At 41.4% G+C, this 72,089-nt stretch overlaps 6 protein-coding genes across 6 annotated transcripts; all 6 read left to right on the forward strand.

Annotated features, from left to right (window-relative positions):
- The first annotated feature begins 10,283 nt into the window (after window positions 1-10,283).
- On the forward strand, window positions 10,284-19,197 carry LOC135671157 (uncharacterized). Its single transcript, XM_065179109.1, has 6 exons — window positions 10,284-11,653; window positions 12,020-12,076; window positions 15,644-16,265; window positions 17,153-17,655; window positions 18,790-18,925; window positions 19,014-19,197. The coding sequence occupies exons 1-6, from the start codon at window positions 10,303-10,305 to the stop codon at window positions 19,039-19,041; spliced, it is 2,697 nt and encodes an 898-aa protein (XP_065035181.1). The 5' UTR covers window positions 10,284-10,302; the 3' UTR covers window positions 19,042-19,197.
- Window positions 19,198-19,722: 525 nt separating this feature from the next.
- On the forward strand, window positions 19,723-22,637 carry LOC103973041 (probable LRR receptor-like serine/threonine-protein kinase At4g29180). Its single transcript, XM_065179110.1, has 6 exons — window positions 19,723-19,832; window positions 19,919-20,097; window positions 21,149-21,411; window positions 21,511-21,637; window positions 22,127-22,196; window positions 22,276-22,637. The coding sequence occupies exons 1-5, from the start codon at window positions 19,723-19,725 to the stop codon at window positions 22,156-22,158; spliced, it is 711 nt and encodes a 236-aa protein (XP_065035182.1). The 3' UTR covers window positions 22,159-22,196; window positions 22,276-22,637.
- An 8,518-nt stretch (window positions 22,638-31,155) lies between these two features.
- LOC135671158 (receptor-like protein EIX2) lies at window positions 31,156-32,488 on the forward strand. The gene is made up of 2 exons (XM_065179111.1): window positions 31,156-31,763; window positions 31,900-32,488. The coding sequence occupies exons 1-2, from the start codon at window positions 31,156-31,158 to the stop codon at window positions 32,486-32,488; spliced, it is 1,197 nt and encodes a 398-aa protein (XP_065035183.1).
- A 16,286-nt stretch (window positions 32,489-48,774) lies between these two features.
- Window positions 48,775-49,836, forward strand: LOC135671159 (receptor-like protein EIX2). Its single transcript, XM_065179112.1, has one exon. The coding sequence runs from the start codon at window positions 48,775-48,777 to the stop codon at window positions 49,834-49,836; it is 1,062 nt and encodes a 353-aa protein (XP_065035184.1).
- A 14,558-nt stretch (window positions 49,837-64,394) lies between these two features.
- Window positions 64,395-68,823, forward strand: LOC103974915 (receptor-like protein EIX2). The gene is made up of 2 exons (XM_065179114.1): window positions 64,395-66,509; window positions 68,815-68,823. Exons 1-2 carry the CDS (start codon window positions 65,298-65,300, stop codon window positions 68,821-68,823), a joined length of 1,221 nt encoding a protein of 406 aa, XP_065035186.1. The 5' UTR covers window positions 64,395-65,297.
- On the forward strand, window positions 64,435-65,225 carry LOC135671160 (receptor-like protein EIX2). The gene is made up of 2 exons (XM_065179113.1): window positions 64,435-65,145; window positions 65,208-65,225. The coding sequence occupies exons 1-2, from the start codon at window positions 64,435-64,437 to the stop codon at window positions 65,223-65,225; spliced, it is 729 nt and encodes a 242-aa protein (XP_065035185.1).
- Window positions 68,824-72,089: the final 3,266 nt, after the last annotated feature.

Genomic DNA, 72,089 nt, shown 5'->3' on the forward strand with positions numbered 1-72,089 from the left:
CGTAGGGCCGGCGGCCTCAACGATGCGGCACCTAGGTCCCCTCCCCCGGGCCTGAACTCCTCTCGGACCGAAATATTTCTCCACATTAAGGAGAAAGGCCTTCTCAAAGACCCCTACCCGATGAGGAGCCCGCGCGAACTCGCGGACCGCTCTAAATACTGCCGTTTCCACCGACAGCCCGGTCACGACACCGAGGAGTGTCGAGAATTAAAAAGGCAAATTGAGGAGCTCATCCGCCGAGGGCACCTCGGCTCATACCTCCGACCAGACAAGGAGCCCTCGCCACGCCCGGAAGGCCCCATCGAGCGGCACATAGATGTCATAACCGGCGGACCAGCGTCCGGAGGGAGTTCCATGGCGGGCGGAAGGGCATACGCCAGGGCCTCCCGGGCTGAAGCCACCAAACAGGAAAAAGGCCCCGAAGTCACCTTCCCGACCGGGGGACCTGAACCAGCCGAACATGATGACGCGTTGGTAATATCAGCCAGAATCGCCAACGCGCAAGTGAGAAGGATCATGGTCGACACTGGAAGCTCGGCCGACATACTTTACTGGGACGCCTTCCAAAAGCTCGGTCTGGTAAAGGAGAACATGAAGCCGGTATACTCAACACTCACGGGGTTCACCGGCGCCTCAATCTCGTCACTAGGGGTCATCACCCTGCCCCTAACTCTGGGAGTCTTCCCGAAGGCAAAAACAGTAATGACCTCCTTTCTGGTGGTCGACCTCCTCACGGCATACAACGCCATCCTCGGACGGCCAACCCTCAACAAGACCCGAGCCGTCATCTCAACTTACTACCAAACCATCAAGTTCCCGACCCACGATGGGGTCGGGGAAGTGGCGGGGAACTCCTGGGAGTCCAGGCGCTGCTACTTGACCGCTGTGTCACTAAACAAGAGAGCGAGGATCCAATCCCCGCTGGAAGACCCCCGGGAGGGAAAAAAACCGACCCCCCGCCCCGAGCCGAAGGAATCCACCATTGACTTGCCACTGATCGAAGGAAGGCCCGACCAAACAGTCAAAGTCGGGTCGGGACTGCCCGAACAAGAGCAACAGCAGCTCGTCGGCCTTCTGCGAGCCAACGCCGACATCTTCGCTTGGACGCCGACTGACCTAGTCGGAGTCCACCCAGAAGTCGCGCTGCACCACTTGAACATCTCGTCCGACGCCCGCCCGGTAAAACAGAGACCCAGGCGGCAGGCCCCGGATCGGCAACTGGCCATCCGAGAAGAGGTAAACCGACTTCTGGCGGCCGGTTTCATAGAAGAGGCAAGGTACCCACAGTGGCTCTCCAATGTAGTCCTTGTCAAAAAGCCTAATGGAAGCTGGCGGATGTGCGTTGACTACACCAGTCTCAATAATGCTTGCCCAAAAGATTGCTACCCCCTACCGAAGATCGACCAGCTAGTTGACGCCACGGCCGACCACGCCCGTCTTTCGTTTATGGACGCATTCTCCGGGTACAACCAGGTCAGGATGGCACCCGAAGACCAAGAACACACAGCCTTCCTCACCGAGCAAGGGGTATATTTTTACAAAGTCATGCCGTTCGGGTTGAAAAATGCCGGGGCGACCTACCAGAGGACGGTGAACAGGATATTCGCCCACCAGATTGGACGAAACATGGAGATATATGTCGACGACATGATCGTAAAGAGCCGAACGGCGGAGGCCCATCCTTCCGACCTAGCTGAAACATTCGACACCCTGCGAAAGTTCGGCCTGCGCCTCAACCCCGCCAAGTGCGCCTTCGGCGTGACCTCGGGAAAATTCCTCGGATTCATCATACATGAGAGAGGGATTGACGCCAACCCGGAAAAGATACAGGCCATCGTTGACATGCAGCCTCCTCGGACGATCAGAGACCTGCAGCGCCTTAACGGGAGGCTAGTCGCGTTATCACGTTTTCTTTCCCGATCGGGAGATCGCTGCCTCCCCTTCTTCCAGGCCCTGAAGGATCCGAAGAACTTCCGATGGACGACGGAATGCGAGAGGGCCTTCGAGCGGATGAAGCAACACCTGGCCAACCTCCCCCGACTCGCTTCAGTCTCCCCTGGGGAGAAATTGAGTCTCTACCTCGCCGCCTCCCAGCACGCGGTCAGTTCGGTTCTGGTCAAAGAAAACTCCGGCGACCAACTGCCGGTCTACTATGTCAGCCACATGCTGAGCGGGCCAGAAGAACGCTACCCGCCAATCGAAAAGCTGGCGCTGGCGCTCGTTCTGTCGGCGCGAAAGCTCCGCCCTTATTTCCAGGCCCACCCGATGGAGGTAATAACTGACCAGCCGCTCCGGCTTGTCCTGTCTAAGTTCGACGTTGCAGGGCGTCTCCTCAAATGGGCAGTAGAGCTCGGCGAGCACGACATACAGTATATACCACGGACCGCCATCAAAGCCCAGGCCGTGGCAGACTTCATTGCAGAGCTGACCCCGAGCACAGGCGAGGAACTCGAGCCACCGCGTGAGACGTGGACCCTCCACGTAGACGGGTCGGCCAACACAAAAGGCGCCGGTGCAGGGCTGGTGCTGGTGACGCCTGACGGCCGCTCGATCGAGCGCTCCTTCCGCTTCGGGTTCAGGGCCACCAACAACGAGGCAGAATACGAGGCTCTCCTAGCGGGGCTCCAGTTGGCACTGGAAATGCGGGTGACCGACATACGCGTCATCACCGACTCACAGCTGGTGGCTAGGCAGCTCGACGGCGGATACGAAGCCCGGGACCCGACTATGGCGAAATATCTAGCACAGGTAAAAAACCTTGCCACCAAGTTTGCCCATTTTGAATTGTCAAATGTTCCCAGGAGCGAGAACCAGCGAGCCGACACCCTGGCAAAATGGGCGTCCGGCTCGGCCCCCTGGGCTCTACCCGAGACCGAAGTGCTCCCCCACCGAGCCATAGAGGTCGTCGCGACGGTCACGGGCGGCGCGCCGGCCACTTGGGTACAAGAGATGCTACGCTTCAAGCGGGATGGGGCCCTACCCGACAATGAAACCACGGCTCGACGCTTGCGTCGGACGCAGGCATGGTACATCGAAGAGGAAGGACGGCTGTACAAGCGGTCCTTCTCGTGCCCCTTGTTACGCTGCCTAGAGCCGAACGAAGCTCGGACCGTTCTGTCCGACATGCATGAAGGGGCCTGCGGGGAACACATAGGCGAACGAGCCCTGGCGCACAAGATACTCCGACAGGGGTACTACTGGCCGACCATGCGCCAGGACGCGAAAGCTTTCGTGCGGCGGTGCAGCTCGTGCCAGGAGCACGCCCGCACCGCCCGACGGCCGGCGGTCCTGTTCACCCCTGTCGACTGTGCCTGGCCATTCGCGCAATGGGGACTGGACATACTAGGGCCTCTCCCACCCGCCTCCGGCCAGCGGAAGTACATCATCGTGGGAGTGGACTACTTTACCAGGTGGGTCGAAGCCGAGCCTCTAGCGACCATTACGGAGTCACAAGTGGAAAGGTTCGTGTGGAGAAACCTCATAACTCGGTTCGGCCTGCCCCAGTCCATCGTCACCGACAATGGACCTCAATTCGCCGACAGGAGATTCCAAGAGTTTTGCGCCAAGCACAAAATACAGCTGAGGTTCAGCTCGGTGGCTTACCCCCAGGCGAATGGGCTAGCTGAGGTAACCAACCGGTCCATCGTCGACGGCCTCAAGAGAAGGGTATCCGCTGCCCGATCGGCTTGGATCGACGAGCTCCCGAGCGTCCTATGGGCGATGCGCACTACCCCCAAGACCCCGACCGGGGAGTCTCCCTACAGCCTCACGTTCGGGACCGAGGCCGTATTGCCATCCGAAGTAGCCATCCCGACTCCGCGGACGGCAGACTACAGCGAAGAGGCCTCGGGAGAAGGGCTCCGATCCAACCTGGACCTACTCGAGGAAAGACGGGCTAACGCACACCAGAAAGCTCTTTCTTACAAAAGAGCCGTAGCGAGGGTCTACAACCGGAGAGTACGACCCCGATCAATAAAATTAGAGGACCTAGTCCTGCGCAAAGTCGAGGTCAGCCGCCCAACCCAAGCAAGGGGGAAGCTGACCCCAAAGTGGGAAGGACCCTATCGGGTCATCGGAGTATCCCGACCGGGGACGTTCCGACTCGCGACAATGGATGGCGACCCCGTGCCCCGGACTTGGAACATACAAAACCTTAGGAAATACTTCGTTTGAAGGTGCAGGCACTACGCAAACACAGAAAACAAAAAAAATCATTTTATTAAGAAGGAGGGGATACAGAAGCCAAAACCCATACAGAAAACCCCTCGCACCCTCGACCCCGACATACAAAAACGACCCTCACTACTCTTCTGGAGTCTTCGGGCGATCGTCGAATGGCACGTCCTCCGGCATGTCCACCTCCAGGTCCACGGGGCAGGAGGCGAACGGGTCCTTTTCCACCTCGCAACCAGGAGGACATGAGCGGAAGCGACCCAGGGCGATTTTGTATCCATACTCGTAGGATACTCGTCCCATGCGGGTCAGCCCGAGTTCGAAGTTCTCGGACCTCTTGTAGGCTTCAATCGCCTCCTTGTCCTTCGACGGACGGAGGCGAACCTCCTCGGCCAGCGCATCGGAGGCAGCGCGGGCTTCAGCCTCGGCCTTCCCCGCCCTCTTGGTAAGACCAAGCGCCTCCGACTTCAACAGGCGGAGCTCGGCCCGATCCAAACGGAGGAACTCCTGGAGCTCCTTGACTGAATCGCCCGACTGCTCGAGCTCTGCTCTTAGGCGCGCCACCTCTTCCTCGGAATCGGTCGCACGTTTTTCTGCGGCCGCTACCGCCTCAGGGCCCGACCCGGCCCGAACCTCCTCTAGCTGGCGGCACAACTCGGAGTTACGCTCGCTGAGGTCCCAGATTGCCTGGCCAGCGTCGTGCACTCAGTCCATTAGCGCCGTCGAATAGTGGAGGCCCTGCCACAGGAAAATAAGAGTCAGCACGCAGTCGCGGGGATGCCCGGAGTTAGCAAAACGCTTACCAGTGTTAGAAACCTCCCCGCCTTGTTAAGCATGGTCTCCGAAGGCAGGGTGTATAGGTCCCGAGCCAGGTCGGGGTGGAGCACGCCTCGAAGAAAGGTAGCAGAAGGATCTCCCCCGGCCCATACCTTGTCCCCTCGGGACAGCCCCTTCCATCGGGCAACCAGCGGGTCGGAAGCCTCCCCCGGCGGAAGCTCGCCCATCACCGCTGACCATAGGGGCTCGTCGACCCCCGTGCGTAGCCCGCACAGATCATCCACCGTGGGCAGGCTCGACCTCTTCCCGGCCGTCCCCTGGCTAGGCCCTTCAACTCGGGAAGGCCCCTCGTCCCGAGTGGTCCGCTTGGCGCCCACGATTGTTGAAGGAGTGGTCCCCGCCTTGGCTTTCCCGGGACCCGTCGTCTTTGCCTTCTTTGACGGACGTCCCTCTGGGATCTCTAATGGGGCACCCGCCGAACCGGGCAACGGGTCGGCTGGGGAACGCGGAGAGGAAGCAGCGGACTGGCGCGGAGAAGAAGCCGACGAGGAGCGACCACCACGAAGGGACAGGAGCTTCATTCCTACAAAGGAGACAAGCAAACCATCACAAACTGTGGAAACAAACAAGGCATAGAGAACACCATCTACAAACATACCCCCGAAAGCCGGGCTAAGACCCGCCTCGGCTAGCCACTCCTCGGTCATAGCTCGAATGGCTTGAGAACCGGGAAGGATTGCCCGAAGCCTCTTCAAGTCCCGACGCTCCTCGTCGTTCAAGTCCGGGACTGTGTTATCTATCACCCTCACCGCCCACCGAACTCCGAAGCCCCAGTCCCTCGGCCAGCTAACGTAAAAAAACCGCCCTTTCCACCCTTTGTTATTCGAAGGGGCTCCCCCGACGCGAAAGCCAGTCCGGGCTGACACAAAATAGCCCTCCGGCCCCTTGAGAAGGCGAAAGCAAGAGAGAAAGAGGTTTCGGGTAGGGGTGATGTTAGCATAGTAACATTCCCCCAAGAACGCTACCAGGTACCGCCATGAGTTAGGCGCCACCTGGGAAGGCGAAATCCGCCATAGAGATAGGCAGGAGACGATGATGGGGTGAAGGGGAAGGCGCAACCCAGCCTCTAGGGCGTCTTGGGTCAGCGCGAAACCTCGAGGCACCGGGTCGTACGACCGCTGCCCCGGGTCAGGTGCGACCAGAACAAACTCCTCCGGGATGTGATAACGCCCCCGGAGCTTCTCCAGCAACGACCCGCTCACCGCCGAGTCGAGGTCGTGCGGCCACATTAGAGCCTCAAGGGCTCGCGCCGCCTCCTCGTCCGGGGAGGGCGGAGGCGTGCGCTCCCGCACTCTATCAGGGGACGGAGATGAAGAGACAGGTGAGGAGGGCATCCTTACCGGCTTTGGAACGAACAAGAGCAACTGGGGAGTGACGGCGTAGGAAAGGAGAGGATGTGATGACAGAAAGGGCGACGAGGTCCAAGACTCAGCGACCAGAATCGTGAAACGGGCCGAGTGCACCGTTTATATAGGAAAAGCCCCGCCAGGAGAGACGTCCCTTCGTCTCCCCATAGCGGCCAACAGCTCATCCGCACACTCGCTCGTCGCACCAGGGAAGGCCAACGAACACCCCATCATAAATGCGGACCCAAGGTCGCTGCGGGGAACAACACGGAGAACGGCCACTGCGACCCCTCCGACGTCTGATAAGAACGACGATCTTCCCGCGTGTCCCCGAGACCACATCCTCGGCGCGGCCGGCCCGCCCGAGACGTGCTACTCGGCCACATGTCCCCGAGACCACCTCCTCGGCACGGCCGGCCCGCCCGAGACGTGCTCCTCGGCCACATGTCCCCGAGACCACCTCCTCGGCACGGCCGGCCCGCCCGAGACGTGCTCCTCGGCCACATGTCCCCGAGACCACATACTCGGCGCGGCCAGCCCGCCCGAGACGTGCTCCTCGGCCACATGTCCCCGAGACCACCTACTCGGCGCGGCCAGCCCGCCCGAGACGTGCTCCTCGCCCGCATGTCCCCGAGACCACCCCCTCGGCACGGCCAGCCCGCCCGAGACGTGCTCCTCGGCCGCATGTCCCCGAGACCACCTCCTCGGCACGGCCGGCCCGCCCGAGACGTGCTCCTCGGCCACATGTCCCCGAGACCACATACTCGGCACGGCCAGCCCGCCCGAGACGTGCTCCTCGGCCGCATGTCCCCGAGACCACCTCCTCGGCACGGCCAACCCGCCCGAGACGTGCTCCTCGGCCGCATGTCCCCGAGACCACCTCCTCGGCACGGCCGGCCCGCCCGAGACGTGCTCCTCGGCCACATGTCCCCGAGACCACCCCCTCGGCACGGCCAGCCCGCCCGAGACGTGCTCCTCGGCCGCATGTCCCCGAGACCACCTCCTCGGCACGGCCGGCCCGCCCGAGACGTGCTCCTCGGCCACATGTCCCCGAGACCACATACTCGGCACGGCCAGCCCGCCCGAGACGTGCTCCTCGGCCGCATGTCCCCGAGACCACCTCCTCGGCACGGCCAGCCCGCCCGAGACGTGCTCCTCGGCCGCATGTCCCCGAGACCACCTCCTCGGCACGGCCGGCCCGCCCGAGACGTGCTCCTCGCCCGCATGTCCCCGAGACCACCCCCTCGGCACGGCCAGCCCGCCCGAGACGTGCTCCTCGGCCGCATGTCCCCGAGACCACCTCCTCGGCACGGCCGGCCCGCCCGAGACGTGCTCCTCGGCCACATGTCCCCGAGACCACCTACTCGGCGCGGCCAGCCCGCCCGAGACGTGCTCCTCGGCCGCATGTCCCCGAGACCACCTCCTCGGCACGGCCGGCCCGCCCGAGACGTGCTCCTCGGCCACATGTCCCCGAGACCACCTACTCGGCGCGGCCAGCCCGCCCGAGACGTGCTCCTCGCCCGCATGCTCCCGAGACCACATCCTCGGTGCAGCCAGCCCGCCCGAGACGTGCTCCTCGCCCGCATGCTCCCGAGACCACATCCTCGGTGCAGCCAGCCCGCCCGAGACGTGCCCCTCGGCCGCATGTTCCCGAGACCTCCTCGACGCGGCCAGCCCGCCCGAGACGTGCTCCTCGACCGCATGCTCCCGAGACCACATCCTCGGCGCGGCCAGCACGCCCGAGACACATTCCCCGACCTCATGCCGCACTAAGCACCTACGCAGCGCAGCCTACTTGCCCCGGACCTGTGCCTCAATCGTGAACCGCGAAGAACACCGCCGCTTACCGATCAAAGCCACGCCTCGAATCCCCACCGTCCGGTGCCGAGCCATGGCTTCCTTTGGGGGGGGGATATGATATGGCAAAAAATGGTAAACCCCACTCCCGGCAACGCCCCCCGCACGTGGACATGCGCGGCGCCCCAGGGAGAGCAACGAGGGCAACGGTCTGTGTCCGGACGTCAGCCTCACTGAGCCCACAGCCCCTCAGTCAACCCAGCACAGTAGGACGAGACAGAAGTAGGTAGCGGTTGAAGCTCGCCCATGCCCTGCGATTCCCCGATCCCATACGCAACATCCTCGGCGATGTCGGACGCCATCAGAGATACGGCCCCGACCGACGGGATGGCGCGCCCGATAATGCCGAGTTCCCCTATAAACGTCCTTGAGCCAGAGGGAAGAGAGCAGACTGGACGCCCAGAACAACCGCCACTTCATCTCTCTAACTTGATCGTCGGAGGGGTCGGGTCAAACCGACCCGACCTTTGTGCAGGTATCAAGCCGAGGTCTCCCGTTCGGGACACGCAGGCAAGGAGTCCCCACCCGGAGGAAGTCGCTGCATCGCCCCGAGTCCGAGGCCGCACCCGACCACCCCGGTGGAGACGAGCATCGCCCCAGGGAGATCCCCGTCATTCGGACCCCCAAACGAGCCGAGACGACCTCCCGGGTCACGGCTAAGAAAAAAAGGTGTTTACACCAACACTGGCTGCGCACGAGGCCGAGTGGCCGAGGCAGCGTGCTGGCTGCGCATGAGGCCGAGTGGCCGAGGCAGCGAGGCAGCGTGTTTGTTGCGCATGAGGCCGAGTGGCCGAGGCTGCGAGACTGCTCGCTGGCTGCGAACGAGGCCGAGGGGCCGAGGCAGCGAGGCGGCGAGGCTACGTGCTGGCTGCGTACGGGGCCGAGTGGCCGAGGCAGCGAGGCAGCGTGTTGGCTGCACATGAGGCCGAGTGGCCGAGGCAGCGAGGCTGCGTGCTGGCTGCGCACGAGGCCGAGTGGCCGAGGCAGCGAGGCAGCGTGTTGGCTGCGCATGAGGCCGAGTGGCCGAGGCAGCGAGGCTGCGTGCTAGCCGCGCACGAGGCCGAGTGGCCGAGGCAGCGAGGCTGCTTGCTGGCTGCGAACGAGGCCGAGGGGCCGAGGCAGCGAGGCAGCGTGTTGGCTGCGCATGAGGCCGAGTGGCCGAGGCTGCGAGGCAGCGTGTTGGCTGCACATGAGGCTGAGTGGCCGAGGCAGCGAGGCTGCGTGCTGGCTGCGCACGAGGCCGAGTGGCCGAGGCAGCAAGGCAGCGTGTTGGCTGCGCATGAGGCCGAGTGGCCGAGGCAGCGTGCTGGCTGCGCATGAGCCAAGTCTCTCAGGCGACGCCATATCTCTCCTTATGCATGCTGTGGCCGAGGAGCTACTTGTGCATGCATAGAGGAAGTCTCGGGCAAGCCGTGGCCGAGGAGCTACTTAGGCCGCGTAGAGGAAGTCTCGGGCAAGCCGTGACCGAGGGGGTCTCGGGTAGGCTGTGGCCGAGGAGCTCTCGGGCATGCCATGGCCGAGGAGGTCTCGGGTAGGCTGTGGCCGAGGTGTTCGGCGCGGGCAGGCTGGTCGCGCGCGTGGGACCGAGGGGTCGAGGCGCTTGTGGCCGAGGCAGCGAGACAGCAAGGCAGCGTGTTTGCCGCGCATGAGGCCGAGTGGCCAAGCCAGCGAGGCTGCGTGTTGGCTGCGCATGAGGCCGCGTGGCCGAGGCAGCGAGGCAGCAAGGCAGCGTGTTTGCATGAGGCCGAGTGGCCGAGGCAGCGAGGCTGCGTGCTGGCTGCGCATGGGCCAAGTCTCTCAAGCGACGCCATATCTCTCCTTATGCATGCTGTGGCCGAGGAGCTACTTGTGCATGCATAGAGGAAGTCTCGGGCAAGCCGTGGCCGAGGAGCTACTTAGGCCGCGTAGAGGAAGTCTCGGGCAAGCCGTGGCCGAGGGGGTCTCGGGTAGGCTGTGGCCGAGGAGCTCTCGGGCATGCCATGGCCGAGGAGGTCTCGGGTAGGCTGTGGCCGAGGTGTTCGGCGCGGTCAGGCTGGTCGCGCGCGTGGGACCGAGGGAGCGAGGCAGCAAGGCAGCGTGTTTGCCGCGCATGAGGCCGAGTGGCCGAGCCAGCGAGGCTGCGTGTTGGCTGCGCATGAGGCCGCGTGGCCGAGGCAGCGAGGCAGCAAGGCAGCGTGTTTGCATGAGGCCGAGTGGCCGAGGCAGCGAGGCTGCGTGCTGGCTGCGCATGGGCCAAGTCTCTCAAGCGACGCCATATCTCTCCTTATGCATGCTGTGGCCGAGGAGCTACTTGTGCATGCATAGAGGAAGTCTCGGGCAAGCCGTGGCCGAGGAGGTCTCGGGTAGGCTGTGGCCGAGGTGTTCGGCGCGGGCAGGCTGGTCGCGCGCATGGGACCGAGGAGCCGAGGCGCGCGGGATGGCCGCGCGCGTGGGGCCGAGTGGCCGAGACGCTCGGCGCGGTCGGGCTGGCCGCGCGCATGAGACGCGGGCGGTTTGGCCGCGCGCGTGGGACGCGGGCGGTTTGGCCGCGCGTGAGGCGCGCGTGGGACCGAGGGGCCGAGGCGCGCGGGCTGGCCAGAGTTGGATCCCCCCTTTCCAACTCAGATTAGTAGGTTTAACCAATTGTCAGTTGGGACCTCAATTTCCAGATTGGTTGCAGTTCCAAACACAGATCGAAGAATTATATTTGGCAGACTGTAAACTTGCAGGGACAATGCCCGCTTGGTTTGGGAATATTTCATCTTCTACCATCACAGATTTAGACCTTTCCAACAACCAAATAGGAGGCAAGCTGCCATCTTCTTTGAACTTCACCAAGTTGGAAATATTATATTTGGACTCCAACAGATTTGAAGGTCCATTGCCAACGATGCTACCATCTACACTTGATACTCTATTCCTCTCCAATAATTCCTTTACGGGGCAATTGCCGATATGGCCTGATGTTCAATCAGTGGCACTCTCAGATAACATGCTTGATGGTGGTTTATCTTCATCAATCTGCCCATGGACATTTCTCAAATACCTTGACCTTTCGAGCAACAAATTACTTGGTGAGATCCCTTATTGTATGGGAAAATCATTACAAAATCTTTATATCTTGAATTTGGGCAACAATCACTTCTCGGGTGAAATTCCACACACGATCGGATTTTTAAGTGGGCTTTGGCATTTGCAACTAAAAAATAATAGTTTTTCAGGTGAGCTTCCTTTGTCATTGAAAAATTGTATAGGGTTACGGTTTCTTGATTTGGCTCAAAACAATTTTGTCGGAAGTATAACGCCATGGATAGGAGATAATCTACAACAACTGGTAGTGCTTCGTCTTCGTTCAAATATGTTTTCAGGAGTTGTTCCTTGGCAACTTGCTCGATTTGAAAAGCTTCAAATATTGGATCTTGCGAATAACAACTTCTCTGGTTCAATACCTCAAAACATTGGTAATTTAAGTACCATGAGATCGACATTACAATATTATGAATTATGTGATTATGAATTAGATGTCATTACAAAGGGACAAGACTTTTATTATTTACAATGCAGCATAAGTCTTATGAAAAGTTTGGATCTTTCAAACAATCGACTAACCGGAGAGATACCAAAAGGAATCGGAGACCTCGCAGGACTCAAGAACTTAAATTTGTCAAGAAATCATTTACAAAGTAAAATCCCTCGAGAGATAGGAGGAATGAAATCATTAGAATCCCTTGATCTATCGATAAATGATCTTTCTGGTAGCATTCCTGAGAGCTTATCGACTTTATATTCTTTGAGCTATTTGAATTTGTCATATAATAATCTTTCAGGAATGATACCATCTGGTAATCAACTCCAAACTTTTATTGATCCATCCATCTATATGGGTAATGCTGACTTATGTGGACAACCAATTTCCAAAAGTTGTTTCAATAATAAAACAACTCAAAATATTATACAAGAGTATAAGAAAGAGATTCCCGAGTGGTTATGGTTCTATATCAGCATGGTACTACGATATGTGATGGGATTTTGGATCTTTTGTGGTATTCTTTTCCTCAAAGACACATGGAGGCATGTTTATTTCCATATGATTGATGATATGTATGATCGGTTCTGGGTCCAATGACATTTAATCTTTTGACGATTACTTAGACTTTAATCCCAAAAATTTGAGTGTGGATAATCCGAGATTTTACCGTAGATGGGGAGAAGGTATGTCATCACTCTACTTTTTATTTATATGGTATTTTAGATTTGTAGATGCTGGCTGTGATTAATGAAAAAAGAATTTGTGTAGTTGATATAAGAAAAGATGAGTTGCTTTATTTATGGTGTTTGAAGACAAGTATTAATCAATTTGTACGTAATGTGGTTGTTTACCATCTTCTTCTATTTGATGTTTGCATAATTATAACATCATGCAAGAGTTGGCTCGTAGTTTTAAAGCAGAGAAATATTAGAAAAAGAAGAGAAGTACAACCTAAGTCTTCCGTGAAGATATAGTTTAAAAATATGCTATATTGATTTTAAAGGAGCAAACACATTACTTTCGAAATGATAGAATAGAGGAAGAAAGGGGTGGCTTTGGCAGGGGAAGAAAAGAGGAGAAAAAAATAAAATAGGTGTGAGATTTAATAAGGATGTTGTTTTTATATCAAGAGAGTAAGTTTTAAATTTGAAAGAGTATATATATATATATATATATATATATATATATATATATATATATATATATATATATATATATATATATGTATGATTTTGAATTTCTATTCATTCCCTACCAATCAGAGAGTAAATAAGACTATAGATTAATTATTCTAAAATCATTGAGTATGTTGTGATTTAAAAAAAAAATAGTCATTCTCATATAAGAAAGAAAATATTATGATTGTTTATTGGATTGGTTTATATTATTCGAATGATTTAGGAAAATAAGGAGAGTGTTGATCACTATATCAGTTATAATAATCTATGATTAACGTAAGTATCGAATGATTATGTATAACTTGTTTTCTAATTTAATAATATATTTGTTAATAATGAAGTTATGTGATTTGCAAATGTTAAATTGGCTTTTGAAAATAGGCTTTTCGATATTGTATTTGTTTAAAATAATTAAAATATTTAATTGTTATATTTTTCAATGATATATTGTTGAACATATTTCAAATAAGGTTTCAATATGTTACTTTAGATGATGGTTAATTGTTCTCAATTAGTTGGTTTTGATTTAGACTTTATCAATTGTTGTCGTACATTGGTCATAAGTTCATAAACTAGTTTTTTCTAGGTCTAACATAGAGATAAATGTATTACCTATACCATGGAGATTAAATATGATTTTGATCCTTGTCACAAGGATATAATATGGTCATAGCCATTAGCACTTCGACTTTTATTTTAATATATGCCCTTTGTTATAGTCATGACTATTGATGAATTTACATATGAAGACTTAGTTATACTTATACTGATTCATGATTGATTATTAATAATCTTGGCATTAAAATGAAATCTATCCACTTATGTTTTGTTATGCAAATGTATTCAAAAATTATATTATCTTATGTGCTTATTAAGCTAAAAAGTTATGATTTGAAAAGCATGTAAAGTTATGTTTGCCCTTTATATAAGTGTATAATTTTTTAAAATGTATTTATGATAAGTTTTACTAGTATATGAGTTTTGGTGTTTACTAAGTTGTGGTTGCTCATATCCTTGTTGTTAAAATTTTCAGATGCCTATGAATAGATTGAATTTGGTTATGCATCAAGACAATAAATTAAATCGTTTATGGTTCATACTCTTTAGACTTGGGATGTAATAATCTATTGGTGGGATGTCTTTGGTGAACTTATTTGTATTTGAGGGTTCAATATGTCACTACTGTTATATGTGGGCATTATTGATGTATCTATTTTATATTGCATAAAGTGCATATATTTGGATTTAATAGGTCTATGTAATTGGAGGTGATGGAACTCAAAAAAGGAGTCTCTGTAATATTTGAGGTAGTTATAAAATAGAAGTTCTTTAACAGTATTTTTGTTGGTATCTATTCACTTTTTGAGTTCATTGTTAGTTTCTCCTCCTTGAATTACTTGATGTGATTTCGATTTTGAGCTAAAATTTTCTATTATTGGGATTTGAAATACTATAGATAATGACACAGCGGTACTTATCTTTCTTAATCGTTTTAGAATTATTACATGGTAGTTCAGATTTTTTTCTAATAAACCTATTATCATCATTTTTTCTATTTAAAATGATTTGACAACATTTGTCTATCTCTATAGACAAAATTAATTTTTTCATTATATAAGATCAATTAAAGACTTGGGTCATCTCTATTCAAGCACAACTCTCCTTATATATCTTTTCCTATAAACATCAAATAATTTATATCTCTCAGAGGAATTAAAATCCTAGAGATACATAGAATATATATGGCTCTTAAGATGATGATATTCTAACCTCTTTAATACTACTCCAATTTAAGAGTCAGATTGACTCAAGTCATCAATCCACTTTATATCATGTCCTTCTAGTCAAAATAAATATTAAGATATACTTTAAGTCATCTCTATATTATGTCATGAATTGAACATCCAACTAACAACAATCCTCTTTTTTTTCCTTTTTCTCTCTCTCTCTCTCTCTCTCTCTCTCTCTCTCTCTATATATATATATATATATATATATATATATATATATATATATATATATATATATATATATATATATATATATATATGTTTCAGGGGTTGAGTTGCAGGGGGACGATGAGAAACTTCATGGTCGGAGTCTGCTTAGGTTTCTTGGCAGCAGCGATTCTTGTTCTCAAGCAGCACCCATTGCAAGAGCATGCTTGTCACCATGGATCTCTCTCTCTCCGGTGGTTGCGTTCTCACGGTGACTCCATTTGAATTGCATCAATTGATGATGACCACAGATTTCCAAATATATTTGATTATCTTAGTCTGTATTTCTTCTCTTTTCTTCCATTCTTTCTATCTTCTTGTACTCAGTCTCCTAGCTTGATAGAGACAGTATTGACGATGTGCTTGATAAAATCTTCTAATTCTTAAATTAGTTTAGGAGATGGAGGATTCGACTAAATTCGAAGTCTATTAGAGAACTAATGATCTAAGAGAATTTAGATCTCAAAAAATATACTTGAGGAATCTTTATATAGTGAGATCTAAGATTATTATAATCGATAAAAAATAATAATAAATTTTCCTACTGAATTGATCATCACATGATGATACTGCATGTGTATATAATTATCTTATATATATATATATATAATTATCTTTTTTAGTTCTTCATAAAATTTTTATTCTGAAAAACAATTAAAAGTATATTTATTTATTTCATGACATTCATATTGGACTTATATAATTAATTAGTCGACAGATGGAGAGTTCCCATCTTCTTCTTGTCAGTTAACCTAACAAATGTCATACGAACGGATCGCCCAACCCAAATCATCTGTGCAGGATTCGTGAGCATCGACTGTGGCGCCACTCGTGGCAATACCGACTCCGAAACTGGAATACTGTACCGAGTCGATGAAGGATACATCGACACGGGTAGAAACGTCAGAATCGCTGAAAGGTACATCGAGGATCCTACAAAGCTGCAGACGTGGTTCACCGTTCGAAGCTTTCCCGAGGGAACTCGCAACTGCTACACCCTTCCCGGGTTGAAGGAAGGGGACAGGTATCTCGTAAGGGCCTCCTTCGTTCACGGCAACTACGACGGCCACGCCTCTGGGGACTCCGTCGCCCCACCGCTGCTATTCGATCTCTATGTCGGTGTCAACCTCTGGCAAACCATCAACATCACCGAGGTGTACACACTTTACGGGGCCGAGATTATTACTGCCGCCCCGTCCGACTCCCTGTCGATATGCCTGGCCAACATTGGTTTGGGAGCGCCGTTCATATCTTCGCTGGAGTTGAGGCATATCGACAACCACCTGGCGTACCAGGACGCGAATCAATCCGCTGCACTAGTGTTCCACAGTCGCTACAACTTGGGATCCCTCACCAACGACACCGTCAGGTAAACGCAGACCTTCCATTCGATGCTTGCTGAAATTTCTTCTCCCATACGGATCGTCCAGTGTTCATGCCTCGCATGGAGAAAGGGGATTTCTTGAACCCGACGGTTTTCTCCTAGCTTTCCTTTATTGATTGGTTATGGTAGTTCTTTTGAGGCCGAATCACTACGGAAAATTTGGAAAGGGATGGAGCCTTGATCTTCTATAAAGGGAACAAAGTGTTATAATCTGTTTGTGGTTATCTCAAAAAATTGTAACAAACATAAAGACTCATTTGCCCTGTAGAAGTAATTGACTCTGTATACTCTTCGATTACAATTTTGATTAAACTGACTCTCAATTTTAACCACAGATGTCCAGTAAAAGTGTTCATCGCTAGAAAATACTATTAGACTAAATCAAACCCAATTAAGATCCAAGTTTAATTATCTGTAGAAGTGAAATTACAATGAACAATACCGTAATTATGGTTCTATAATTACACAAGTTAGACACGAAGCACAAGCTAAATGAACTTAGCATAATGTCATAAGTGAGCAGAAATATATCTGACACAAATAAGTGAGCAGAAATATATCTGACACAAATAATCACATATATCTGACACAAATAAGTGAGCAGAAATATATCTGACACAAATAATCACATATATCTGACACAAATAAGTGAGCAGAAATAGGGGATCACAGGAGATAATTACCACAATTTGGGAGAGGATAGCAAACTCGATGAGGACAATGATTTACATTGTTGTGTGTGGCGAAGGAGGAGTCTTAAGGAACACGACTAGCATAATCTCTCTTTATTATGCCTTTGAAAAGTGGTTGAGTCTATCAAATCATATCTGTATTAATAATACAGATTGGTTAACAAATTTCATGTTGTACAGGTATCCAGAAGATAAATATGATAGGACATGGGATCCTTGCAACAGTTATATTATTGGTTGTAAAACATGGAATTTTATGAGCAGTACTTTGGGAATCAAGACCACTCGTGGTGATGCTTATGAGGTCCCAGGCAAGGTCATGGGGACTGCAACTGTTGCTGCAGATAATTTTACATTGCAATATTTCTTGCACTATGGCCTCAATTCGAGTGTTCAAACAACATTCTATATCTATTTGCACTTTGCTGATTTCGACTATTTAAGTGGGAATGGAAGTAGAATTTTTCAGGTGAGAGCAGACGGGGAACCCGATACTGATAACATCAGTCCTGCATATCTACTGGCAACTCATGTCCATTTCGTCCATCGGCTGGCATACCCAGGCTTAAATGGTTATTTTAATCTGACAAGGGTGGCCGGTTCCACCCTTCCCCCCATCCTCAATGCTGCTGAGGTTTACATTCCTATTAATCTTTCAGTTTTGGCAACAGATGCAGCCGATGGTATGCTATCCCACCACTACTTTGGACATCCATTGCTCTAGTCCGGTCAATAACTTGTATCATCTGCTTGTTCTTTTTTTTTCCCTCCTCAAGATGAACTGTGTTTTTCTTATTAATTACCTGCACACTTTTGGAGGCCTAACATGCAATGTGGCCATTCATGCTTTCCCCCCCTTTTATCTGTTTTCTGAAGGAAAAAAGTGTAGTATGTTATTGGCATAAAACCGTGCATTATCCATCTCACTGGTGTCTTACCTGAACATATACAATAAGTTGTTTGCTTATTTAGCCGATTGCTGATTTGAAGTTTACATATTAAGTCGAAGATGAATACATTGTTTCTTTCCTTTATTTTGTTTTAGCATTGGTAAAATGAAGCACATTTTCTGCTATCTTTGTTAAAATAATCAGTCTACCGGAATGAACTTAGGGATCCATTTGGTCAACTTGGAGTGTAATCCCAAAGACTTGATTGTTGCAATGAAATGTTTGAAATATTATGCATAACTATCAATCCTATGTTCAGAGGATATGCATACTTTTCAGGAAAAAATGTTAATTATTCTTTTTGAGTCCAAGAACTTGAACCATGCATTATTAGAAATCATAATTTATATTCTTCTGCGCTTTTACTTCTCGTGGTGATTTGGCATGTCTGAAATGATAAACAAAAGTTAGATTGACAACAATATATATGACTGAGATTGACAATATATAAAATGACTGGATTACCGAACAACAAGTGATGTATCTAATGGTTCTATTGTGCCTGTAAATATCATTTCAAGATAGTTATTCATAAGCTAGGTCAAATACAATTTGGATATTAATATCAATGGTAAGATCATACAACATCAGGATTTTCAGTGATCAAAATTCTATCGTTTAAACCAAATCATATAAGGTGTGGCTGTAGGTGTGCTCATGCATGTGAAACATTTTTCCGGGCAGAGTTGTGTCAAAATGCTTCATGGTGCCCATTTACTATTTTGAAATGAATATTAAAATTTGTTTCGAGGGGGCTACAATAATCATCTATATGGCATGCATCCGATTACATGCCAACCTTGGATTTTTTTCACAATAGTTTGAATTCAGTATGGTGGACATTGGCTTAACCTGTAAAATTAACAGCTGATGCTATGATGGGGATAAAGAAATTATATCAGATGAAGATATGGCAGGGTGATCCTTGTGCTCCGCAGCAATTCATTTGGAGTGGAGTAAATTGCACCTACTCAAGCTCTGGTACCCCAAGAGTCACCTCATTGTAAGCTCCAAGATTTGGTTGTTTTAAAAGACATCAATAAAAAGCACTGATTCTGATGTAATGATTTCTACTTTATTTTCTTTTACAGAAACCTCTCTTATCATGGGATGGGTTGAATGGTGCTATACCAAATACTTTTGCTAATCTGAAGGCCCTTAACTATTTGTAAGTTTCTAAATTTATCGTCGGAGGCTGCTGGCTAGCAACATCATGCAGAGAACTTGAGAACAATTTGTAGATGTTGCATGAAATTGACTTGTTACCCTTTTACATGTGTATTTTATTCACTTCTAATCTCCTTTTTCTAACTCCATAAACAAAAGGCTTTTGTTTTTTCATGTTAGTTGCCAAAATCAGGAATGCAGATGGACCAGTTTACAAACCAAAGCATTAGCTTGGGGTTTTCTTTAACCACATCCTATATCATCCAAACTGAACTAAAACCAAAACACTATTGTTGTGTTTTGCTTCTAATATGGCTTTACTCATGAAATCTGGTTTCAAAGGACCAAAGTTATAGAGATCAACATGTAGCTACTTTTTTTTTTAATGAAATTTCTTATGAAAACATATCAATAACTAATGTAATCCATGTATTTTGTCTCAGGGACTTGTCAAACAATGATTTAACAGGCCCAATACCGCCCTCTTTAGAAGAATTGACATCACTCACTGTGCTGTAAGAACAGATTTTTCTCTCTTACACAATTCACCTGGTGCATGCGTTTTCAATATTGAAAACTTCAATTTTGTCGTGCGCATGCTTCAGGACTTCTCTCTCCACATATTATATGCTAATGGTTGAGCAATATCAAACTTTTTGCAGAATTTTGTCAAATAACCGACTCAATGGGCCTATTCCAGCTTCTTTGTGTGATGGACAATCAAAAGGATTGCTTGAGTTGAGGTTTGTGCTGTAATCTAACATCCCAAATCTTCCAACAATTCCTTCTACCTAATACTAATATCTTATGAACTTTATGTTCTGCAAAGAGTGGACAACAATCCGGATATATGTCTCTGTCATAGTACATGTCAAATTGGCAGCAAAGGAAGGAAGCTTGCTACATTCACCATTGTGCTGATCACTGTCATCCTGGCGCTGATTATACTGCTGCTCCTATCACTGCTTTTATTCTTCTCGAGGAGAAAAAAATCTAAGACAAAATTATGTAAGTGGTTTAAAGCAAGTAATAGCTTATAAACATACAATTATGTTGTATAATGTCCTTTTCTTCTTCAACGAAAGGCAATGTTAGAAGTGAGATAGAACTCTTACCTGTATAATATCAGGACATGTCTTCTCTGATAGCATAGAGAAAAATAACTTCTTTTATTGCTGAAAAAAAAAATTCTCTTTTATCTAGGGTAACAAAAGTGAGACTCGTAAAGCAAAGATTTCTAGCTTGGTTACTGTATCTGCCGTAGTTGTTAGCATCCAAACAACATCTTTATCTAAATATTTTTATGATTTAGTTGGAGCGAACAGCTAAAACATATGTAAGCTTATGATTGATACCACACACTACTTCAAGGGAAGTTTCTATTCCATAAGACCATTCATTATGATGAACCTTCCCAACTCTGATTTGGGGTGTAATTATGCTGATCTTTTTCAATTCTAGTCTTGTCTAAATTCTGCCTGAGATTAAAATTTTGATAAAGCTAAGTTCTTTATCAAATAGATCAAGATTAAATGAGTCAATTTTTAGGCCATGTGTAATACAAACTTATAAACAACTAGTGGTTTGATAAATAATAATTTATTATCTACCATTCTACCAAAGCTTGACAAACCTTGTATATAAGTGTGATTGCCTAAAATTAAGTCAGTTATTATTATAGAGTCAGTTATTATATAAGTGTGATTGCCTAAAACTAAGTCAGTTAATTTTTAGCTAACTTTTTCACCTTTATATTTGTAAAGTATGTTTTAGGCTCATCAATGTTCTTTACGCTCATTATTATAGAGTCTGTTTTAGAATTATCTACACAACTTTCCTAAATTACATGATCCAGGACATATTTAACATACAGACAATGGAAAGTGATCATTGGTAGGTATATGAGTTATTATGAATCATATCTCATGAAATTTCTCTCTGGAGTTTACAAGTGACTTGCGGATGCATGTTTTGGAATTCTGTACTAGAAACTTCACCTTCATTACAATGAGAAGCATTGTTAACAGCACTCTTTTTGTTTCTTTTAATGAAATAATAGCACCGCCAATTCAAGACTCGCTTGCTATACCCGAAACCCATAGATTTACATATGATGAATTGAAGGCCATCACCAACAATTTTGATCTTGTACTTGGAAAGGGGGGGTTTGGGAATGTTTACCATGGTCGATTGCATGACGGCACTGAAGCTGCAGTAAAACTTTTGCACTCACATCGGATGGTCAATGGGACATCATCTGAGGAGTCCATGTCTGCAAATTCTGGCTCCAGATCACATGGGCTGAAAGAGTTTCAAGCCGAGGTATGCAATCTATATGAATGCATTTTGGTGGACTACCATTTTAATGAACAAATAGGTTATGGATGAAATTAAGTATATATCTTCCTCTTTGGGTTGCAGGCTCTTCTCTTATCGAGGGTCCATCACAGGAACTTAGTGTCTTTGATCGGGTACTGTAGAGACAGCAATCAACTTGGACTTGTTTATGAATATGCTGCTCGTGGAAGTCTTAGAGATCATCTTTCAGGTAAAAAAGATGTTGAATATTATTCTATGATCTGAGCTACTGTATGCTTGGAGAAGATTGAATCCAGTTTAAGTTGCTTTACCTGAAAATTTTATATCTTTCGACAGTATATTTCTCTTTCTATACCTAGAATTTCTTGCTCTTGATTTGTCATACATTATCATACGATTGAATTAATGCAATTGATAAGATATTATCATGTTATTTTTTTTTTTTACTTCTAGCAAAAACAGTACCCTGATCATTATTTGTCAAGATTCTGGAGCTTAGTGTAACTGACTTATCCAATACGATTTTTTATTTTTTATAAAAATTTTAGATTCTTAATTGCACCTTTTTTTCTATAGATAAAATGTTCTTGACCGTATCTGAGACATATTCAGAATATTTAGTGCCTTGTCAGCTTCATCTAGTCCTCACAGAACTATGCAACATAATATTCTTGAGTTAATTTTATATTATGCTGAACTTATGGAGTTAATTTTACAGATAAAACTGGAAATAGTCAAACATTGAGTTAGGAGAGAAAGAATTCGGATAGCAGTGGAAACCGCACAAGGTGATCTTACAATTGGTATTGCTTTTTATATATCTTTTCAAATTTTCACTTTCTGTTCCACTGAACAATATCTGAACAGGTCTGGAGTATCTACACAAGGGATGTGTGCCACCTATGATCCATAGAGATGTGAAGACTAACAATATCCTCTTAACACATGACTTTGAGGCAAAGGTAGCAGATTTTGAGCTGTCAAAGCCTTTCCTGACCGATGCCCAGACTCACGTATCTACTGATGTTGTGGCTGGCACTCCAGGATACATAGATCTCGAGCATGTTTTCTACTTCACAGAAGTTTGCCAGATAATAATAATATTTGCAGTGTGAATTGCTCAGGATTTCCTTGATTGCCCCTCTACTGACAAGTCGGTTTAATTTGTTTTATAGAGAACTTAAGAACTACTTTGGCAACTAAATAATATTTGCAGTGTGAATTGCTCAGGATTTCCAAATGTGATGCAGATTTCTTTCTTAGCTAACTTGCCAAGAGTAGAATCACGAACAATTGTTGCACCTTTCTGGGATGGTTATTTTTGCCCCTTTTACATCTACAAAATAGGAATAATGTTAAATTAATGTATGAGTGAAGTCAAATCAATATTCAATCTTCTTAGTTTTCTTCTCCAAAAGTATCATAGTAGTAACCAAGTACTACATTGATACATTTCTTTTTTCAAGTACTTCGCTTCCTTCCAGCTGACTGAAAAAAGTGATGTATATTAGTTGTTCTGGAACTGGTTACAGGCCTATCAGCTGTGTTGGAGCAACCAAAAAGGTGTCACTTAGTCGAATGGATACGATCTATTAGGATCGAATCGATACTAAGTGGGGCTGAATTACGTCGATTCGAAAAAAAAAAAAATTTGTTTCAATGAAATTGTATCAGAAATGATATCGAAAGTGTATTTGACTTTGAGCAAATGTTGACTTTGAGCAAATGTGATAAGCAATTAAAACATAAAACAATAGTAACGAAGAGCAGAAAGAGTACACATCAATTTTATAGTAGTTTGGTCATTGTGATTTATGTCTACTTTTGATTCCTCCTCCGTGGCCATTGGCTTCCACTATTTATCTTCTTTCAACGGATGAAGACCAACTATCCTCTTACAACTCTTTTCTCATTTTTATAGGTTTACGAGATAATCTTTATAATTCTCTTACCCTTCTCTCAAATTGAATTTAAAACATAAAGCTAGAGAAAGGGAACTCTTAAGGGATTATATCAGCATTTTTACACAATTTTGTTCTCAGTTTTTGTATTAATTGAGTAGGGATGAACGAGATATTTATAGGCTCCAAATAGATTCAAATTTGAAGTAAAAAATAGTCTCATCCCAAGTCTTCAGGGTACTGGCAGTACAACCGCCAATACTATCTGACACTAGGTGGTACCACCGTCCAGTTTAGCGATACCACCACCTAACATCCTGAGAGATTGGATCTTGGAGACTGAGCCTCTGGTGGTTCCACTGCCTAGTCTAGCAATATCATTGCCTGACCCAACTTTTGGGTCATTGAATGAGCCCAACTTAGTCCTAGATCAGGTTCAATGGGCCCTTAATTAAGTTGGTATAGTTTCACTACAAACCAATTTAATTATACCATAAACTACTTCAATCAAGATATAATTAATTACAAAGCATGAATCTGGCATGTCGTTGGTTTATCTAGCGTTTCGTTTGACCGTTCGCCGCATCGTCCTCTCGTTCAACGTATTACCCAATTAACATATTGACCTCCACAACAGATATTGATTTCTATAAGCTTCATACTTCTTCTAGTGTAATATTACTAATTCACCTTATCGAAAACCTGTTAAGCAAATAAATTGCACAAGCAATAGCATCTCCCCAAAATTCTTTAGGAATTCTTCTTTTCTTCAATATGCATCGGACTATATTTTGTATAGCCTTATTTTTTCTTTCTAAGATACCATTTTGTTGAAGCATGCATGATATGGTGAATTGATGTAAAATTCTATTATTTCTATAAAAACTTTTAAATTTCTTTAATATTCGTCATCCTTATTTATTTTTAAACATTTAATGTTACAACCACTTTGACTTTCAACCAAATTCTTAAATTCTTTGAATTTGCTTAAATTTTTTTTTTCCACATGTAAACCTTAGTTTTGCCACTATTATCATTAGTAAAAGTAAAAAAAATACATATTTCCTATGAGTGATACTAGATTAATAGAGCCACAAAGTGCACTAGATCAAATCGATGTCATGCTCTTTTTATTATTCTTAATTTGAAAGTATTTCTTTCTTGCTTGTCGATGACATATACTTCACATAACTTTGATGGGCTATCAATTTCATGGTATTATTGTCACCGTATTGTACTTGAAGTTTCAAAGTCTCAAATTTAAGTAAGTATATCTAAGATACCATAATGTACAAATGATTTCAATATCAGTTTTAAAATCATTTGACCAATCAAATATGCATAAATGTAAAGGAAACATTTTGTTCTTCACCATTTTCACATGTGAGTAGTTGCCCAAAGCTCATAATATTATTTTTTTCTATTAGGAACATAATAAACATTTGAAACATGTATTTTTTTATCATTATTAAATCTAAGAAAAATTTTACCTTTGTCTGTTACTGATCTTTGAGATAGATCACCAAATGTAATGTTCTTGGAATTACTTGTATCCATTTCTGAAAATAGTCCTTTGATATCACACAAGTGATTTGAAGCTCCTGTATCTAGATACTAGGTAACCTAAACTGATCTTCCTTCAAATTATTACAAGTTATTAACAAAACTTGATTTTGGTTCTTTTTTTTCTCAACAAAACTTGATACTATGTCATAGATTAATCTTTCTTCAAATTATTATTATAAGTCATTAGGAGTATGTCCATACCTTTTGTAAACATAGTATTGAATTTCTGACCTTTTAGAATTTTTACTACGTCCACGGCCTCGGCCACATCCTCAACCATAACCGTAGCCTTTATTGCTAAAATTTTTTCTATCACCTTCATTGTTTTGAGATTTTTAATTGGTCTGATTTCTGTAACTTTTTCCTCTTTATCCTCAACCATAACCTTTTTCTCTTTGAGATTTTAATTTACATTTATTTTCGAGAGTAAACGTTTATAGTGTTTACTATATATATTTTTCTTCTCCTCTTTTCGTAAGTCTTTGTTTATAAACTTGAAGAAAACCTATTAGTTATTCTAAATCTTTAAACTCTTTAATCACTATAAAAATAAAATCAAACTTTGGATATAGAGATTTTAGTACTTTATTTCTATTACTCTTTCATCACGTATATGTTCACCATTTTATCTCATTTAATAAACAATAGAAATGACTTTTGAGAAGTAATTATAAATAGATTCAAAAATATCTTATTGTAATTTTATAAAATCAACTAGTAAAACTTATAGACGAAGCTATTTTACTTGATCCACACCACCAAATACTTTTGAAGCATTTACTAGAGTGATGACTTCAAACATTATATCATCAAGCCCTTAGAAGATTGTGAACAAAGTCATTTTCTCTTTTCTTCTATCTTTTAAGTTATTTTCTTATTTCTATATTGATTGCTCATTCTATTGAACTTGATTCAACAAATTCATATTCTACAAACTATCGTAAGCTTAGAAGAACATTTATTTAGATTTACCATATTGATAAAACGAAGAGTGAAATGATAGAAACAAGAAAAACACATCTCAATTAGTATTATATGGTGTCTATTTATATATGATGAATGAGAGGATTTCCTCAACGGAGCAGCGAGATTTCCTCGTGTAGTTGAGAAAATCTCATATGCTATGCAATTGAGAAAATATCTTTGTTATCACATATGTCATAATTTTCTTTTGTTAATCAAAAGATTTAGAGATGCTCGAAGGAGAGGTCATAACTTAACTTAAGCTCTAATATCAAATGTTGAACTTGATAGTAAAAAGAGATATGAATATCACACAATGGAAGAGTAAGATAATGGCTATCACACAATCGAAAAGTAGGACAAGGCAAAATACTCTATCTTTCACTCAAAACTCTTTACAATTTTAAAACTTTATGTTTGATGACCCAAGGTTTATATAGTCCCATAAATACATTATATTAATTATATTTAAAATAAATCATTCTTTTATAAAAACCTCTAACCAATAGTTTTTGGTTTGTTCTTAGATATTTAATTTATTTTTTCTCTTGATACAAATTGAATTTCTTTATGATAAGTTAATAAGTTTAATTCCAAAACCTCCCTCTCCATGTTAAAAACCCCCACTTGCAATCAGAAGAACAGGAAGAAGGTGGAGGTGTATGGCCGGTCAAATCACAAAGCCAACATTCACGGTTTATAAAGCAACTGATGAGGAAAGGGATGTACGCAAAATTCTCCCATTCCATGGACTACTTTCGATCTCCACTTCTGCACGAAGAAGACTTGACCTGTCAGCCCAATCGACAACGGAATCAACTCCAATAAATGCCAACTTCTTCCACACAGCATGCAAGTCATCTTCTTCATTTCACCAGTAGACATGGAAGACTTGTAAAGTTCTCGAGTCCTGCCCACTCACCTAAGTGGATGGTTACCCGATCGAGTTGAGTAGCTATCCCAATTAACTTTCTTTGGTATATCTTTCCTTATGAAGCACGCTCGTCCATGATATTATTTGACGTCTTTCCTAGACAAAAAAGTTATACCAAGAGGATGCTTCTAAAAGAGGGGGAATACAGTGTTAGAGCTTGCCCCAGGATATTTTACAAAGGATAATTTTGGCAACCCGACAAGACAATAAAGCGGAAGAATAAAAGAAACAACAAGAACACCAGAACACCAGATATACGTGGTTCGGTCAATTGACTTTGACCTACATCCACGGAAGAAAGAGGAGCAAATTACTACTATAAAAGAGGGACACTTACAAATGCCTTAGGAAGATGTTCCTAGGTCATAAAATACCTTCAGCTTACTAAACAAGAAAAACCCAAACCGTAAGCAGGTTTTCTTGTGGTGCCTCTTGTGCTGCCTGTGGTACCACTAGTGGTGCATCTGACTTCAAAGCACAGGCCCTTATTTATAGTTTCAAGACGAGACAACAAGTCTGATTTTCCCGATGTGAGACTATGGGACTTGCCAAACTAACAAATCTCCACCTTGGCATGTCCCAACAAAACTTGCTCCACTTTCTTCATAAAAGCCCCAACGGGCAATCACCAACAATGAACACCAACCAAGTCCAAGCACTGCTTGAACTTGTAAACTAGAAGACGCTTCGTAAGCATATCAGTTGGATTGTCCTTCGTATGAATTTTCTGAACAAGGACTTTCCCCTCAGCAATGGTATCCCATTTGCATCCAATAATTTTCTTACCCGAAGGCGGCTTCACAAGATCCCAAGTTCTATTCCGATGGAGAGACTCAATTTCTTCATTCATTGCAATCAACCACTTAGCGGAATTATCACAAGAAACTGCATCTGAGTAGGAAGTAGGCTCACCAACTTCACTTGTCTCTTCTGCAACAGACAAAGCATATGCAACCAAATTTGCATATCTTTGTGGTGGTCGAATTTCTCTCCGTGGTCTATCCTTGGCTATGGAATATTGCTCTTCCTCTGGATCATCTGCGTCAATAGACTCGGGACCATCTACTAGCATTCTTTGAGTAGAAGAGTTCAACTTAAAAGAATCTGAACTACCAATCTCAAGCTCCACCTGCTTCTGCGCACTATCATTTGTACAACTAGTAGATTCCTTTTTAGAAGATAGCATAGATAATTCATCAAAAGTAACATCTCTACTGATTATAAATTTTGGGGATTTGGGATCAGGACACCATAATCTGTATCCTTTCACCCTAGAAGCATACCCAAGGAAAATACACTTTTTAGCCCGAGGCTCTAATTTTCCTTCATTTACATGCATGTATGCTAGACACCCCAAAATTTTAAAATCAGAGTAATCAGCGGGAGTACCTGACCAAACTTCCTCTGGAGTTTTAAAATCAAGTGCTGCAGAAGGAGCGCAGTTGACAACGTAACAGGCCATATTAATCATCTCTGCCCAAAAGTCTTTTGTCAACCCTACATTTGAGATCATACACCTCGCTCTCTCCAAGAGTGTTCTGTTCATACGTTCGGCCACACCATTTTGCTGAGGCGTCATCCTAACAATGCGATGCCGAACGATTCCTTCATTTTTGCAGAATTCTTCAAAATCACCTTCACAAAATTCCATGTCATTATCTGTTCGAAGCCGCTTAATCTGTTTACATGTTTGCTTCTCAATCAAAGTCTTCCATTGTTTAAAGGTTAGAAAAATTTCATTTTTATGCTTCAAAAAATAAACCCAAACTTTCTTGGAATAATCATCAATGAAAGTCAACATATACCTGGCACCACCCTTAGACTGAACTTGAGCTGGACCCCAAAGGTCTGAATGAATATAGTCAAGAGTACCTTTCGTTTTGTGAACTGCCGGAGAATTGAAGCTGACTCTTTTCTGCTTTCCAAAAATGCAGTGTTCACAAAAGTCCAGTGGCCCAGTACTCTGTCCGCAAAGTAAACCCCTTTTGCTCAATAGGCTCGAACCTTTTTCGCTCATATGACCCAAACGCATATGCCATAATTTGGTGATGTCAGAATCAGACAATGATGATGACGAAACTGCAACTGAACCTGTGATAGTAGTTCCCTGCAGAATATACAAGCTACCAGACCTACAAGCTTTCATAATAATAAGAGCACTTCTAGAAACTTTCATAACTCCACCTTCAGCTGTGTATTTACACCCAAGGGCCTCTAGAGTGCCTAAAGAGATGAGATTCTTTTTCAAATCAGGAACATGTCTAACATTAGTGAGCGTCCTCACAATACCATAATGCATTTTAATTCGGATTGTTCCTCTACCAACAACATCACATGCGGCATTATTGCCCATCAAACAATTCCACCATTACAAGATTCATATGTGGAAAACAAATCCCTATTGGGACACATGTGATAAGAACAACCTGAATCTAAAATCCATTCATTTTTAGACATCGTCCTGTCATCAGTAGCAAAGAAAATATTTTCAACATTCTCATCAGATGCTACACTAGCTTCAGCGGATTCAATAGTTTTCTCAACAAATTTTTCTTTTTTCTTTAATTTATTTTTCAATTTAAAGCAATCAGATTTAATGTGCCCCATTTTATGACAATATTTGCATTTCAAATTTCTATGTCTGGATTTAGATCTAGATTTAGATCTACTACTGTCAAATTCTCTTTTATCCATTCTCCCCCTAACAACCAGACCCTCAGCCTGATTCTCTCTACTTTCCCCAGTGATATTCTTATCTATCTGCTCCTTAGATTTCAGTGCAGATTTAATTTCTTGATACAAAATTGTTTCTTTTCCATAAATCAAAGTATCACGGAAATGCTTAAAAGATTGGGGAAGAGAACACAAGAGTAACAAAACCTTATCCTCATCATCAATTTTTGCATCTATATTCTCCAAATCCATAACCAAAGAATCAAACTTATCAAGATGCGAGAGTATAGATGTACCTTCAATCATCCGAAGCATATATAGTCTCTACTTCAAGTAGAGACGATTCTCCACTGTCCTCTTCATGTACAAAGCTTTAAGCTTGTCCCACATGCTCTTAGCCGTAGTCTCCATAGCTACCTCCCGTAAAACCTCATCAGAGAGATTTAGAATGATGCTGGATCGGGCCTTCTTATCCATACCCGTAAGATCTTCCTTTGACGTACCATCTGGAATGTTCTCAGCACCCTGAAGTGCCAAATCAACTCCGTCTTGAACCAGAATGGCCTCCATCTTGAGTTGCCACATGCCGAAGTTGACATTTCTATCGACAAGACAATAAAGCGGAAGAATAAAAGAAACAACAAGAACACCAGAACACCAGATATACGTGGTTCGGTCAATTGACTTTGACCTACATCCACGGAAGAAAGAGGAGCAAATTACTACTATAAAAGAGGGACATTTACAAATGCCTTAGGAAGATGTTCCTAGGCCATAAAACACCTTCAGCTTACTAAACAAGAAAAACCCAAATCGTAAGCAGGTTTTCTTGTGGTGCCTCTTGTGCTGCCTGTGGTACCACTAGTGGTGCATCTGATTTCAAAGCCCAGGCCCTTATTTATAGTTTTAAGACGAGACAACAAGTCTAATTTTTCCGATGTGGAACTATGGGACTTGCCAAACTAGGCACTTTCTTTCTTAAAATTGTCATTATGACAATCCAAGCTTCAACCAACGCATGCAAGTTTTGTTAAGATTGTACGCTTGATGTGCTGCTTAAGATTTGAGAGAGCCAATATTCACTTAAAGAAGAGAAGAAGAGAAAATGATAGATGTTAATCGCAAGTCAAATTGTAGTTTGTTTGGCGCATCCTTATGTTCATAAAAATTAATTTTTCTATTTAGAACTCTAATCTAAATTCTAATTTACCGCAAGTCAAAGTCTTCTTGGCCAGCGACGTGTAGAAAAAGAATCCATGGAATGCAGCTTAGGGATGTGAGGCTTCTCACCACTCATCTTATCTGCATCAATCAATTCACCACTCGTCTGTACAATGCTTATCCCACCGATTGAGACCGATGCTATCAGTTTCCAAAATGCCGTATTAATCATGGCCCTTACTCTTACGTCACATGATGTTATGTTGAAAGTGACGATAGAGAAAAATAAGGAAGCGAGTTCAAAATTCAAAATTATGTATTTAATATAAAAACTTTAATCTATTTTAATTCATCTCAAATTTTATACCTAAAGTATTAATTTATTATTCCAACCACACATAGCAAGCAAGCTGAGTGAGCTATGCCCAATTTATATATCATGGATAATGGGTACCACACATAGCATGCACCTCCACCTTCATCCTGTTCTTCTGACTGTGGCGGCTTGGAGTAGGTAGTTCGGTAGGGAGGGAGATCAAACTGCGCGCCATGGGTTTCCCTTTACGCTTCTTATCATCATTGTCGTTGTGCCTCTTGGCCCTCCTCCTCCACCGGGCCACGGTGACAATTGGGTGTTTCAGCATGGAGAGGGAGGCACTGTCGGACTTCAAAGCCGGCATCCACGACACCCATAACCGGCTATCTTCTTGGGTAGGCCAAGACTGCTGCGCATGGGAGGGGGTCATCTGTGGTGCCACCACTGGCCACGTCGTCATGCTCGACCTCCGAAACACAAATTTTACAGATGATTGGGCATTACGCGGTGAGAGGATGAACTCGTCATTGCTTGCTTTATCCCATCTGAAGCACTTGGATCTTAGCTTGAATAATTTTAGCGGGATCCGCATGCCGGAATTCATCGGCTCCTTCAAGAAACTGAGATACCTCAATCTATCTTCTACAAAATTCATGGGAGGAATACCTGCTCGGCTGGGGAACCTTTCGAGCCTCTACGTTCTTGATCTAAGCGATGCTTTATACGTCGATTATTATGGCGACGGATATCCCGTCGACAACCTCGACTGGCTCTCCCATCTTACCTCCCTGAAGCACCTGGTTCTCATCCGTGAACATGCTGCCATCCCTCCAAGTGTTAAGTATGTCTTACGTTGGTCTCGATACCATCCCTGCTTCTGTTGTCCATGTCAACTTCACCTCCTCTCTTACCGTCCTTGATCTCTCCTATAATCATTTCAACTCCACCTTACCCAAATGGTTGGGGAATATTACTAGTCTTACCCATCTTGATCTTTGTAATTCTGGGTTCTATGGCGTTATTCCTGATGCAATTGGAGACTTGGGCTCTCTTACTTTTCTTGATCTAGGAGGCAATCAACTCGAGGGTATCGTACCGAGATCCATGGTTGATCTCCGTAGACTGAAAGAATTACATATGCCAGGCAACCAATTGACAGGAAATTTGAGCGATTTGCTAGAGCAAATGACGAATCTCATCATTTTGGATCTCCGATCTAATTTATTCTACGGTTCCATGCCTTCCTCCGTTGGTAAGTTCTCTAATCTCACCGAATTGAATCTCGCTGGAAATTCTGTTGGAGGTGTCCTTTCACAAGTTCATTTTGAGAATCTTACAAGATTGCGACTGTTGGACTTGCGTGACAACCCCATCACCATATCAATTGGCCAGAGTTGGGTTCCCCCTTTCCAACTCAGATTAGTAGATTTAACCAAATGTCAGTTGGGACCTCAATTTCCAGAATGGTTGCAGTTTCAAACACAGATCGAAGAATTATATTTGGCAGACTGTAAAATTGCAGGGACAATGCCCGTCTACACTTCAAACTCCATACCTCTCCAATAATTCCTTTACAGGGCAATTGCCGATATGGCCCCATGTTCACTCAGTGGCACTCTCAGATAATATGCTTGATGGTGGCTTATCTTCATCAATCTGCCAATGGACATATCTCCAATATCTTGACCTTTCGAACAACAAATTACTTGGTGAGATCCCTTATTGTCCCGGAAAATCATTACAAAATCTTTATATCTTGAATTTGGGCAACAATCACTTCTCGGGTGAAATTCCACACACGATCGGATTTTTAAGTGAGCTTCAGCTATTGCAACTAAAAAATAACAGTTTTTCGGGTGAGGTTCCTTTGTCATTGAAAAATTGTACAAATTTATGGTTTCTTGATGTGGCTCAAAATAATCTTGTCGGAAGTATAACGCTATGGATGGGAGAAAATCTACAACAACTGCTAGTACTTCATCTACGTTCAAATATGTTTTCTGGAGTTATTCCCTGGCAACTTGCTCGATTTGAACATCTTCAAATATTGGATCTTGCAAATAATAATCTATTTGGATCAATACCTCACAATATTGGTAATTTAAGTGTCATGAGATCTACATCACAATATTATGATTTTTGTTCTGATGAATTAGATGTATTTACAAAGGGACAAGATCTTCATTATTTACAATGCAGTATAAAACTTATGAAAAGTATGGATCTTTCGAACAATAGTTTAACCGGAGAGATCCCAAAAGGAATTGGAGATCTTGTAGGACTCAAGAACTTAAATTTGTCAAGAAATCATTTACAAGGTAAAATCCCTTGGGAGATAGGAGGAATGAAATCATTAGAATCCCTTGATCTATCAATAAATGATCTTTCTGGCAGCATTCCTGAGAGCTTATCGGTTTTATATTCCTTGAGCTACTTGAATTTATCATATAATAATCTTTCGGGAAGGATACCAACTGGTCATCAACTCCAAACACTCAATAATCCATCCATTTACATGGGCAATGCCGACTTATGTGGACCACCAACTTCCAAAAGTTGTTTTAATAATAAAACAACTCAAAATATTATACAAGAGTACAAGAAGGAGATTCCTGAGTGGCTATGGTTCTATATCAGCATGGTATTAGGATATGTGATGGGATTTTGGACCTTTTATGGTATTCTCTTCCTCAAAGATGCATGGAGGCATACTTATTTTCATATGATTGATCATATGTATGATTGGTTATGGGTGCAATGGCATTTAATCTTTTGACGATTGTTTAGACTTTAATCCTAAAATTTTTAGTGTGGATGATACAAGACTTTACCGTAGATGGGGAGAAGGTATGTCATCACTCTATTTTTTTATTTATATGGTATTTTAGATTTGAAGATAGGTATCGATCAATTTCTATGTAATTTGGGTCTTCTTCTATTTGATGTTTGCATAATCATAACATCATGCAAGAGTTGGCTCATTGTTTTAAAGTAGAAAAATATTAGAAAAAGAAGAGAACATACAACCGAGTTTCTGTACTAAGATATAGTCTAAAAATATACTATATTGAGTTTAAAGGAACAAACACATTACTTTCAAAATGATAAAATAGATATTATAATTTGACTAGCGTGTGGATTGGACACAGAGGAAGCGAGGGGTGGCTTTGGCATAGGGAGAAAAGAAAAAGAAAAACAAACGGTGTGAGATTTAATAAGGATGATGTTTTTATATCAAGAGAGTAATATATGATTTTGAATTCCTTTCACTCCCTACCAATTAGAGAGTAAATGGGACTATAGATTAATTAATCTAAGATCATTGAGTATGTTGTGATCTTAGATAAAAAATAGTCATTCTCAGATAAAAAAGAAAATATTATGATTGTTTATTGGATTGGTTTATATTATTCGAATGATTTAGGAAAAGAAGAAGAATGTCGATCACTATATCAGTTATAATAATCTACGATTAACGTAAGTATGGAATGATTTTGTCTAACTTGTTTTCCAATTTAATAATATATATTTGTTAATAATGAAGTTATGTGATTTGCAAATGTTAAATTGACTTTGAAAATAAGCTTGTCAATATTACATTTGTTTAAAATATTTAAAATATTTTATTATTATATTTTCGAATGCTATATTGTTGGACATATTTCAAATGATACATAAGGAGTTATTATGAATCAATATGTTAATTTAAATGATGATTAATTGTTCAATTAGTTAGTTTTAATTTGGATCTTACCAATTGGGGTTATATATTCCTTAAGTTCTTAAACTAGTTTCTTATGGGGTTATATATTATATCTCATGATTCTTGTTATGGGATATAATATAGTTATAGCCATTAGATATATGCCCTTTGTTATAGTTATGACTATCGATGAATTTTAGATGTGAAAGCTTAGTTATACTTATACTGATTCATCATTAGTGAATGATAATCTTTGCATTAAAATGAAATATATCCACTAATGTTTTGTTATACAAATGTTTTTAAAGATTACATTAAAAATTTTTCAGATGCGTACGAGTAAATTGAATTTGGTTATGCATCGAGGTAATAAATTAAATCGTTTATGGTTCAAACTCTTGAGACTTGTGATGTAATAATCAATTAGTGGGATGTCTTTGGTGAACTTATTTGTGTTTGAGAGCTCACTATGAAAAGGAACCGTCGCAATATTTGTTTAACATTGTTTTTGTTGGTATTTGTTCATTGTTAGTTTCTCTTCCTTGAATTAGCTGGGATTCGAAATACTATAGATAATGATATAGTGGTACTCATCTTTCTTAATCGTTTTAGAATTATTATATGGTAGTTCAGATTTTTTCTAATAAATCTGTTATCATCAATTTTTTTATTTAAAATGATTTGACAACATTAGTCTACCTCTATAGAAAAAATTAAAATTTTCATTATATAAGATCAATAAAGACTTGGGTCATCTTTATTCAAGCACAACTCTCCTTATATATCTTTTTCCATAAATATCAAATAATTTATATCTTTCTCTGGAGAAGAATCAAAGTATTCTTCACATCTTATTCTCCCTCCTATAGAATATCTATAGAAGAAATAAACCCTTTCAATACGGCTCTCAAGATGATGACATTATAACCTCTTTAATACTGTTCTAATTTAAGGATAAGACTAATCCAAGTTATCAATCTACTTTATATCAAGTCTTTCTAGTCAAAACAAATATTAAGATATTCTGAACAGAAAACAAAATCATATAAAATGCAAACGTTCACTTGTCACTCCATGTCATCTCTTATATATATATATATATATATATATATATATATATATATATATATATTCTTCACATCTCGTTCTCTCTCTCTTAAAATCTAAATATATATATAATATTTATAAAAGAAATAAACCCTTTTAATATGACTCCAATTTAGTGGTAAGAGGATGACATCCCAACCCATCAATATTGCTCCAATTTAGTGGTAAGATTGATCCAAATTATCCATCTACTCTATATCAAATCTTTTCAGTAAAACAAATATTGAAAGACTCTACCAAAAAAATAAAGTCATGTCAAACTCTATTTGACTCCAACCCTCTCTACATTATATCAAAGTCATGAATTGGACATCAAGTAACAACAACTCCTCTCTCTCTCTCTCTCTCTCTCTCTCTCTCTCTCTATATATATATATATATATATATATATATATATATATTGGTTGGCAGCAGTGACTCTGGTGAATGGTCAACCAGGTACTTTTGCTTGTCACCATGGATCTCTCTCTGGTGTTGCGTTCTCATGGTGACTCCATTTGAATTGCAATCTATTGATGATGACCACAGATTTCCAAATATATTTGATTCTTTTTTGTTTTCTCTCCCAATTTTCTCCTTTTTTTTTTTTCTCTCTCAACAATATATTACTAGATTACATATTATTAATTTAGATTTTGATTGTTCTACATGAAATAATCGTTCATAACCAACCATGATCTTAATCCATATCTACTCTTGATAGAGACGGTATAAAATTACATTGATGGTGTACTTGATAAAACCTTCTAATTCTTAAATTAGTTTAAGAGTGGGAGGATTCGACTAAATGCCAAGTCCATTAGAGAACTAATGATCTAAGAGAATTTTCCTACTGCATGTGTATATAATTAGCTTATATATATATATAATTATCTTTTTTAGTTCTTCATAACTATTTTATTCTGAAAAAAAAAGAATTAAAAGTATAATTAAAAATAGACAAATATAAGATCCAACCCAAATCATCTGTGCAGGATTCGTACGAAGTCGATGAAGGATACATCTGATAAGCAGATAAGATTTCCTCAAGGCAGTTGAGGAAATCTCTCAGCAGTTGAGAAGCAGATAAGATTTCCTCAAGGCCGTTGAGGAAATCTCTCAGCAGTTGAGAAAAATCCTCCATGCTGAATGTGTATAACTTCCCTACTGAGTGTGTATAAATGGCTGTCAAGAACTCACTATCAAAATGTATTAGGCAATTATATCTTATACATTTCATAGTTTCTTCTACAATTTCTATCTTTCTATCTTCTTCGCTTAATTTCTATCATGGTATCAGAGCAGTTTGCCTAGAGCAAGCCCTCTTCTCCGGAGTCCAACCATCCCTCTCGTGGCGACGCCTCCGCCCCTCAGCCGTAGCCATTCGCTGCAGCCTACTGCAGCACTTGCGACTGCTAATATCAGATCCTAAAGGAAGCACAGTCACGGCCTTTGTTTCTACCGCCGGCTGCTACTCCCTTGCCAACCGAAGTCTTCCGCTGAAAACTCCGCTGCTCTTCTGGCCACCAAACTCCAATACTGCATTACTGCAACTATCTCCAACCTTGCAGATTTCTCCAGCATCGCTGCAGAAATCGCTGCAAGCTGCAGAGATTTCTTCCACATTGCTGCCTTTCTTGTTGCAGATTGCTCGCCCTTCTCTGCAGTTCATCACGCTGCAGCCTTCTCTGTAGTTCATCGCGCTGCAGCCTACTCTGCAGCGCATCGATCTGCTTTTCTCCTCCTCCCTTCCTCCTATATCTTTACATCTTCTATAAAGATCACTTGACCCGCCACAAAATATCTGAGATGTCTTCATTTTCCTCTTCCGATATTCCTGTCCCTATTTCTGCAGGGACTCTGAGCACTTCTCAAAGTCTTATCACCATCAATGCTGCAGTACTCATTCCCTTCAAATTATCCAAAGGCGGCAACTACGCATCTTGGCGGGTACAACTTTCTAATCTTTTATTTGGCTATGATCTCTTTGGTTACGTTGATGGATCTCTCCAGTGTCCACCTGAAATGATCAACATCCCAAGCGAACCCAATCCAGTGCCAAATCCAGTCCACCAACTATGGTTACGTCAAGATCGCCTCATCCTCCAAGCTATTCAAGCTTCCGTTGCTGGATCCATTGCCCCGCTGATATCCTCATGTACGACTACTGCAGAAGCATGGTGCAAATTACAAACAACTTTGGCAAATCGCTCGCGTACTCGCATGCTCGGACTTCTCTCCAATATGATGAAAATGAAACAAGAGGGAAGTACTATTGCTGATTATCTACAAAATATCAAAGTTATTATCGATGATTTAGCTTTGATAGGTCATTCTCTCAGCGATGAAGAAGTCCTAATCCACACCCTCAATGGCTTAGGAGGCGAGTACAAAGAACTGACAGCAGCACTTCGGGCACGTGACTCACCAATATCATTCGAAGAACTTTATGATAAGTTGATCGACTATGAGACGTACTTGAAGCGTGATGATAAGTTGCCCGGACCACCTATTACAGCTCAGGTCAATCAAAAATCCAAGAGGAAGAGCAACCAGTACAATAAGCACGTCAACAACGATTTGGCTAAGCTGCCTCCTAGCCTTATGGGGCCCAGACCAAACCCTCCTTACCCATATCAAGGTGGTAACTTTCATAATATTCAACCGTCGCGTCCTGACTTCACAGGCCGCCAACGAGTTGTTTGCCAACTATGTGATAAAGTTGGACACTCCGCGAAAGTCTGTCAGTCTCGTCCCAGACTCCCTACTCCATCACAGTGGCCTCAGGCGAATTTCATGGCTACTCCAACTCCTACTCAACCTAATTGGATTGTGGATTCGGGCGCCTCTCATCACATCACCTCTGATCTTCAAAACTTGTCCATCCACAACAACTATGACGGAAATGAAGATATCATCATCGGTGACGGTAAAAGAATTCCTATTACTCATTCTGGTTCCTCAACGCTTAGTTCACTTACCACAACCTTTACACTCGATGATGTTTTGTGTGCACCTAACATTAAAAGAAACCTCATTTCCGTTTCTCAATTCTGTAAACAAAATAATACATCAATTGAATTCTTTCCTAACTTTTTTCTTGTCAAGGATTTGAGCACGGGGGCATCCTTGGTCCAGGGCCAGAACAAAGACAACATTTATGAGTGGCCATCCACTTCACAAATTACCCTTCCTACTGCTCACTCCTCAATCACAGCTCCGGTTGATGTATGGCATCGTCGTCTTGGTCATCCCTCCCCTTTTATTCAGCAAAAATTACTTTCTCGTTATTCTCTTCCTACCTTGAAAATCAATAGCACTATTAATCATTGTGATGCTTGTCTTTGCAATAAAAGTCATAAACTGCCTTTTGGGACAACCTCCATTTCTTGCTCTAAACCGTTTGAAATCATTTATACCGACGTGTGGGGCCCTGCCCCAATTCCTTCTTTTGACAAGTTTCGTTTTTATGTCATTTTTGTAGATTATTTTACTAAGTACACATGGTTATATCCTCTCCATCATAAGTCTGATGTTTTTACTGTATTTACCAACTTTCGAAAGTTGGTCGAGAATTTTTTTCAATCTTCCATTAAAACAGTTTACTCTGATGGTGGAGGCGAATATCAAGCCCTCACATCCTGTCTCTCTGCTTGTGGTATACAACACCTCAAGTCACCCCCACATACTCCCCAATTGGTTGGTTCTGCCGAACGCAAACATCGGCATATCGTTGAAACTGGTCTCTCCCTTCTACATCAAGCATCCATGCCACCATCTTTTTGGTCAGTAGCTTTTCAAACTGCAGTTTATCTCATTAATCGTATGCTCACTTCAGTCTTACAATACCAGTCACCATTTGAAAAATTATTCCACAAACTTCCAAACCTTCATAAACTCAGAGTTTTTGGCTGTTTATGTTATCCATGGCTCCGTCCCTATGCATCACATAAGCTAACACCACGATCTAAGCCTTGCACTTTTATAGGCTACTCTCTTGAATATAATGCTTTTCGATGCTATGAACCCCAAACTAAAAAGGTCTTTATATCACGTCATGTTATCTTTGAGGAGTCTGTCTTTCCTTTTCAAAATAATCCTACCATGCAAACTACTCCAATAAACATACATCACTGGAATATCCCTCCGATCTCATCACACGAACCTCCAATGACACTGTCCAGTCCTTACTCTCAAGATTCACATACTACTATTACTCCAGTTCAACAGCTTCTCACTCCCTCTATTCCTCCACTCCCTTCCTCACAAGTTTCTCCTATTAATGAAGTCATACCCTCAGTAACATTGCCACTGGCTTTACCTTCTCCTAGATCTAGTGACATTGTTGTGCCGACGGTTGACCCGGTCCATGACAGTGACTCGCCCTCGGCTATACCACCAACACAATCTACCACTTCCACCCCCCCTAGACATCCAATGATAACACGCTCCAAAAGTGGTATTTTCAAACCACGTCAAGTCCTTGACTTACATGCTATAACAAATTCCTCCACTGAGGCCAGTGAACCCACTATAATCACTCAGGCTCAAAAATCTTCTCACTGGCGTAAAGCCATGTGTGACGAATATGATGCTCTCCTCCATAACTCTACATGGACCTTAGTACCCTTTCATCACACACAAATTATCATCGGGTGTAAATGGGTCTTTCGAATTAAGCGGAACCCAGACGGATCCATTGCCAGATACAAAGCACGTCTAGTCGCCAAAGGGTTTCATCAACGACCTGGTGTCGACTTCACAGAGACATTTAGTCCCGTTGTTAAACCCACAACAATCCGTCTTATCCTGAGTTTGGCTATCTCAAAGGGCTGGCACATACGACAATTGGATGTTAACAATGCCTTTTTACAGGGGTCACTTACTGAAGATGTCTTTATGCAACAACCTCCTGGTTTTGTTCATCCTCAATATCCGAGGCATGTCTGCAAACTTCAAAAAGCTATTTATGGACTTCGTCAAGCTCCAAGGGCGTGGTATAACGAGCTTGGCTCGTTTTTTACTTCAATTGGATTTATCAATTCAAAGTCTGATACCTCGTTATTCATTTGCCAGCACAATGGAAGCATAATATATCTTTTAGTATATGTGGATGATATTATTGTCATAGGAAATGATCCTTTGAAGACTCAGGCATTTCTAAAGCACTTGGCCGATCGATTCTCCCTCAAAGATCTAGGAACTTTAAGCTACTTTCTGGGAGTGGAAGCAACATTTACTTCTTTAGGTCTCTTCCTATCACAAAGAAAGTATATTCAAGATTTATTATCAAAGGCAAACATGCAGGATGCGAAAGAGGTTACAACTCCTCTCTCTACCAGTGAATCACTTAAGTTATGTGATGGAAGTCCTACTACAGATTCGACTCAGTATCGACAAGTCCTTGGCTCCTTACAGTACTTGGCTCTCACCCGTCCAGATATTTCATTTGCCGTCAATAAGTTATCGCAATTCATGCATCGACCATCTACTACGCATTGGTCTGCAGTCAAACGAATTTTGCGGTATCTTAAAGGGACTCTTAATCATGGCATTTTTCTTCGCAAAAATACTTCACTCCATCTCCATGCCTTTGCTGATGCTGATTGGGTAGGGAACTTTGATGATAGAACATCTACGTCCGGATACATTGTCTTCCTTGGAGCTACTCCAATCAGTTGGAGTTCTAAAAAACAAAAGACGGTTGCACGATCTACAACTGAAGCTGAATACCGTGCCGTCGCCACCGCCGCTGCTGAACTCAATTGGGTCACAAATTTGCTCAAGGAACTCAACGTCAACTCCACGGTTATTCCTACAATATATTGTGATAATATTGGAGCTACTTATTTATGTGTCAATCCAGTGTTCCATTCCCGCATGAAACACATAGCCATCGACTTCCATTTTGTGCGAGATCAAGTTGCCAGACATCAACTCCGAGTTTCTCATGTACATACAGCAGATCAACTAGCCGACTCACTCACAAAGCCTCTCGCTCGTAAACTATTTTCATCTCATCGGTCCAAGATCGGCATCCTTGATGGAAGCTCAATCTTGCGGGGGCATGATAAGCAGATACGATTTCCTCAAGGCAGTTGAGGAAATCTCTCAGCAGTTGAGAAGCAGATAAGATTTCCTCAAGGCAGTTGAGGAAATCTCTCAGCAGTTGAGAAAAATCCTCCATGCTGAATGTGTATAACTTCCCTACTGAGTGTGTATAAATGGCTGTCAAGAACTCACTATCAAAATGTATTAGGCAATTATATCTTATACATTTCATAGTTTCTTCTACAATTTCTATCTTTCTATCTTCTTCGCTTAATTTCTATCAACATCGACACGGGTAGAAACGTCAGAATCGCTCAAAGGTTCATCGAGGATCCTACAAAGGTGCGTCCGTGGTTCACCGTTCGAAGCTTTCCCGACGGAACTCGCAATTGCTACGCCGTGCCCGGGTTGAAGGAAGGGGACAGGTATCTCGTGAGGGCCTCCATCGTTCATGGCAACTACGACGACGGCCAAGCCTCTAGCGACTCCGTCGCCCCACCACTGCTATTCGATCTCTATGTCGGTGTCAACCTCTGGCGAAGCATCAACATCACCAAGGCGTTCGCACTTTACCGGGCCGAGATTATTACTGCCGCCCCGTCCGACTCCCTGTCGATATGCCTGGCCAACATTGGTTCGGGAACGCCGTTCATATCTTTGCTGGAGTTGAGGCATATCGACAACCACCTGGCGTACCAGGACGCGAATCAATCCGCTGCACTACTCTTCTACAGTCGCTGGAGTTTTTTTTTTCTTCTAGCAAAAACAGTACCCTGATCATTATTTGTCAAGATTCTGGAGCTTAGTGTAACTGACTTATCCAGTACAATTTTTCATTTTTTATAAACATTTTAGATTCTTAACTGCACCTTCTTTTCTATAGATAAAATGTTCTTTACTGTATCTGAGACATATTCAAAATCTTTATTGCATTGTCAAATTCATCCGGTCCTTACAGAACTGTGCAACATAATATTCTTGAGTTAATTTTACGTTATGCTGAATTGATGGAGTTCATTTTACAGATAAAACTGGAAATAGCCAAACATTGAGTTGGAGAGAACGAATTCGGATAGCAGTGGAAGCCGCACAAGGTGATCTTTCAATTGGTATTGCTTTTTATATATCTATCTTTTCAAATTTTCACTTTCTGTTCCACTGAACAATATCTGAATAGGTCTGGAGTATCTACACAAGGGATGTGTGCCACCTATAATCCATAGAGATGTGAAGACTAACAATATCCTCTTAACACATGACTTTGAGGCAAAGGTAGCAGATTTTGAGCTGTCAAAGTCTTTCCTGACCGATGCCCAGACTCACGTATCTACTGATGTTGTGGCTGGCACTCCAGGATACATAGATCCCGAGTATGTTTTCTACTTCACAGAAGTTTGCCAGATAATATTTGCAGTGTGAATTGCTCGGGATTTCCTTGATTGCCCCTCTACTGACAAGTCGGTTTAATTTGTTTTATAGAGAACTTAAGAACTACTTTGGCAACTAAATGAAAATGAGAATGATGGAGAATCACAATGAGAAGAAACACAAAAAAATGTTCTTTTTCCAAATGTGATGCAGATTTCTTTCTTAGCTAACTTGCCAAGAGGAGAATCACGAACAATTGTTGCACCTTTCTGGGATGGTTATTTTTGCCCCTTTTACATCTACAAAATAGGAATAATGTTAAATTAATGTATGAGTGAAGTCAAAACAATATTCAATCTTCTTAGTTTTCTTCTCCAAAAGTATCATAGTAGTAACCAAGTACTACATTGATACATTTCTTTTTTCAAGTACTTCGCTTCCTTCCAGCTGACTGAAAAAAGTGATGTATATTAGTTGTTCTGGAACTGGTTACAGGCCTATCAGCTGTGTTGGAGCAACCAAAAAGGTGTCACTTAGTCGAATGGAGCAACCAAAAAAGTGATGTACACAAGGGATGTGTGCCACCTATAATCCATAGAGATGTGAAGACTAACAATATCCTCTTAACATATGACTTTGAGACAAAGGTAGCAGATTTTGGGCTGTCAAAGCCTTTCCTGACCGATGCCCAGACTCACGTATCTACTGATGTTGTGGCTGGCACTCCAGGATACATAGATCCCGAGTATGTTTTCTACTTCACAGAAGTTTGCCAGATAATAATATTTGCAGTGTGAATTGCTCAGGATTTCCTTGATTGCCTCTCTACTGACAAGTCGGTTTAATTTGTTTTATAGAGAATCTAAGAATTACTTTGGCAACTAAATGAAAAAGAGAATGATGTAGAATCACAATGAGAAGAAATCACAAAAAAAAACTTCTTTTTCCAAATGTGATGCAGATTTCTTTCTTAGCTAACTTTACAAGAGGAGAGGAGAATCACGAACAATTGTTGGACCTTTCTGGTATGGTTATTTTTGCCCCTTTTACATCTATAAAATATTCATAGGAATCATGTTAAATTAATGTATGAGTCAAGTCAAAACAATATTCAATCTTCTTAGTTTCTTCTCCTAAAGTATCATACTAGTTACCAAGTACTACATTGATACATTTCTTTTTTCAGGTACTCTGCTACCTTCCAGTTGATTGAAAAAAGTGATGTATATTAGTTGTTCTGGAACTGGTTACAGGCCTATCAGCGGTGTTGGAGCAACAAAAAAAGGTGTCACTTCTCGAATGGATACGATCTGTTAGGATCGGGCTGAATTAGTGCTTTTGAAAAAACGATATCGATTTGAAAAAAAAAAAACTGTTCCAATGAAATTGTATCAGAAATGATATCAAAAGTGTATTTAACTTTGAGCAAATGTGATAAACAATTAAAACAGAAAACAATAGTAACGAAGAGTAGAAAGAGTGTACATCAAGTTTATAGTAGTTTACGTCTACTTTTGATTCCTCCTCCGTCAAGGTTATTGGCTTCCACTATTTATCTTCTTTTAACATATGAAGACCAATTACTCGCTTACAACTCTTTTCTCATTTTCACTGATTTACGAGATAATCTTTATAATTCTCTTATCCTTCTCTCAAATTGAATTTAAAACATAAAGCTAGAGAAAGGGAACTCTTAAGGAATTATAACAGTATTTTTACACAATTTTGTTCTCAGTTTTTTGTATTAATCGAGCGAGTGAGATATTTATAGGCTCCAAATGAATTCAAATTTGAAGTAAAAAATAGTCTCATCCCAAGTCTTCAGGGTACTGGCAGTACAACCGCTAATACTATCTGACACTAGGTGGTACCACTGCCTAGTCTAGCGATACCACCACCTGACAGCCTTGAGCCTCTGGCGATTCCACTACCTAATCTAGCAATATCATCGCCTAACCCGACTTTTGGGTCATTGAATGAGCCTCCGAATGAGCCCAACTTAGCCCTAGATTAGGTTCAATGGGACCTTAATTAAGTTGGTATAGTTTCACTACAAACCAACTTAATTACACTATAAACTACTTCAATCAAGATATAATTAATTACAAAGCATGAATATGGTATGTCATTGGTTTGTCTAGCGTTTCATCTATCCTTCGTCGTATCGTCCTCTCGTTCATCGTATTACCCAATTAACATATTGACCTCCACAACATTTAAGAGATATTGATTTCTATAAACTCCATACTTCTTCTAGTGTAATATTACTAATTCACTTTGTTGAAAACCTGTTAAGCAAATAAATTGCACAAGCAATAGCATCTCCCCAAAATTCTTTAGGAATTCTTCTTTTCTTCATGCATCATACTATAATATGTATAGCCTTGTTTTTTCTTTCTAAGATACTATTTTGTTGAAGCATGCATGATATGGTGAATTGATGTAAAATTCTATTATTTCTATAAAAACTTTTAAATTTCTTTAATATTCGTCATCCTTGTTTATTTTTAAACATTTAATGTTATAACCACTTTGATTTTCCACCAAATTCTTAAATTCTTTGAATTTGCTTAAATTTTTTTTTCTTTTAACATGTAAACCTAAGTTTTGCCACTATTGTCATCAGTAAAAGTAAAAAAAAATACATACTTCCTATAAGTGATACTAGATTGATACGGCCACAAACATCTGAATGCATTAGATCAAGTCGATGTCATGCTCTTTTTGTTCTTCTTAATTTGAAAGTGTTTCTTTCTTGCTTGTCGTTGACATATACTTCACATAACTTTGATGGGCTATCAATTTCACAATATTATTGTCACCATATTATACTTGAAGTTTCAAAGTCTTAAATTTAAGTAAGTATATCTAAGATACCATAATGTAGAAGTGGTTTCAATATCAGTTTTAAAATCATTTGACCAATCAAATATGCATAAATGTAAAGGAAACATTTTGTTCTTCACCATTTTCACATCTGAGTAGTTGCCCGAAACTCACAATATTATTTTTTATATTAGGAACATAATAAACATTTGAAACATATATTTTTTTATCATTATTAAATCTAAGAAAAATTTTACCTTTGCCTTTTACAAGTCTTTGAGATAGGTCACAAAATGTAATGTTCTTGGAATTACTTGTATCCATTTATGAAAATAGTTCTTTGATGCCACACAAGTGATTTGAAGCTCCTATATCTAGATACTAGGTTATAAACTGGTCTTCCTTCAAATTATTACAAGTTATTAACAAAACTTGATTTTGGTTCTTTTCTTTCTCAACAAAACTTCATACTATGTCATAGATTAATCTTTCTTCAAATTATTATTATAAGTTATTAGGAGTATGTCCATGCCTTTTGTAAACAAAGCATTGAATTTCAGACCTTTTAGAATTTTTATCACGTCCACGACCTCGGTCACATCCTCAACCATAACCTTAGCCTTTTCGGCTAAAATTTTTTCTATCACCTTCATTGTTTTGAGATTTTTAATTAGTTTGATTTCTGTAACTTCTTCCTCTTTGTCCACTACCTTTTTCTCTTCGAGATTTTAATTTACATTTATTTTCGAGAGTAAACGTTTATAGTGTTTACTATATATATTTTTCTTCTCCTCTTTTTGTAAGTCTTTATTTATAAACTTGAAGAAAACCTATTAGTTATTCTAAAGATATTTGTTCTAAGTCTTTAAACTCTTTAATCACTATAAAAATAAAATCAAACTTTGGATATAGAGATTTTAGTACTTTTTTTCTATTACTCTTTCATCACTTATTTGTTCACCATTTTGTCTCATTTAATAAATAATAGAAATGACTTTTGAGAAGTAATTAGAAATAGATTTAGAAATATCTTATTGTAATTTTGCAAAATCAACTAGTAAAACTTATAGACGAAGCTATTTTACTTGATCCACACCACCAAATACTTTTGAAGTATTTAATAGAGTGATGACTTCAAACATTATATCATCAGGCCCTTAGAAGATTGTGAACAAAATCATTTTCTCTTTTCTTCTATTTTTTGAGTTATTTTTTTATTTCTATATTGATTGCTCATTCTATTGAACTTGATTCAACAAATTCGTATTCTACAAACTCTCATACATCTTTGAGAGTCTAGAAGAACATTTATTTAGATTTACCATATTGATAAAACGAAGAGTGAAATGATAGAAACAAGGAAAACATATCTCAATTAGTATTATATGATGCCTATTTATATATGATGAATGAGAGGATTTCCTCAACAGAGCATCATGATTTCCTCGTGCAGTTGAGAAAATCTCATCTCAGTTGAGAAAATCTCTTTGTTATCACATATCATAATTTTCTTTTGTTAATCAAAAGATTTAGAGTTGAGTGATGCTTGAAGAAGAGGTCATAACTTAACCTAAGCTCTAATATCAAATGTTTAACTTAAAAAAAGATATGACTATCACACAATGGAAGAGTAAGATGATGACTATCACACAATCTAAAAGTAGGACAAGGCAAAATACTCTATCTTTCACTCAAAACTCTTTACAATTTTAAAATTTTATGTTTCATGACGCAAGGTTTATATAGTCCCATAGACACATTATATTAATTATATTTAAAATAAATCATTCTTTTCTAAAAACCTCTAACCAATAGTTTTTGATTTGTTCTTAGATATTTAATTTATTTTTTCTCTTGATACAAATTGAATTTCTTTATGATAAGTTAATAAGTTTAATTCCAAAACCTCCCTCTCCATGTTAAAAACCCCCACTTGCAATCAGAAGAACAGGAAGAAGGTGGAGGTGTATGGCCGGTGAAATCACAAAGCCAACATTCATGGTTTATAAAGCAAATGATGAGGAAAGGGATGCACGCAAAATTCTCCGATTCCATGGACTACTTTTGATCTCCACTTCTGCACGAAGAAGACTTGACCTGTCAGGCCAATCGACAACGGAATCAACTCCAATAAATGCCAACTTCTTCCACACAGCATGCAAGTCATCTTCTTCATTTCACCAGTAGACATGGAAGACTTGTAAAGTTCTCGAGTCTTGCCCACTCACCTAAGTGGATGGTTACCCGATTGTGTTGAGTAGCTATCCCAATTAACTTTCTTTGGTATATCTTTCCGTATGAAGCACGCTCGTCCATGATATTATTTGACGTCTTTCCTAGACAAAAAAGTTATACCAAGAGGATGCTTCTTAAAGAGGGGGAATACAGTACTCTTTTAGCATCTAGAAAACATATTACGCTGCAGATGAGGCACATTCTGTCCTAAAATTGTCATTATGACAATTCAAGCTTCAACCATCGCATGCAAGTTTCGTTAAGATTATACACTAAATTATGCTTGATGTGCTGCTTAAGATTTGATAGAGCCAATATTCACTTGAAAGAAGAGAAGAAGAGAAAATGATAGATGTTAATTATATCTTGGATAGAATTCATAAATCAAAATTCTATCTAACCATAAAGTTTAATTTATTATTCCAACCACACATAGCAAGCAAGCTGAGTGAGCTATGCCCAATTTATATATCATGGATAATGTGTACCACACATAGCATCCACCTCCACCTTCATCCTGTTCTTCTGACTGTGGCGGCTTGGAGTAGGCAGTTCGGTAGGGAGGGAGATCAAACTGTGCGCCATGGGTTTCCCTTTACGCTTCTTATCGTCATTGTTGTTGTGCCTCTTGGCCCTCCTCCTCCACCGGGCCACGGTGACAAGTGGGTGTTTCAGCATGGAGAGGGAGGCACTGTTGGACTTCAAAGCCGGCATCCACGACACCCATAACCGGCTATCTTCTTGGGTAGGCCAAGACTGCTGCGCATGGGAGGGGGTCATCTGTGGTGCCACCACTGGCCACGTCGTCATGCTCGACCTCCGAAACACAAATATTACAGATAATCGGGCATTACGCGGTGAGAGGATGAACTCGTCATTGCTTGCTTTATCTCATCTGAAGCACTTGGATCTTAGCTTCAATGATTTCAGAGGAATCCGCATACCGGAATTCATCGGCTCCTTCAAGAAACTGAGATACCTCAATCTATCTTCTACATATTTCATGGGAGGAATACCTGCTCGGCTGGGGAACCTTTCGAGCCTCTACGTTCTTGATCTAAGCGATGCTTTAGATTTTGCATCCCATGTTGACAACCTCGACTGGCTCTCCCATCTTACCTCCCTGAAGAACCTGGACTTGAGCTGGTTGAAGCTAACCGGTGCCCCAGATTGGTTCTCATCCGTGAACATGCTGCCATCCCTCCAAGTGTTAAGTATGTTTTACGTTGGTCTCGATACCATCCCTGCTTCTGTTGTCCATGTCAACTTCACCTCCTCTCTTACCGTCCTTGATCTCTCCTATAATCATTTCAACTCCACCTTACCCAAATGGTTGTGGAATATTAGCAGTCTTACCCATCTTGATCTTCATGAATCTGGGTTCTATGGGGTTATTCCTGATGCAATTGGAGTTACCCAAATGGTAGTGGGTTCTATGGGGTTACCTTTTGTGTGCACTCCCTCACCATATGCGGCCCTCCGTACAAGAAGCATCCTCCAGGTTTCGGGGCCTTGCATTTCGGGCTTGGCCCTTTGTGGGAACTCTTCTTCCTTTGTTCGCCCCCGAGCTCCTTCCCTCGAGAATATTTTGGAAGGCGATTGCCTGAAGATTGTTTTCTTTTTCCCAAGTCTTCGGAGGAAATAAAGTCGGTGAGCCTTTCTGCGACAATAATTACCCCGACCATATCGGTGACATTCCTTTGATTTAGTTCTTGTTGAGCCCATGGCTTCAAACCATCGAGAAAGCTGAATAACTTATCCTTCTCGGACATGTCTTGGATGTCTAGCATTAGCACAGAAAATTGCTTTATGTAGTCTTAGATAGAAGTATTTTGGTAGAGTTGTCTCAACTTCCTTCTTGCGATGAACTTGGTATTCTCGGGTAGGAACTGAGTTCTCAACTCTCACTTCAAGTCCTCTCATGTGTCAACTCGACACCAACCTTATTGGATCTCCTCCCAATGGGTTCACCAAAGTTTTGCATCTCCGTTTAGATATATAGTTGCTATGGAAACTTTGGTTTCTTTAGAATCAGGCCTTGTAGCTCGAAAGTATTATTCCATGTCGAATAGAAAATTCTTGAGCTCTTTGGCATCTTTGGCCCCGCCATAACCATGAGGCTCGGGTGCCCTCAAGTTCTGTGGCGACGCAATTCGAGTTTTGCTTCCTCCCACATTTAGCGCTCTTGTGGGCATGGTCACCCTTGAAGTGAGTTCCATCATAACTTCTTGCAAGTGTTGTATGGAATCTTTGGTGTCATCTGACAATCGATCGATTAGGGCCTCAACCTTATCGATCATGGACTCCACTTCTTCTTGCGAGCTCTCTACCCCAACAAGCCTTTGTTGGCCATGGTAGAGTTCCTCCAAGCTCACTTTAAGCACATCCAAGTGGGATTCTACTAAGTCTGTCCTTGTGACTCTTTTTCCCAGTAAACGCTCCAGATTGCGCCTCCTCAGCTCACGGAGAGTAGCCAACTTCTCACTCATCATGTTCACTACCGTGCTCCTCTTGAGTGCCTCCAATAACATAAGAGCGAGTGTGCACATGCAGCACACCTATGGCTGCTTAGGGCAAGGGTCCGGCTTGCCCCGTCTTGCTTGATTCGCCATGATGCTTTGCCATGGCAAAGTTACAAAGTTCCTTCGCTACTCGCTCGAAGTGCTTGCCCGCTCTGATACCACAATGTCATGGCCTTAGTTGGAATTGCCTAAGGCATGGGGCACCCTTGCGGCAAAGACGAGAACTTAGCTTGCGTTGCCTAAGTCGCGCTTCGCCCTTGTGATTTGCATTCGCAAAGATCAGTCGACTTGCAACCTCTCGCAGCTCCCGAAGGACCTGTAAAAAGAGAAAGTTGATTAGTTTGAAGAACGAGTAATGGACAAGTCCCAACGTCTCGCGAAAAGGGGAAGCTTTACAAGCAATTCAGCGAGCACCTTACGTGCATAAGAGAAAAGAGGGAGAGGGGGAAAACAAGGACTTTAGAAGGTTGAACGAACAGCTGCAAGTCCACAAACAACTGCTCACTAGGTGCCGGGTGCGACAATAAGCCTCCGTCAAGGTAACGTGCGAACTTGCGAAAGATTATTCAATGCCCGATACTATACCGAAGCCCCATCCAGCCTTGTGCCACTCGGGTGGTTCCAAGGGGCTGAGATGACTGATGTTTTGTGAGCGAAGGCGGACTATAGAAAACAACCCGTGGCACATGAAAATGGAGCTGTTTTGAGCTGTTTTGCTCGGTTCGGTGAGCGATCATTTTGTAGCACTGTAACTTGTTCGAACATACATTTTTACAAGCAAGATGACTCAAAACCAAGACAAAACATGCTGTCAAACAACTATACATGTAGATGAGAGCAACGAACTATCACGGACTTAGCTGGTTTTGCCTAAGTCGTGCGGCACCCTTGCGTGTCCGTCCGCAAAGATCAGCCTCCTCGAAGCCTCCCATGTCCCTTAGGACCCACAAAAGAGAGAGAACGGGTTAGAGAAAACGCCTCATTCGGGATCCACAAGCAAACATCTCCGAAAACACTTCATAGACAATACAAATTACAAACAGACTTTACAAGCTCTGAACAGTTGCACAACAAAGGGTAAAATGGTCCATTATAGATCAAAAATCTTTCGCACGTGTCCACATGACACAACCTTTATTTACAAACCTAAAGAGGCCACCAACCCAACTAAAATGAGACTATTAAGCCTTCGGCTATCCCTCTACATGCTGTACAAGGCATGAACATACCAAAAGACACGGACATACATAAGCATTACATCAAACATCCTGTTTAGAAGTTTATCCATGACATTCTCCCCCACTTATTCCTTCGACGTCCTCGTTGAAGCCTTTGTCAACACTGCAACTCCTCGCCTTTGCTGAGTCTTCAATTTTCTGCTCCAGCTACAATGCACCTCTTGGCTCCCAGTTGCTCTCCACTGCTATTTTTTAGTAGTCGAACCTTTGATCTGCCATGCTACTTCAACTCACTAATGACTCTGACTCTGGTGTGGGGTTGGCTGAGTTGTGTTGATCCTTGTTGATACCTGCGGATCCCCTAGATGAAGGAAAAGACCATCCTTACTGCGTCAGTCTCTCAAAATTCCTCATGCTGCTTAAATTGGGTGGATGCTTGTTGGAGCTTTAACGAGCATCATCTCGCAAACTTCTGAAGTTTTGGGTCCTTCCTCCATAAAATTTGCTCATTGACTCTTCTTTCACTTTGTTGTCACATTCAAGTAGGTTCGCATCACTTCCGCTTTCGATTGGCATTTCGTTGGGAAATGAAGCGGACAATCTACTCTCAATAGTATTAATCACCGTTGGTGAGGATTTAACAACTATTGTCTTTCAATATCTTCGAAGGGTCTTTGAACTTATGTAGAGCTCCTCTGCTGGATAGATAAGAGAATTGGGGTACTCGGTTTCGCCCATTCTCTTAAGAGTTGAGAAGGCAAAGGTTACTTGACTTCGCCCGCCTCCTCGAGGTTGTACTCCATGCATCAAGCTGGTTACTGGCCTTCGCCTGCTCTTTGCTCATACTTCTGAAGCACTTGAAGTGTTTGCACTCCTTACGTTGAGTTAGCTACTGTGATTCACCTTCTTAATGCCATCAAACTTCTGGAATACGGGAAGTTTTCACCCCAACTTGGAGTAATTCTCTAATAGCTGAGGTCGCCTCTGGGATTGTATCGTCTTCTCCATCAACCTTGCCGCCTACTCCCCTGAGTAGCGAAGGTACAGTACCACGTATTGCCTGCTTCGTTCCTTGGTCGTGCACTCTTGCATGACCCGAAGTCCTTCACTTTCGGCTATCTTGATGAGAAACTTGTTGACACCGGTCTTACGAAATTTCTTGGCCTCTGCCCTTCGGCCTTGTCTCGATACTTGGAGATTGCCTCTGTATGCTCCACCTCCTCGGCCCTTTTCACGACCAAGCGCTCTCCCTCCATGAGAGCAAGGGATCAATGACTTTCACGGAAGTCCTGCCTCTGCGGTACCATGGCGCTACCATGCCCATGGCCCTACTATCCGTCGCCTCGCATCTGCATCCCTTTTCTTCACGATCAATAGATATGTCTCCTTGGCACTCCTCTGAGTCCACCTACATTCTAACTGATGCTTGATTTTGGGTAGCTAAGTCCCTCTGGACTCGTCGTCGCTTCTTTGCCCCTTTCGACCCCCTGCTTCAAAACCTCTTTGTTCTCCAAGCAGCTCTCCTTTGGTCGATAGAAAGACAGACTGCAACTCCCATGCATGGCCTTTGCCATTGCATTATAGGGTTTGCATCGATTCTATTCTCCTTAGCTTCCTTGGTAGCAACGTTCGCTTACTCGACCTTATTCTCTGACTTGCCAGGCTCCCTTAAGCGAATATGAGCTCTGGAGCAATCCAACTCTCCAGCTGCTTCGATCATACCTCTGCATGATCAAGTCCCTCCCACGGGACTCACTAGTACTTGCATTCGAACTTTTCCCTTGGCGGAATGCAGCCCCCATATGCTGATGACCAAGGTTTTCATCCGATGCAAAATTCGATGCACGCACGGAAGACCCGCCTCTGCGGTACCATGGCCTTCACTCCTTGAATCCATAGCCCTTCTTGCTATCGTGTTGTTTACCGAAGTGGAGCTTCCAGTAGCTCTCGATCATACCTCCCTATGATCTAGTCCCTCACGGGACTATGTCGTGTGTATCGCATTGCCACGAACTGTTCCACCATGATCCGCTGCACCATGTCGCCTCCTGATGATATCTCTATTGCATTCTGATCCTTGTGGGATGAACTCGAATTATGAACCCTTCATGTGTGGCCTCTGCCAGTACAACGCAGGGTCTCTTCCACCTTCGATTTTGTTCGCTCCTTTGGCAATCGATCTTTATCCACCCACTCTTGGGTCACACCTAGATGAAGCACCGCTCTAGGACAGTCCATCACCTAGTAGCTCCCGAAGTCCACCGACTTCACTGTAATTTGCGCACCATTGTCTGGATCCTGGGCCTCTGCCCCTACCAGCACAATCTCCGCTACGCATTGCTTCCTACCTAGCAACTTGACTGGCAACACTGTGGCATATTCTTCAAGAGTACTCGCCTCTACGTCCTCTTGCCCCGTGCTAAGGCCTTCCGAACCCAACTTCGCCTTCGCAAATTGGGTCGCCTTATTTCCTCCATTAAATGCTTTTCCGAGATAAGGTGTATGTGCCTAGAAGCTCCCTTCGTCTTTGGCACTATGCAAGATGAGTCCGCTCCATCAGAATGAAGGACCCATGGAACAACATGATCCTACTCTTGCCTTCGCAAGAGTTCATGTCCTTGACCTCTGTCTAAGGAAAGCACTGTGCCTCTGCTCCATGTTCCAACTTCTATGCTAGCTCCCTTCATGCGGCTTGGGTACTTCGCCAAGTTACACCCAAGTTGCTCCGCTCCTCATTTTTGCATTGAGTCGATGGTGGCCCTCGCGCCCACCATTCCACGGGTCAGCCCTCCCTTAAGTCTGATCTCCATATCGACTCCAAGTGTGCCTTCATTTGTGTTGCTTTGGGTCGCTCCCCCACTTGATCTCGCAATGCATCTACCAATGCATTCTCTCGAGCGAGATCATGCGATAACTCCTCACCACTTGCTTAGTCCATTGAGCTTCGTGGAGTTGTTGTTTGTCGAGGTACTCCTCCTCAACATGTGAGGCACGTCCCACATGATTCTCCCTCTGGAGAGCCGGGACTTATCCCTCTTGGATAACTATCCCATTGGGGTAACATCTCTCTTCGTTTCGGAGACCGCCATTCCCTTGGACTACTCCGATCTGCTGAACAAACTGTGCATTATTCTGCCTCCTGCAAACGCACTTACTAGATTGCGACTCCACATCAATACAGTCCCCGCTCCACCACTCAAGGCCTAGCAACATGCTGAACTCGTTACACACTTCAGCCTCCTATGGACGTATCTTTCACATGCCGAAGAGAAAGTTTCAATGCTCCATGGCGCCGAGTTTCGGTCACCTTAGGATGGCCGCGAACATTCCATCGTCCGCATACAAGCCCATGCATGAGTACCGAATTCTTTGAGTTAGCAATTCCCCTCACCTCTGTGAGCTTTGCACAACTCTTTCGATTGCTGAGCAACTCATTCCACCTTGCATGGTCTCATCCTTTACCAAGCGCCTCGCTTGCCTTGAGGACCATCAAGTATTGTTGTCAACGTTGAGCCGTAGCTCAAACTCAGCCATCCCAACCTTTATGCGCTCCGCATTCTTCCAAGCTTGCCTGTTCTTGTGGTGCCTCTTACGCGAAGGGTTGGCCATTCCTCTGAATGCCAATGTCAGATGCCCGCTCCTCCGAGCGACTCCTTTTCCCTACATCTCCATGCCTGTTTTCCCCCCAAACGGTCGCGCGTGTGCTGACTGCCCTCAACACAGCCCCGCTAGGTCCCCCACGTTTACATGCTAAGTGTTTCTATGAGTATTTGTCCCGCTCTGATACCATCTGTCACAGACTTAGTTGGTTTTGCCTAAGTCGTGCGATACCCTTGCGTGTCCGTCCGCAAAGATCAGCCTCCCTGAAGCCTCCCATGTCCCTTAGGACCCACAAAAGAGAGAGAACGGGTTAGAGAAAACGCCTCATTCAGGATCCACAAGCAAACATCTCCGAAAATACTTCATAGACAATGCAAATTACAAACAGACTTTACAAGCTCTGAACAGTTGCACAACAAAGGGTAAAATGGTTCATTACAAACTAAAAATCTCTCACACATGTCCACATGACACAACCTTTATTTACAAGCCTAAAGAGGCCACCAACCCAACTAAAATGGGACTATTAAGCCTTCGGTCGTCCCTCTACATGCTGTACAAGGCATTAACATACCAAAAGACATGGACATACATAAGCATTACATCAAACATCCTGTTTAGAAGTTTATCCGTGACAGAACGGTTCGTTGAACGGAGTTGTTGCAGGTGCGTGATGACCGTTCGTGTATATAAGTTATTTATAATTTATTCACAAGTTAATGATACCTGAAATGATATTTGATTTTTGGATAGTCGATGTCCTATTCATATGTTAAGCATAAGATCAATGTTTAGAGATCTTGATTTTTGGATTGGGTTGGCTCAATCCAAGCCCAATTACGTGCTAACTACGATTCCTAAGACATATTCTAAGCTAAACAAAGTCCGTAAGTCTATTCTTCTATCGAGCTTCCGGCGAACTTTCGACGAACTTCCAACGATCTCTCAGCAATGTTCCGACGGACTCCCGATAAGTTCCTGGACTTCACGACGATCTTCTTGGCAAGTTCCGATGAGCTTCTCTGGCAAGCTCCGAGACTTCTCGACTGGTTCCTCCAGAACTTCCGACGAACGTTTGGACTTCCGATGAACTCTCGAACTCCCAACGTGATTCGATCTTGACTTCGAGACTTCATTTTGCTTCATGCCTTGCTATCGTAGTTAATCCTGCACATGTAAAATAAACTTCGATCTAAACAATTAATACTAAGTATTAATCAAGTTGTCCAGCATGTCTTTGGTCCCTAAACGCTTCGTCCAATTCTTCGGCTCATCATCCCCTCTTGCGACCTATTGCCCAATCGGCTAATTGACTCCATAACTCCAATATTCTTGGCGTCATTTTCACTCTTCTTGGCCCGATACCTAAATCGATGGCCCGAAGCCTTCTGTCGATACGTCGACCGATCCACCGGCCCGACGTTCAATCTTCTAACATGTTCCTCTGGCCCAAAATGATTTTTTCTACTTTAATTGTCTCATTCTGATCGAAGCATCCTATGTCACTCAAAACACAGATTAAAATATAAATACTTATCGATTAGTTTCATCATCAAAATCCGAGATTCAACATATCACCGGTCAAATCACAAAGCTAACATACATGGTTTGAGGAAAGGGATGAACGCAAAATTCTCCCATTCCATAGACTATTTATGGTGCCTATTGATAAAACGAAGAGTGAAATGATAGAAACAAGGAAAACACATCTCAATTAGTAATATATGGTGCCTATTTATATATGATGAATGAGAGGATTTACTCAATGGAGCAGCGAGATTTCCTCGTGCAGTTGAGAAAATCTCATCTGCTATGCAGTTGAGAAAATCTCTTTGTTATCACATGTCATAATTTTTATATCAAATGTTGAACTTTATAGTAAAAAGAGATATGAATATCACACAATGGAAGAGTAAGATAATGGCTATCACACAATTGAAAAGTAGGACAAGGCAAAATACTCTATCTTTCACTCAAAACTCTTCACAATTTTAAAACTTTATGTTTCATGACCCAAGGTTTATATAGTCCCGTAGATACATTATATTAATTATATTTAAAATAAATCATTCTTTTCTAAAAACCTCTAACCAATAGTTTTTGGTTTCTTCTTAGATATTTAATTTATTTTTTCTCTTGATACAAATTGAATTTCTTTATGATAAGTTAATAAGTTTAATTCCAAAACCTCCCTCTCCATGTTAAAAACCCCCACTTGCAATCAGAAGAACAGGAAGAAGGTGGAGGTGTATGGCCGGTGAAATCGCAAAGCCAACATTCATGGTTTATAAAGCAGCAACTGATGAGGAAAGGGATGAACGCAAAATTCTCCGATTCCATGGACTACTTTTGATCTCCACTTCTGCACGAAGAAGACTTGACCTGTCAGCCCAATCGACAACGAAATCAACTCCAATAAATGCCAACTTCTTCCACACAGCATGCAAGTCATCTTCTTCATTTCACCAGTAGACATGGAAGACTTGTAAAGTTCTCGAGTCTTGCCCACTCACCTAAGTGGATGGTTACCCGATCGAGTTGAGTAGCTATCCCAATTAACTTTCTTTGGTATATCTTTCCTTATGAAGCACGCTCGTCCATGATATTATTTGACGTCTTTCCTAGACAAAAAAGTTATACCAAGAGGATGCTTCTAAAAGAGGGGGAATACAGTACTCTTTTAGCATCTAGAAAACATATTACGCTGCAGATGAGGCACATTCTGTCCTAAAATTGTCATTATGACAATTCAAGCTTCAACCATCGCATGCAAGTTTCGTTAAGATTGTACACTAAATTATGCTTATGTGCTGCTTAAGATTTGAGAGAGCCAATATGTTAGGACTCTAGCTTGGAGAGTTCTAATTGAGAGGGACATTCTGTTAGGACTCTACCTAGGAGAGTCCTAATTGAGAGGGGCATTCATGTATGAGGTGTTTTCTTAGAGAAGAATTAGGAGTTGTAAGGGAATAGGAGTCTTGACTAGGAGTCCTACTAGGAGTTGGTTAGAAGTAAGAGTCTTAAGTAGGAGTCATATTAGGAGTTAGGGTTTAGAAGCCCTATAAATAGCCATGTATTCCTTCTTTTTTGATAAGTAATAGATGAATCTTTTTTGCAGCCTTTGAGCAGCAACTTGGAGGGAGGAACCCCTATAGAGTTCCAAGGAGGCCGATCCTCTAAAGAGATCAACCCCAAGTTTAGAATCTGCAAGGATTCTAACACCTGGTATCAGAGCAGCGTTCTTGGCGTCTCGCTGCCCTTCCACAGCCATCCATCAACCCTCCACAACCGTCCAAAGCAATTCCCACAATTGCTTAAAAGATAATCGCCGAATTTCGTTATCATCTCCACCACCACGGATCATCCCTTGATCTCCCCGTGATTTGCAACAGGTTCTGGTTTTCTACCTTACTGCTGCTGCAATTTAGTTATCCTTATTTGAAAATCCCAAAAAAATTATTCCTATATTGCTGCATAAACTTTTCGTCATAAAGTTTTCATCTCTACGACGAAAAATACATTGCAGAATTCCAACCGTATATCACTGTCTGTTTGATCTTGCTACTATGTTTTTTCTATCCAAATCTCCACAAAATTTTATGACATCTTTGACACTTCCTAACAGCAGATTTCCCTTTGGTTTTGTCAAAAAATTCTCAATATAAACCATTGATATTTTACATCTAATCTGCTATACTTGAAAATCTGCACCGTAAAATTTCAGCCGCATAGCACTGATTTTTTGATCTTGATACTATGTTGTTTCTATCCAAATCTCTATGAAATTTTTATGATAGCTTTGACACTTCCTATTAGTGGATTTCCCTTTGGTTTCATCAAAAAATTCTCAATATAAACTTTTGATCTTTTACGTCCAATCTGCCATACTTAAAAATCTGTGCTGCAGAAAATTTCAGCCGCATATTGTTGCCTTAACCCATCTATTTGCAATCTTTTTTGAATGAAATTTCTTATACACTTCATAGATCATCTTGGCTTCCATCTAAGATTGATCTATTGAGGAATTAATCTCTAAAACCGATTTTGTGTTGCTGTAAATTTTCATCGTAAATTGCTGAAATTTTTCGACGAGAATTCTGCTATCGCAACTTGCACTAATTTCCTTACTGTTATACTGCCAAAATTTTCTTGATTAAATTAGTCATCCTTGCTGTCATATAAACTGTGATTTTGCTATCAATTCCCTCCTCAATTCTCTCAAGTTTTTGGTGGAAATTACATCGAGAAACCGTTGTTTCTTCGATGATAATTCTACTCTTACAAGACAGCACATACTTGCTGCAACTTCCACCGATTTCTCTCAAACCTTTGCTGCCATCTACCACAGATCCAAAACTTTCATCCACAGCCCTAAAACTCCACCAAACCACACCCTCAAACTGCACCCAAAACAGCCACAAAACAAGCCTAAATCGTAGCCTACATCCACCGATCCACCAACCCTTTCGACCATCACTTCTCACAACCTATACATGCCTTTAACCTGACAACAAAAGAGAGATCTTAACATCATAGATTTGGAGGCATATACTATGGCATCTAAGGAGGTAATCGATGCTAAATTCGAAGCCTTGGAGGTGCGAATGGAGGATAAGATTCGGACGCTCTTTACCGAACTCAGATTGGGCCGACTACTAAGCCCGAAAAAATCATATCACGGAGAGAGCTTTGCCCAATCACACCAGGCCCGAAGAGATGAGTTCCAAGAGAGGGGAGGCTCTATGATCGATCCCAACTATCCATGCATAAGGGTGGACTTCCCTAGATGGGAAGAAGGAGACCCGATTGGTTGGATCTTGTACGCGGAGCGATATTTTCGGTACCACAAAACCGCGGATGCATCTATGGTGAAAATTGTAGCTATACATCTTGAAGGGGATGCTATACAGTGGTTTGACTGGTTTGAACATACTTATGGAGTCCTTTCATGGCAACAATTCAAAGAAGGACTGCTGATCCGCTTCAGACCAACCGATTACGAGAATATTGACGGACAACTAGCAAGGATCCGACAAACCTCCACCATTCAGGAGTACCAAACCAGGTTTGAAAGGTTATCTAATCAAACTCTTGATTTGTCTCAAAAACAGCTAATGAGGACCTTTATTGAGGGCTTGAAGCCGGAGATCCGAGGAGAAGTTAAAGCACGACAACCGTACACGCTTATGGCAGCCATCTCTTTCGCACGACATCAAGAGGAGCAATTGAACCATGAAGCTCGAAGGACTAGGGTCACTCCTCAACCAGTAATATTGAAGCCCTTAGCCCCCCCTACTGTTGACCGAGTCCCTGCACCAAAAAGGTTGACAAGAGAAGAGTTTCAGGAGCGATCTGCGAAGGGGTTATGTTGGCATTGCGACGAGCCGTGGAGCCATGAGCATCGCTGTAGTAAAGGGAGACTTTTTATCATTGAACCAGTAGAAGAAGAGGTCATTGAACATCCAGAAGAGAGCATTGAACATAAAGAAGAAGATGTAGAAGAAGAGCCACAACCGACCGAAGTTACGGTACATGCACTAGCCAGCTACTCAAACCCGCAAATGATGAAAGTTGGAGGCCTTCTCAAACAACAACCGATCACTGTTTTTATCGACACGGGCAGCACTAATAATATCCTAAACAGTAAGGTTGCTATCCGAATGGCATTACCTATCGAGAATCGTTGCAGGTTTGATATTAAGGTCACCGACAGACGGATTTTGAAGTGTGATCGTAGGCGCCCGCAGGAGAAACTATTGCTGCAGGACCAAGAGATAATTGCAGATTTCTTCCTTCTCCCTCTTGATGATCATGAGACCATGCTCAGAATTAAATGGTTGACAACATTAGGTGATTTTTCTTGGAATTTTATGAAACTAATTATGAAATTTTATAGTAAAGAGAAACAGGTGATACTGCACGGGAAACGTGGGGGCGACGTAACGATGATTTGCACACAACAAATGAAGAAGGTTTTGCATAAAGTATGCAGTGGCTTTTTAGTACAACTTGAGCAGCAAACTAAGGGAGAGCCAACAAAATTGGAAGATCCAAATCTACTTCGTTTGCTTGCTGAATTTTCAGATATATTTGACGAACTATGCAACCTACCTCTTACCCATCGGCATGATCATTGTATAACGATTCTTCCAGGCCAATCTCCAGCAAATGCTCAGCCATATCAGTATCCACATCTCCAGAAGGATGAAATAGAAAGGATTGTAAAAGAGATACTCAAAACAGGAGTTATTCGGCCATGTTGTAGCCCCTACTCTTCACCGGTGCTCCTCATACGAAAGAAGGATGGAATATGGCGATTATGTGTTGATTACCGAGCTCTCAATGGCATAACCATCAAGGATAAATACCCTATTCCAGTAGTATATGAGTTGCTAAGGGAGCACAAATCTTTACACAGCTGGACCTTCGATCCGGGTATCATCAAATACGAGTATGCGAAGAAGACATACCGAAAACCACCTTTTGAACACACAACAACCACTATGAATTTTTGCTTTCTTCATAAGAAGGTGGAATATCTTGGGCATATCATATCAGAGGAAGGTGTGGCAGTAGACCCCTTCAAAATTGGAGCAATGCAAAACTGGTTGACCCCGTGGAACATAAAATTGCTACATGGCTTTCTGGGTTTAACATGCTACTACTCCAAGTTCATGAAAAACTATGGAGAGATCAGTGCACCACTTACTTTCTTACTGAAAAAAGATGTCTTCCAATGGTCGAACAGAGCCTCCACAGCCTTCGACAAACTTAAGGCAGCCATGACGACGACACCAGTGCTAACACTACCAGATTTCAACCGACCCTTCATTATTGAGGCCGACGCATCTGGAGTCAGAATTGGAGCCATTCTCATGCATGATGGTCGACCACTCATATACACTAGTAAGGCATTATCTCCCTCCCATCAAAATAAGTCAACATATGATAAGGAGATGCTCGCCATTGTGCGCACAGCAACGAGGTGGAGACCCTACTTGATTGGCCGACGATTTCAAATTAAAACTGACCATAAAAGCCTTAATTACTTTTTGGAGCGAAAAATATCATCCCCTGAGCAGCAAAAAAGGGTAATAAAACTTCTTGGATTTGATTATGAAATAACTTACAAAAAGGGGAAAGAGAATGTTCTTGCAGAAGCGCTTTCGCAGCTACTTGAGCAAGCTGAATTTTCGATCGTTTTACTTCCAACCAGCGACTTCCTTGAGGATATTAAGATGGAACGGAAGGAAGATTCGGAGACCAGTAAGATACAAAAAAAATTAGAGGAAGCACCAAGCTCCGTGGCTCATTACAATCGGGACTCAAAAGAATTATGCTATAAGGGACACATTGTGCTTGTGACAAATTCTACTTGCATCTTCAATAGCAGATTTTGGACAAAGTTATTCCATATGCAGGGTACAAAATTGAAAAGGAGTATGACATATCACCCACAAACCATCAGCCAGCAGGAAGTTTTAAATAGGTGCTTGGAGACAGCCCAAAGTCACCCACCAAATATGACTACCCAAAGAGAACTCCAAACCCAGCCAAGTGCCATTATTGATCGACGGATCGTGACTCGACGACGACGACCCACTAATGAAGTGCTAATACAGTGGGCGAACCTACCAATAAAAGATGACACTTGGGAGAACTATAACGACTTGAAGATCAAATTCCCAGAATTCACAAATCATCAGCCTCGAGGACAAGGCTGATTTGAAGAGGGCGGGTCTGTTAGGACTCTAGCTTGGAGAGTCCTAATTGAGAGGGACATTCTGTTAGGACTCTACCTAGGAGAGTCCTAATTGAGAGGGGCATTCATGTAGGAGGTGTTTTCTTAGAGAAGAATTAGGAGTTGTAAGGGAATAGGAGTCTTGACTAGGAGTCCTACTAGGAGTTGGTTAGAAGTAAGAGTCTTAAGTAGGAGTCCTATTAGGAGTTAGGGTTTAGAAGCCCTATAAATAGCCATGTATTCCTTCTCTTTTGATAAGCAATAGATGAATCTTTTTTGCAGCCTTTGAGCAGCAACTTGGAGGGAGGAACCCCTATAGAGTTCCAAGGAGGTCGATCCCCTAAAGAGATCAACCCCAAGTTTAGAATCTGCAAGGGTTCTAACACAATATTCACTTAAGAAGAGAAGAAGAGAAAATGATAGATGTTAATTGCAAGTCAAATTGTAGTTTGTGTGGCGCATCCTTATGTTCATAAAAGTTAATTTTTCTATTTAGAACTCTTATCTAAATTCTAATTTACCGCAAGTCAAAGTCTTCTTGGCCAGAGCGACGTGTAGAAAAAGAATCCATGGAATGTAGCTTAGGGATGTGAGGCTTCTCACCACTCATCTTCTCTGCATCAATCAAGTCACCGCTCGTCTGTCAAACAGTGCTTATCCCACCGATTGAGACCGATGCTATCAGTTTCCAAAATACTGTATTAATCATGGCGGCTTTCATCCTTAGGTATCTATCGTTTTACCCCGACGATGATGGAACAAAAACTTGGCCCTTACTCTTACGTCACATGATGTTATGTTGAAAGTGACGATAGAGAAAAAAAATAAGGAAGCGAGTTCAAAATTCAAAATTATGTATTTAATATAAAAACTTTAATCTATTTTAATTCATCTCTCATCTCAAATTTTATACCTAAAGTATTACTTTACATGAGCTCTTATTTTATAAAGGGTAAACTTAAGGTTTCAATTTTAATTATATCTTGGATAGAATTCATAAATCAAAATTCTATCTAACCATAAAGTTTAATTTATTATTCCAACCACACATAGCAAGCAAGCTGAGTGAGCTATGCCCAATTTATATATCATGGATAATGGGTACACCACACATAGCATCCACCTCCACCTTCATCCTGTTCTTCTGACTGTGGCGGCTTGGAGTAGGTAGTTCGGTAGGGAGGGAGATCAAACTGCGCGCCATGGGTTTCCCTTTACGCTTCTTATCATCATTGTCGTTGTGCCTCTTGGCCCTCCTCCTCCACCGGGCCATGGTGACAAGTGGGTGTTTCAGCATGGAGAGGGAGGCACTGTTGGACTTCAAAGCCGGCATCCACGACACCCATAACCGGCTATCTTCTTGGACGGGTCACCACTGTTGCACATGGAAGGGAGTGACCTGCGACACCACCACTGGCCACGTCGTCATGCTCGACCTCCGGAATACGTTTGATCGGGCATTAGGCGGTGAGAGGATGATGAACTCGTCATTGCTTGCTTTATCACATCTGGAGCGCCTGGATCTTAGCTTCAATGATTTCAGTGGGATCCGCATGCCGGAATTCATCGGCTCCTTCAAGAAACTGAGATACCTCAATCTATCTTCTACACGATTCATGGGAGGAATACCTGCTCGGCTGGGGAACCTTTCGAGCCTCTACGTTCTTGATCTAAGCGTTGCCTTATACGTCGATGATTATGGAAACGGATATCCCGTCGACAACCTCGAGTGGCTCTCCCATCTCACGTCCTTGAAGCACCTGGACTTGAGCTGGTTGAACCTAACTGGTGTCCCAGATTGGTTCTCATCCGTGAACATGCTGCCATTCCTCCAAGTGTTAACTATGTATGCCGCTGGTCTCAATACCATCCCAGCTTCTGTTGTCCACGTCAACTTCACCTCCTCTCTTACCGTCCTTGATCTCTCCACTAATAATTTCGACTCCACCTTACCCAAATGGTTGTGGAATATTAGTGGTCTTACCCATCTTGATCTTCATGAATCTGGGTTCCATGGGGTTATTCCTGATGCAATTGGAGACTCGAGGGTACCGTACCGAGATCCATGGTTGATCTCCGTAGACTGAAAGAATTACATATGTTGGACAACCAATTGACAGGAAATTTGAGCGATTTGCTAGAGCAAATGACGAATCTCATCATTTTGGATCTCGAATATAATTTATTCAACGGTTCGATGCCTTCCTCCGTTGGTAAGTTCTCAAATCTCACTGAATTGTATCTCCGTGGAAATTCTCTTGGAGGTGTCATTTCAGAAGTTCATTTTGAGAATCTTACGAGATTGCAAGTGTTGGACTTGTCTTACAACCCCATCACCATATCTATTGGGCAGAGTTGGGTCCCCCCTTTCCAACTCAGATTACTAGATTTAACCAATTGTCAGTTGGGACCTCAATTTCCAGAATGGTTGCAGTTTCAAACACAGATAGAAGAATTATTTTTGAAAGACTGTAAAATTGCAGGGACAATGCCCGCTTGGTTTTGGAATATTTCATCTTCTACCATCACAGAGTTAGACCTTTCCAACAACCAAATAGGAGGCAAGCTGCCATCTTCTTTCAAGTTCACCAAGTTGGAAATGTTATATTTATACTCCAACAGATTTGAAGGTCCATTGCCAACGATGCTACCATCTACACTTTATGGTCTATCTCTTTCCAATAATTCCTTTACAGGTCAATTACTGATATGGCCTCATGTTAAATTTGTGTTCATCTCAGATAACATGCTTGACGGTGGCTTATCTTCATCAATCTGCCAATGGACATTTCTCGAATACCTTGACCTTTCGAACAACAAATTACTTGGTGAGATTCCTTATTGTCCGGAGGAGTCATTACAAAATCTTCGATTCTTGAATTTGGGCAACAATCACTTCTCGGGTGAAATTCCACACACGATCGGATTTTTAAGTGAGCTTCAGCTATTGCAACTAAAAAATAACAGTTTTTCGGGTGAGGTTCCTTTGTCATTGAAAAATTGTACAGAGTTACAGTTTCTTGATCTGGCTCAAAATAATCTTGTCGGAAGTATAACGCTATGGATGGGAGAAAATCTACAACAACTGAAAGTACTTCGTCTACGTTCAAATATGTTTTTTGGAGTTATTCCTTGGCAACTTGCTCGATTTGAACAGCTTCAAATATTGGATCTTGCCAATAACAACTTCTCTGGATCAATACCTCACAACATTGGTAATTTAAATACCATGAGATCGACAACACTTTATAATGAATCTTGTGATTATGAATCAGATGTCTTTACAAACGGACAAGATCTTTATTATTTACAATGCAGTATAAAATTTATGAAAAGTATGGATCTTTCGAACAATAGTTTAACCGGAGAGATCCTAAAAGGAATCGGAGATCTTGCAGGACTCAAGAACTTAAATTTGTCAAGAAATCATTTACAAGGTAAAATCCCTTGGGAGATAGGAGGAATGAAATCATTAGAATCCCTTGATCTATCGGTAAATGATCTTTCTGGTAGCATTCCTGAGAGCTTATCGGTTTTATATTCCTTGAGCTACTTGAATTTATCATATAATAATCTTTCGGGAAGGATACCAACTGGTCATCAACTCCAAACACTCAATGATCCATCTATTTATATGGGCAATGCCGACTTATGTGGACCACCAACTTCCAAAAGTTGTTTTAATAATAAAATAACTCAAAATATTATACAAGAGTACAAGAAGGAGATTCCTGAGTGGCTATGGTTCTATATCAGTATGGTATTAGGATATGTGATAGGATTTTGGACCTTTTATGGTATTCTCTTCCTCAAAGATGCATGGAGACATACTTATTTTCATACGATTGATCATATGTATGATTGGTTATGGGTGCAATGGCATTTAATCTTTTGACGATTGTTTAGACTTTAATCCTAAAATTTCTAGTGTGGATGATACAAGACTTTACCGTAGATGGGGAGAAGGTATGTCATCACTCTATTTTTTTTATTTATATGGTATTTTAGATTTGTAGATAGGTATTGATCAATTTCTATGTAATTTGGGTCTTCTTCTATTTGATGTTTGCATAATCATAACATCGTTGGCTCATTGTTTTAAAGTAGAAAAATATTAGAAAAAGAAGAGAACATACAACCGAGTTTCTGTACGAAGATATAGTCTAAAAGTATACTATATTGAATTTAAAGGAACAAACACATTACTTTCAAAATGATAAAATAGATATTATAATTTGACTAGTATGTGTGGATTGGACACAGAGGAAGTGAGGGGTGGCTTTGGCATAGGGAGAAAAGAAAAAGAAAAACAAACGGTGTGAGATTTAATAAGGATGATGTTTTTATATCAAGAGAGTAATATATGATTTTGAATTCCTTTCATTCCCTATCCAAAGAGTAAATAGGACTATAGATTAATTAATCTAAGATCATTGAGTATGTTGTGATCTTAGATAAAAAAATAGTCATTCTCAGATTAAAAAAGAAAATATTATGATTGTTTGTTGGATTGGTTTATATTATTCGAATGATTTAGGAAAAGAAGAAGAATGTCGATCACTATATCAGTTATAATAATCTACGATTAACGTAAGTATGGAATGATTTTGTCTAACTTGTTTTCCAATTTAATAATATATATTTGTTAATAATGAAGTTATGTGATTTGCAAATGTTAAATTGGCTTTTGAAAATAAGATTTTTGATATTACATTTGTTTAAAATAATTAAAATATTTGATTATTATATTTTTGAATGCTATATTGTTGGACATATTTCAAATGATAGGTAAGGAGTTATGCATTGGAATTGGAAGGATATGTCAATATGTTATTTTAAATGATGGTTAATTTTTCAATCTGTTAGTTTTAATTTGGATCTTACCAATTGGGGTTATGTATTACTCGTAAGTTCATAAACTAGTTTCTTATGGGGCATGACATAGGGATAAATATCTTACCTATACATGGAGGTTGAATATGTTTTTGATTCTTGTCATGGGATATAATATGGTTATAGCCATTAGATATATGTCTTTTGTTATAGTTATGACTATTTAATGAATTTTAGATGTGAAAGCTTAGTTATACTTATACTGATTCATAATTAGTAAAATAATCTTTGCATTAAAATGAAATATATCCACTTATGTTTTGTTATACAAACGTTTTCAAAGATTATATTATCTTATGTGCTTGTTACGCTAAAAGTGATGATTTGAAAAGCATGTTTATTCTTTATTTAAGAATAAAAGAGGGTTCAGCATTTATGTATAGTTTTCTAAAATGCATTTATGATAAGTTTTGCTAGTATATGAGTTTTGGTGCTTACTAAGTTGTGGTTGCTCATATCCTTGTTAAAATTTTTCAGATGCCAGTGAGTAGATTGAATTTGGTTATGCATCGAGGCAATAAATTATATCATTTGTGGTTCAAACTCTTGAGACTTGTGATGTAATAATCCATTAGTTTGGTGAACTTATTTGTATTTGAGAGCTCAATATGTCGCTACTATTATATGTGGACATTAAGGGTGTTTTTGTTTTGTATTGCGTAAAATGCATGAATTTTTGGATTTAACAGGTCTTGTAATCGGAGGTGATGGAACTTAAAAAAAAAGAGCCGCTGCAATATTTGAGGTAGTTATAAAATAGAAGTTCTTTAACATTGTTTTTGTAGGTATCAGTTCATTGTTAGTTTCTCTTTCTTGAATTAGTTGATGTGCTTCGACAAATCCAAAGACGTGAGTTAAAAGTTTCTATCGCTAGGATTCCAAATACTATAGATAATGATATAGCGATACTCATCATTCTTAATCGTTGTAGAATTATTATATGATAGTTTAGATATATAAAGGCATGGACTAAAAGTTTTTATTGCTGGTATTCCAAAAGATTATGGATAATAACGTTTTAGAATTATTATTTGGTAGTTTTTTTTTTTCTAATAAGCCTGACATTATCATTTTTTTCTATTTAAAATGATTTGATAACTTTCGTCTATCCGAAGAAAATTAATTTTTTTATAATGTGAGATCAATAAAAGATTTGGATCATCTCCGCTCAAGCCTAATTCTCTTTGTATATCTTCTCCTATTAATATCAAATAATTTATATCTTTTTCTTCTCGAGAGGAATCAAAGTATTTTTCATATAATATTCTCTCTCTTATAATCTAAAGATACGTAGAATATCTGTAGAAAAAATAAACCTCTTACTCTAAGATAATGACATTCCAACCCCTTTAATACTATTCTAATTTAATGGTAAGATTAACCCAAGTCATCCATCCACTCTATATCAGGTATTCCTAATCAAAACAAATATTAAGAGACTCTGAGTATAACTCTAAGATAATGGCATTAGTGTTGTATCTAGTGTTTCAATTTTATATAAGTATTGAGATAAGCTTATGAAAAGATACCTCAAGTATAATTCTCTTTGTATATCTTCTCTTGTTAACATCAAATAAATATTATCTTTTTCTTCGGAGGAATCAAAGTATTTTTCTTCTCTCTCTTAAAATCTAAATATACATAGAATATCTATATAAAAAATAAAGCTCTTCAATACAACTCCTAAGATATTGACATTCCAACTCCTTTAATACTATTCCAATTTAAGGGTAAGACTAACCCAAGTCGTCAATCCACTCTATATCATATCTTCATAATCAAAACAAATATTAAAAGACTCTAAACAAATATTAAAAGACTCTATATTATGCCAAAATCATGAGTTGGACATCCAACTAACAAAGACTCCTCTTATATATATATATATATATATATATATATATATGATATTTATAAAAGAAATAAACCCTTTCAATACGACTCTAATTTAGTGTTAAGACGATGACATCCAAACCCCTTCAATGCTGCTCCAATTTAATAGTAAAAAAGATCCAAGTCATCCGTTTATTCTATATTAGATTTTCCTAGTAAATAAATATTAAGAGACACTAACATAAGAAATAAAGTATGTCAAACACAAATGTTGACTCTATCACTAACATAAGTCCGCCAAAGCCATGAATTGAAATTGAACATCCAACTAACAATAACTCCTTTTTCTCTCTCTCTCTCTCTCTATATATATATATATATATATATATTCTTCACATCTTGTTCTCTTTCTTAAAATCTAAAAATATATATGATATTTATAAAAGAAACAAACCCTTTCAATACGACTTTAATTTAGTGGTAAGACGATGACATCACAACCCCTTCGATGCTACTCCAATTTAATAGTAAGACTGATCTAAATCATTTATCTATTTTATATTAGATTTTTCTAGTAAATAAATATTAAGAGACTCTAACATAAGAAAATAAAGTATGTCAAACACAAACGTTGACTCTATCACTCCGAGTCATCTTTACGTTATGCCAAAGGTGAAATCGACTCCTTTCTCTCTCTCTCTCTCTCTCTCTCTCTCTCTATATATATATATATATATATATATATATATATATATTCTTCACATCTTTTTCTCTCTCTTAAAATCTAGATATATATATATATATATATATATATATATGATATTTATAAAAATAAATAAATCCTTTCAATACAGCTCCAATTTAATGGTAAGATGATGACATCCCAACCTCTTCAATATTGTTTCAATTTAGTAGTAAGAGACTCTAGCAAAAAAAAATTAAAGTCATGTCAAACACAAACGTTCGCTATGTCAGTCGTCGTCGTCTTTACAGTATACCAAAGCCATTGGACATCAATATATGTATGTCAGTCTCTCTCTCTCTCTATATGTACATGTATATGTATGCTGCCTGCTGAAGCAAAAATCTGCGGATGGCATCGAGGAGTTGAGCTTCAGGGAAACGATGAGAAATTTCATCGTCCGAGTCTGCTTAGGATGGTTGGCAGCAGCGATTCTGGTGAATGGTCAGCCAGGTACTTTGCTTGCGATGTGCATAGCTTTTTCTTGTTCTCGAGCAGCACCCATTGCAAGAACATGCTTGTCACCATGGATCTCTCTCTGGTGGTTGCGTTCTCATGCTGACTCCATTTGAATTGCATCAATTGATGATGACCACAGATTTCCAATTTCTCTTCTCTTTTCTTCCATTCTTTAGGCTGCTGCTCCTCTTTCTCTTCTCTCCCAATTTCTCCCCTCTTTTTTTTTCTCTCAGCAAAATATTACTTACTAGATTAAGAAGTAAATGCATGTATATTATTAATTTAGATTTTGATTATTCAACATCGAATGCTCATTCCGAACTAATCATGATCTTAATCCATATCCGGTATCGGGTGAAGATGTCTTCGAACCAAACTCTATAAAATTATATTAATAGTGTACCGAATAAAACTCTTTGATTCTTAAATTATATTAAAGAATAAATGATCTAAGAGAGTTCAGATCTCAAAACATATACTTCACGGGCCTTTTTATATAGTGAGAGGTCAAAGATTATTATACTCTACTTCCATATATCATCTCTCTCTCTCTCTCACACACATATATATATATATATATATATATATATATATATATATATATATATATATATATATATATATATATATATATATATATATATATATGGATCTGACATATATGACTTACATTTATTTATTGACGAAAAGAAAAATCGACAATGACTATTCCGATTCATGACATTCATATTGGATTTATATAATTAGTCGACAGATGGAGAGTTCCCATCTTCTTCTTTGTTAATTAACCTTTTGCCGTAACAGACATATGTCATACGAACAGATCACCCAACCCAAATCATCTGTGCAGGATTCATGAGCATCGACTGTGGCGTCACTCGTGGCTATACGGACTCCGAAACTGAAATACTATACCAAGTCGATGAAGGA

Source organism: Musa acuminata, unplaced genomic scaffold (assembly GCF_036884655.1).
Source record: "Musa acuminata AAA Group cultivar baxijiao unplaced genomic scaffold, Cavendish_Baxijiao_AAA HiC_scaffold_1138, whole genome shotgun sequence".
In the NCBI taxonomy this organism is placed as follows: Eukaryota; Viridiplantae; Streptophyta; class Magnoliopsida; order Zingiberales; family Musaceae; genus Musa; species Musa acuminata.

Excerpts from the sequence above, each read along its gene's own strand:
- LOC103973041 (XM_065179110.1), top strand. The coding sequence starts at position 19,723 with ATGGTTGAGCAATATCAAACTTTTTGCAGAATTTTGTCAAATAACCGA. Across the intron at positions 20,098-21,148 it reads AAAATCTAAGACAAAATTAT|CACCGCCAATTCAAGACTCG; the intron begins GTAAGTGGTTTA and ends ATGAAATAATAG. Across the intron at positions 21,638-22,126 it reads TCTTAGAGATCATCTTTCAG|ATAAAACTGGAAATAGTCAA; the intron begins GTAAAAAAGATG and ends TTAATTTTACAG.
- LOC135671159 (XM_065179112.1), top strand. The coding sequence starts at position 48,775 with ATGGGTTTCCCTTTACGCTTCTTATCGTCATTGTTGTTGTGCCTCTTG.
- LOC135671160 (XM_065179113.1), top strand. The coding sequence starts at position 64,435 with ATGGGTTTCCCTTTACGCTTCTTATCATCATTGTCGTTGTGCCTCTTG.
- LOC135671158 (XM_065179111.1), top strand. The coding sequence starts at position 31,156 with ATGGGTTTCCCTTTACGCTTCTTATCATCATTGTCGTTGTGCCTCTTG. Across the intron at positions 31,764-31,899 it reads GCCATCCCTCCAAGTGTTAA|TCTTACCCATCTTGATCTTT; the intron begins GTATGTCTTACG and ends GAATATTACTAG.
- LOC135671157 (XM_065179109.1), top strand. The coding sequence starts at position 10,303 with ATGAGGCCGAGTGGCCGAGCCAGCGAGGCTGCGTGTTGGCTGCGCATG. Across the intron at positions 11,654-12,019 it reads TTCAATACCTCAAAACATTG|GAATGATACCATCTGGTAAT; the intron begins GTAATTTAAGTA and ends ATAATCTTTCAG. Across the intron at positions 17,656-18,789 it reads GGCAACAGATGCAGCCGATG|CTGATGCTATGATGGGGATA; the intron begins GTATGCTATCCC and ends TAAAATTAACAG.
- LOC103974915 (XM_065179114.1), top strand. The coding sequence starts at position 65,298 with ATGGTTGATCTCCGTAGACTGAAAGAATTACATATGTTGGACAACCAA.